At 37.8% G+C, this 61,098-nt stretch overlaps 4 protein-coding genes and 2 long non-coding RNA genes across 13 annotated transcripts; 4 read left to right on the plus strand and 2 right to left on the minus strand.

Moving 5' to 3' along the window:
- Positions 1-1,938: 1,938 nt before the first annotated feature.
- LOC141046205 (uncharacterized) lies at positions 1,939-4,405 on the plus strand. Of its 2 annotated transcripts, none has more exons than XR_016506269.1 (4): positions 1,939-2,218; positions 2,374-2,474; positions 2,745-3,055; positions 3,227-4,405. It is a non-coding gene; the product is annotated as an uncharacterized LOC141046205 (long non-coding RNA). The 2 variants fall into 2 exon arrangements; XR_012218966.2 differs by having other exon boundaries at positions 2,984-3,055.
- Positions 4,406-5,140: 735 nt separating this feature from the next.
- LOC112291706 (glutamate synthase 1 [NADH], chloroplastic) lies at positions 5,141-14,093 on the plus strand. The gene is made up of 11 exons (XM_024539520.3): positions 5,141-6,157; positions 6,409-6,528; positions 6,700-6,969; positions 7,098-7,405; positions 7,538-7,641; positions 7,761-7,940; positions 8,068-8,482; positions 8,617-10,264; positions 10,392-11,957; positions 12,118-13,431; positions 13,540-14,093. Exons 1-11 carry the CDS (start codon positions 5,705-5,707, stop codon positions 13,801-13,803), a joined length of 6,642 nt encoding a protein of 2,213 aa, XP_024395288.1. The 5' UTR covers positions 5,141-5,704; the 3' UTR covers positions 13,804-14,093.
- A 531-nt stretch (positions 14,094-14,624) lies between these two features.
- Positions 14,625-17,266, minus strand: LOC112291707 (protein PHLOEM PROTEIN 2-LIKE A10). The gene has a single exon (XM_024539521.3). It carries the CDS (start codon positions 16,569-16,571, stop codon positions 14,838-14,840), a length of 1,734 nt encoding a protein of 577 aa, XP_024395289.1. The 5' UTR covers positions 16,572-17,266; the 3' UTR covers positions 14,625-14,837.
- Positions 17,267-21,535: 4,269 nt separating this feature from the next.
- On the plus strand, positions 21,536-23,846 carry LOC149987814 (uncharacterized). 2 transcript variants are annotated; one of them, XR_016506271.1, is made up of 2 exons: positions 21,536-22,270; positions 22,633-23,846. It is a non-coding gene; the product is annotated as an uncharacterized LOC149987814 (long non-coding RNA). The 2 variants fall into 2 exon arrangements; XR_016506270.1 differs by lacking the exon at positions 21,536-22,270 and adding an exon at positions 22,277-22,432.
- A 295-nt stretch (positions 23,847-24,141) lies between these two features.
- Positions 24,142-30,918, plus strand: LOC112290944 (uncharacterized). 3 transcript variants are annotated; one of them, XM_024537807.3, is made up of 6 exons: positions 24,142-25,635; positions 26,114-26,629; positions 26,751-26,987; positions 27,191-27,402; positions 27,700-29,820; positions 29,962-30,918. In XM_024537807.3, exons 2-5 carry the CDS (start codon positions 26,228-26,230, stop codon positions 29,714-29,716), a joined length of 2,868 nt encoding a protein of 955 aa, XP_024393575.1. In that variant the 5' UTR covers positions 24,142-25,635; positions 26,114-26,227; the 3' UTR covers positions 29,717-29,820; positions 29,962-30,918. The 3 variants fall into 3 exon arrangements, with proteins under 3 accessions (XP_024393575.1, XP_090111831.1, XP_024393577.1); XM_090255705.1 differs by having other exon boundaries at positions 24,142-26,629; XM_024537809.3 differs by lacking the exon at positions 24,142-25,635 and having other exon boundaries at positions 26,491-26,629; positions 26,777-26,987; positions 29,962-30,916.
- A 1,116-nt stretch (positions 30,919-32,034) lies between these two features.
- On the minus strand, positions 32,035-39,047 carry LOC112291373 (uncharacterized). 4 transcript variants are annotated; one of them, XM_024538667.3, is made up of 7 exons: positions 38,686-39,047; positions 35,265-36,458; positions 34,544-35,037; positions 33,845-34,246; positions 33,385-33,593; positions 32,838-33,094; positions 32,035-32,687 (listed from the first exon to the last, which is right to left on the minus strand). In XM_024538667.3, exons 2-6 carry the CDS (start codon positions 35,813-35,815, stop codon positions 32,927-32,929), a joined length of 1,824 nt encoding a protein of 607 aa, XP_024394435.1. In that variant the 5' UTR covers positions 35,816-36,458; positions 38,686-39,047; the 3' UTR covers positions 32,035-32,687; positions 32,838-32,926. The 4 variants fall into 4 exon arrangements, with proteins under 4 accessions (XP_024394435.1, XP_024394434.1, XP_090111832.1 ...); XM_024538666.3 differs by having other exon boundaries at positions 33,385-33,626; positions 38,686-38,992; XM_090255706.1 differs by having other exon boundaries at positions 32,838-33,084; positions 38,686-38,959.
- Positions 39,048-61,098: the final 22,051 nt, after the last annotated feature.

The following is a 61,098-nucleotide window of genomic DNA, read 5'->3' on the forward strand; positions in this document are numbered from 1 at the left end:
ATAATATTTATTTATATTTATATTTTAAAAATTTATATATAATAAAAAATTAGATAGAAATAAAATCAAAATATCAAAATATTAGTTATATATTTAAAATTTTAAAATATTGTAAAATCAAAAAATCAAAATCAAAATTTTAGTTTTTACTAAGTATAAGAAATATTTATTTATTTATTGTTGCTAAATTTTTTATGACACCAATAGCATGGTACTTGATTATCCTATAACATTTGTCAATTTAAAGAATAAAACTATACCTCATATAGTCAATATACATTATTGATCAAATAAAACAACCATTTAACTATTTATATGCTAAAATTCGATATCTTCTTGAATGAAAATGTTAAATTTTCACTTAACCAATCTAACTACTATGATTTTTAAACTTTGAAATGTTCTTAGTACTTATATTACTAAAAAAAGACATTTAAATTATTTTTAAATGATAAATAAATAAATAAAACACTAACATAGCTTGTATAAATTTGGATCCTTCAGTGTCACTATTTGTATATTTGACCTGCGGAAATAGTAATTTTTAAAAGATAAAAAAAAGGTTGAAAAGATACAATCAAAAATTCCAAACTGTTTTTAAAGACTAAATTTATCATGTTTTGACAAGAAAAAGGAACATTTGTCAACTCACAAGGCATTCCAACCACTCAATTATGCTTATTTCACAATAAAAAAAGATCTTTTGTGTTAACAGCTTGATAAATCTTAAATTTGGTGGTAATAAAAATTAATGTTCAAAAACTGATTAGATGATATAAGTTTTATTTCATAGAATTTCATTTAGAAGAATCAATAAATATTACCAAATTTTAGTTGTAATATTTAAATAAAATAAAATAAGCACAAATTTGAAATAAGTAATATTTTACTATTTTAAGTAATAAATTCAATTAAAATCTCTTAAAGAAAACAATTGATGTCCTTTTTGAAGACATGTGAGTAGTTTGAGTTCATTTGTATAGAACATGATGGACAAATGGAATGCTTAGACCTTGCCCTAATCTAGTTCTAGGACATTCTTACAAATTACTAAATGATTGCATACAAAACCATGACAAAATATTTACAAAAACTTCATAAAATACTTAGATTTTGGCATCAAATTGTAAGGCAGCAATGCATTCAGTTGTGTGTGCATATATATATATATATATATACAGAGAGAGAGAGAGAGAGAGAGAGAGAGATACATACATACATACATACATACATACATACATACATAAATGAAGGTTGCATGAATAAGAAGATAGGGAGAAAAAGTTGTTTTACCTAATGGGGATTTCCTGTACTTTCCCATTTAATCAGTTACAGCAATCCATGACTTCAAAGTAAATACACATAAAAAATAAATAAATAAATGAATAAATAAAACCATAAACTAAAGTAAACTAAACAGGGGCTCATGTATTTGTTAGTTTTATGTGTGCAAACCAAACTGCAGCCAATGGAATGGTCACATGAATGCCATAAGAACTCTACCATTGACCTCTTTGAATTGTTAGTGGCTTCTCCTCACACATACTGCCACATCTGCAATTTGGAGCCCCTCACCATCTGCTAAGCTTCTCACCCAGTATAGATTCATCCAACTGCCCGAGCATGAATAAAGAAAAAAAATTGCATTCCAGACTTTGGGGTCTGGGGTGAGAAAAAGATAACCCAACTCCTACTGAATGCTTTATTTAAAATAAGAGGGTAGCGTGTGGGTAAGGGAGGGAGCAATTTTGGAACTTTGCTAGAATTGGCACACTCAAAAAAGGAATCTGAATCAAGTATGGGGCCCAATTACTTCAAGGGCCCTTGGATTAGGATCTAAATTCTGCCCAAAATCCTGTTCAAATGATTCCAGTGAGCTTGGGGCCTCAATGGACTCATGACTATAACCATTGTTTAATGGAATATTAAAACGAGACACATGCAGAGAGAGAGAGAGAGAGAATGTGTGGAGTGCCTCCAATGCTCTTCCATGAGGCTACATTGATCCTTTCACTGGGCCTTTTGGTTATAGGGGAATCACAACTAAGACCCTAGTGGTGTGAAAGGTCATGTGTCAGAAGGGGGTGGGGGGTGGGTTTTTAGGGTTCCAATGACTTGGGAAGCCATTCCTTCTCTCTTGTGTGAGGGCACACACCCCACTGATCCAGCAAGCTCTTGGTGGTAATCTGTCCTTTTGTGGAATATATTCCCATTTCAGGTTCCATCTTTTCTTCATATTCTGGGTCTCATAAACTATACAAGAATACTCCACATCATCATCATTGTTTGTTTGCTGCATGGCTCATTGATAACAAGAAAAATGCTTGTGATTTATTGAGTTTTATTTTAGAATATTTTTCTCACGTTTTGCAGTGTGGATTCTGACTCATGGAGGACATGGCTACTGCACAGTTTTTGGCCTGGAAATCCAGCCTCATGACTGTAATGACTCTGCACAATGGAGCCACAGATGGGTTTGAACCACCCCGTTTTTTTTTTTTTTTTTTTTTTTTTTTTTGTCACATGAAACAACAACTGCTTGGATGTATTCATGCTTGAAGACTTTTGGGGGCTTCTCTAGTTTAAACTATGGAGTGATAAAAATTTGTGGGTTTGTTTCCACCAATCTTAGTATAGAAAAAGAAGTTACTCTCTTTGTAAATGTCTTTGCACCATGCATTTACAGTTTATATTTATTTTTAAGATTGTCATGAAGAAGGCTTCAAAGGCTTGGGTACTTGCAGATACTCCTCATGTTTGGTTGGAAGCTAGTTTTGGTTGGGAGGGGCACTTGATTGGGATGCCACATTGGGTGCTGAACGATAAAATAATGGGGAAAACAAAAACTATTCAAAGTTTGAGTCATTGACACAGGCTTGTTATCAATTTGCTGTTCACGTAAAACATATGCATAATAACAATCATAGCAAAACCAGCCTTTTCATTAATAGAAAGAAAATAACATGAACTATTTTTTGTGCAGGGGGGGGGGTGAACAAGCTATATTCCTACCACGTGTATTTCCATCTTATTATGTTACAGTCTCTAAAAACTAGTATTTTCTTAACCATAAAAATTTTCTCCCACTTATATAATCAACACACAGTTTTTTGTTATTTTTTAATTCTTTCTTCTGTTGATTTTTGAGAACATTTTTGAAGTGCACACATTTTGAAGGGTGTGTTGAGAAGATTGCACAATCTAATCCCCAAAGCTGAAAACTCAGATGAGATCCAGAATGACCTGTAACTACCATGCGAAGATAAAGCTGCACCCACAAAAACTGCAAATTAGCAAGTTCATGGGGTGGCTGTACAAATCCTTGTTGTGAAATCTCACACCAAGTTCACCCCTTACTGTGCCAACAACAACAACAACAGAACAAAAACAAATAAATAAATAGATTGTATTAAATAACGTCAGAAAACCTCCAGAGGCAACCACAAAAGCGGCAAACAACCACAAGGAAGCTCTGACAGCTCTCGGTGGATGAGTTTGCCTAGTGGAAGGGGGCACAAAGCCTGAGATAGAAGGAGTGGGGATCCCTAGATGCTGCCACTGCTGCTTCGCTACTACCCACGACAAATTCCTGCTCTCTGGATCCTAGTTTTTCTTACTCTAGTAGCATTCCTTTGTACCAAAGCTATTTCATGGGTGATCATTACAGCATACCCTACGACACACAGCAACCCAATTAACTGAACCAGAAAAATAATACACAGAATCTTTGGGTGGAAAAACTTAAACACTAGACATTGGGTTCTGTGTTGTGTGTCTTTATTAGGGTAGTGCGAAGTGGAACGGAAGGTAATAGGGGATGTGAAAGATTCATCGGGCAACCCTATTTATTGGGGGAACACGAGTGAGTTTAGTTTAGTTTATTGACATTCCTCTGCCCGGATTTCGCCCGGTCCCTAATACGGGGGAGGATGGTCACCACGTAGGGAAAGAGTTTAGTTTAGTTTTTATTTTTTATTTTTAGTGAGGATTCATTTCGAGGAATTTAGGGTTTTGAGTACAGGAGCCTCCCTGTGAGGGCAAGTGTCCCCCCCCCCCACCCGCCTATTTGGCGCCGTTGGAGGTGGCGGGTCGAGGTGCTCACTTTCTCCAACGAGCTTAGACATCCCTTCATATATTCTGCAGGAGGCGGGGACCACCCCGCTAAATTTGGAGGTGGTGTCTGATATGGCAGGAAAAGAAACACCATCATTTGGGCTCCCTGCAGGCCTGCAGTTGGAGCTTAGAATGGGGGTTAGAGGAGGAGAAATAGTGGGGGCCACGGAGCTTTTGCTTTTTGTGTCCATTCTCTGGCCGTTTGCGCAAGAATGCTCACGTGTATCTGACAAGTGATTCCGAGAGGCTCATAATTCAAGCTCGCTCACCTTAACAATTTTTTGTCCCCGAATTCATCATTGTGCTCTGCTCTGCGAGCTCAAATGGCATTCGATTAGAGTGATTCCTTTTGGTTTCTGGGGAAACTCTAACAAACCAAACGACGTTCTCACCTGCGGTGTGGCATTTTACTGAAATCAAGTAAATGAGTAATGCTCGAGTGAGGTTATGATGGCGATTGCGCTGCTGCACCTCCTCGCTGCTTTTTTACATTTCTGTTTGAACATAGCGGAACAGATTCCAAAGGAACTAAGAAATAGCCAAGAGCTTCGTAATTATTCCTCGAAACCGAAGATCAACTCGTCTTTACAGGGGGCCAAGAAGCAGGAAGTTGCAAGAAGGGGTCCAGCTTGACGATCCGACCTTTTCTTATAAAATAAAAACTGTTATTCCTAGCTCCCCCTTCCAAGGAGCCCAATCGGAACTGGTCAGCACACGTCAGTGTTTAGGCCTATCAAATCCAATAGCACCCATATTATAATATATTTCTATAATTTTCTATATTTCGGCTGTGTGAGCAATTTCCCACTTCCTCGACGTCGTGACAATTCTCATTTCACGCTAATAGATTTAACCCGCAAGGGCCGTGTGGGTAGGCTAGGGGGAGGTGACGAAGCCATAGGGGATGCGATTAACCGCCACGGCTAGGCTTCTCCGAAGTTTTATCCAGAAGTGGGGGTGTAGATCCATGGAGCCTTCCAACTGATAAAACTTCCAGGGACCTGCAATAGCAAATGGGTGCGAGCGACAAGAAATTTCCGCACATCGAGCGGTGTCAATTTGCGACGGCTCTTGAGGACTCTGACAAGCCATCCCAAGCCCGGGCCGCTTGACGTTGTACCATTTGTGTGAGGCAACCAAGTTGGTGATGGCTTTATAAACTCATCGGCACCGCTTCCTTCCGAAGAAGTTTGCAGCCTGCCTCTGAGAGAGATCCTTCCCCAGCCATCTCTCCTCTCATCTTTTCCATCACTGCGGGCTGGCAGGGTCGATCTGACCAGCGGCTCCCTCTCTTTGCCTTTTGTGCATTCATCGTCCATACTTTCAGTACTCGTTTTAGTTGAAATACTCGCTTATTCCCACGCTGATTGATCATAGGTTAGGAGCAATTCGATCGTAAGAGGGCTTGCGCGCTTGACAACATCTCGTTGCAGCGGTGTTGAGTTTTGTGAGTTCATTGGTGGGTTAACTTGGGGCTGATAGTGGTGGTTGCGGGCTTTCGAGTGGGAAGCCACTCGAGGCGACTGCGCTCGTGTCTGACTTCTGATTAGATACAGATCTCTCGGGTGTGTGCACGTTGTGAAGTTTGCTAATGGAAGCTCTTCTCCGTGCACCCCTTACTCTACACTCTCAACCACAGGCAGCGGTGAATGTTCATGGTGGGAATAGTTCCAAGTCTCGCAAGTTACTAAAGCAAGGAAACTGCGCGCAGGCAGTTGCTCGGGACGTAGCTGGAACTGGATTGCAGACTGATTCGTCATTCGGAAGCCGGCAATTGCAAGCAGGATGCAGCTTTTCGGGTCTCAGGAAAACCGGGGGTCGGAGTTTGGCGGAGTCTTTTAAAAGTGACAAGTCAAGGTTAGTGAAGCGATTTTGGGGGCAGTCGTCGAGGCAGAGACACCAGAAGTTCCTGCAACTGTCTGTGAGGGCGGGATTATCTTCTGTTCCTGAATCAAACCTTGGATTGTATGATCCTTCTTTCGACAAGGATGGGTGCGGAGTTGGATTCATCGCTAAGCTCTCCCAGGAGTCGAGCCGTGACATCGTAAGTTCCTCCTTCCTCCTGTCCATTGCGATCATCCACTGTCACCTTTGGAAAAGATTCTGTTTAGCCTCTTGAATCATGTGATCGCACTACTTTGGAAGTCTTTGTTCAAGACTACAAGTTACACTCTCTCGCTTTTAAGGAGGCTGATCAGCACAATAGAAACCTCAGTTATGAAACTCACAGTTTATTCTGGTTTGCCTCCTTTCAGAGGATACTCTCCGAATCACTCTTACATTGCTTGATTTCAGGTTAAGGATGCACTGGAGATGCTTGAGCGTATGGCACATAGAGGAGCCTGCGGGTGTGAGGAGAACACGGGAGATGGCGCTGGAATCCTTGTCGGCATTCCCCACAGCTACTTCTCTCAGGTATCGTTTGGGCTATCGCGTACGCCATTGCCTTGCTTTGCAACGCTGCGGCCTCGTTTTTGCAGTGGGTACGATGCAATACATGTCGCGGTACCTTTCAGTGAGTCTGATGCATGTCGCAAGGTTGAACGTCTTTTTGTTGCGTTTTAAGGACTTTGTACGATTGGACAGGTTGTACCCGAAGAGATAGGATGCGAGTTGCCACCTCTAGGAGATTATGCAGTGGGTATGATGTTCTTGCCCACCTCAGAAATTCGTCGAGAGCACGCCAAGAAGGTCTTTACCGAGGTGGCTGAGGCCCTTGGCCACACGGTGTTGGGATGGCGCCGCGTACAGACCGACAACTCGGACTTGGGAAAATCTGCCATTCAGACTGAGCCTCTGATCGAGCAAGTGTTTCTCACTGCAAGCACACTCTCGAAAGTCGACTTTGAGACGCAGGTGCGTCCCTGTTTGTTTCGACCCGTTACCTTTGTACTTCAACTAGACCAATTGCAGAATTGACGAGTCAGTTTTTTCGGATCGATACCGAACTGAAGAACCCTTGGACGTACTGTGATTGGTGCCAGATGTACATCCTGAGGAAGACCTCAATGTTGGCAATCCGAGCTGTTCTCAATTTGAAGCGAGGTGCCGCCAAGGATTTCTACATTTGCTCTCTGTCATCCAAAACCGTTGTTTACAAGGGGCAGCTGAAGCCGAACCAGTTAACAAAATACTATTACGCCGACCTTGGTGACGAGAGATTTACCAGTTTCATGGCAATAGTGCACTCTCGATTCTCCACTAATACATTCCCTAGTTGGGACCGCGCACAGCCCATGCGCATGCTCGGCCACAATGGAGAAATCAACACGTTGCGAGGGAACGTCAACTGGTACGTCTCCGAATTCAGATCACAAACTTCACAATTCGGCTTGTTTTCAGGACATTGTCCGAAAAGGCGGTGCTTTGAATCGGGATGTGAGCAACAATGATGTTCTTACTTACTCTTGCCGTTGGTTGACAGGATGCACGCTCGCGAAGGTCTTTTCAAGTGTAAGAACTTAGGGCTCTCTCCGGAGGAACTGAAGAAATTGCTTCCAATTGTTGATGCTGGATCCTCCGACTCCGGTACGTGAAATCCTTTCGCCTGGCTCTGCACGCTACGTCTTTCACTCGCTCTCGAGTAGCCGGTTTCCGTGATTGTTATCTTCAATTCATGGTGTTAACCTGTCGGGCATGGCTTCTAGGTGTGTTCGATGGAGTCTTAGAGTTGTTGGTGCGAGCTGGGCGCTCTCTTCCTGAGGCTGTCATGATGATGATTCCCGAGGCATGGCAAAACGATCCTAACATGGACCCGGAACGCCGCGCGCTCTACGAATATTTCTCGTGCATTATCGAACCCTGGGATGGACCTGCCCTTGTGACATGTATGTACTCTTCGTTCTCTCTTCAATTCCCATACCATGCTTTGAAATTGGTTAATTCAATACGAGGATCTTATTTGGCGAATTCAGTTCAATTGGATTCATCTCACTAACTCTTTTCATCTTGCAGTCACGGACGGGAAGTATCTAGGCGCCACACTGGACCGAAATGGACTCCGTCCTGGACGATTCTACGTGACTCATGACGGCCGTGTCATTATGGCGAGTGAAGTAGGTGTTGTTGACGTAGAGCCTGAGAATGTTGCTCAGAAGGGGCGCCTTCACCCCGGGACGATGCTGCTCGTCGACTTTGAGAATCACAAAGTGGTCGATGGCGACGACCTCAAGAAGCAACAATCATCCCGGTACCCTTACGCCGAGTGGCTCGAGCGTCAGAAGTTTACTCTCGAGGATGTTGTGAACTCTGTGCCAGAAAAGCTACGAGCGCCTCCCGCAATTATTGGTGACAAGAACATGGCTAGCCTGAACTTCTCCGCAGATAACATGGGTGTTAAGGGGTTGCTTACGCCTCTCAAGGCATTCGGGTATGTCCTTTCAGCCAACATCCCTCGCCCTCAATAATGTTGCTACATAATTCAAAATGCATCCCTCTGTCGCGAGTTCTCTCATCATGACCAAATGATGTTTCGCTTACTGCTGTCTGTTTTGATGATCGCAGATACACTATGGAGAATTTGGAGATGCTTCTTCTCCCCATGGCTAAGGACGGTTCTGAGGCACTAGGGTCCATGGGAAATGACGCTCCATTGGCAATGATGTCCAACAGGCCCAAGCTCTTGTTCGAGTATTTCAAGCAGATGTTTGCACAGGTCACCAACCCGCCCATTGATCCAATTCGGGAGGCCGTCGTGACATCCACCCGGTGCATGGTTGGTCCTGAACACGATCTGACTGAGAAGGTTGAGGAGCAGTGCAATCGTCTCTCCTTGAGCGGCCCCCTCCTCACTGTGGAGGAAATGGAATCAGTGAAAAAGATGGAGTACCGCGGCTGGAAGACTATGGTTGTTGACATCACATTCGACAAATCTGAGGGACCTGCTGGACTCGAGAATGCTCTCACCCGCATCTGTGCTGAAGCTCGGAATGCTGTGGCCGAAGGGTACTCCATGTTGGTCCTGTCTGACAGAGCAACGTCGGCCCAAAGAGTGCCAGTGAGTTCTTTGTTGGCAACCGGAGCTGTACATCACCATTTGGTTCAGTCGATGGAGCGTACTCGTATCGGTCTTGTGGTCGAGTCGGCCGAACCTCGTGAGGTGCATCATTTCTGTACACTAGTTGGTTTTGGAGCCGACGCCATCTGCCCATACTTGGCGATTGAGACCATTTTCAGGGTTCAGGTTGATGGAAAGATCCCCATGAAGGTATCGAAGGATGACCTTGTGAAGAAATACTTCTACGCAAGTAACTCTGGAATGCTCAAAGTTTTGGCAAAGATGGGAATCTCTACATTGGCCTCATACAAGGGAGCACAGATCTTTGAAGCACTAGGACTTTCCTCCGAGGTTGTATCGAGATGCTTCAAGGGAACTCCAAGCCGCGTGGAGGGGGCAACATTTGAGATGTTGGCCAAGGACAGCCTCAGGTTACACGAAATGGCGTTCCCAGCGCGCGAGGCACCGGAAGGCAGTGCCGACGCCAACGCACTCCCAAACCCTGGTGATTACAGCTGGAGGAAGGGTGGTGAGGTTCATCTGAACGATCCCATGGCCATGGCCAAACTTCAAGAAGCTGCACGCACCAACAGTGTTGATGCCTACAAAGAATTTTCTAAGTTGACGCATGAGTTGAATAAGAAAATTAACGTGCGCGGTATGCTGAAATTCAAGGAGCAGCCGGAGTCTGCCAGAATTCCTCTGGAGGAAGTTGAACCTGCTGCAGAGATCGTGAAGCGGTTCTGCACAGGCGCCATGAGTTACGGCTCTATTTCTCTTGAAGCACATTCAACTCTCGCCATAGCCATGAACAAGCTTGGGGGCAAGTCCAACACAGGTGAGGGAGGAGAAAACCCTAAGCGACTTGAGCCACTTCAGGATGGTTCACAGAACCCTCAGCGGAGTGCTATCAAGCAGATAGCCAGTGGACGATTCGGTGTCACCAGTTACTACCTTACCAATGCTGATGAGCTGCAGATCAAGATGGCTCAGGGTGCTAAGCCAGGTGAGGGAGGAGAATTGCCAGGGCACAAAGTGATCGGTGACATCGCTATTACGCGTAATTCTACACCCGGTGTCGGTCTCATCAGTCCTCCACCACATCACGATATCTACTCTATAGAGGATCTGTCTCAGCTCATTCACGATCTCAAGGTAAGTCTGTGCTTGAATTTCAAAGTTATGGAGGAATGGAAGAATGTGTGTGTGTGAACGATTGCATTTGCAAGGTATGCAAGGTGTTGCTTCCGAAGGCACTGAGTTCCTACGATCATTGTTGCAGAACGCCAACCCTGATGCGAGGGTCAGTGTGAAGCTAGTGTCGGAAGCCGGAGTAGGAGTTGTTGCTAGTGGAGTGGTGAAGGGTCACGCGGACCATGTACTCATCTCTGGTCACGATGGAGGAACTGGTGCCAGTCGTTGGACTGGTATCAAGAATGCTGGTTTGCCTTGGGAGCTTGGTCTGGCTGAAACTCACCAGACCCTGGTAGCAAATGACCTTCGCGGTCGCACCATTCTCCAAACTGACGGGCAGTTGAAGACTGGACGTGACATCATGGTTGCTGCCTTGCTGGGAGCGGAGGAATTCGGATTTGCTACTGCTCCTCTGATTACCATGGGCTGCATTATGATGCGCAAGTGCCACAAGAACACTTGCCCGGTCGGCATTGCCACTCAAGACCCCGTCCTAAGGGCCAAGTTTGCTGGACAGCCAGAGCACGTAATCAACTACTTCTTCATGGTTGCAGAAGAGGCTAGGGAATACATGGCAAATTTGGGTATCCGCAAGATGGACGATCTTGTTGGACGCGCCGATCTTCTAGAGGTGGATGAGGAAGTCATAGCACAAAATGAGAAGCTCACTAACATTGATCTCTCCTTGTTGCTGCGCCCCGCAGCTGATATTAGACCAGGGGCTGCACAGAGATGTGTGATGAAGCAAGATCACGAGCTGGAGCTCGCGTTGGACCAGAAGCTGATCAATTTATCTCGTGCTGCGCTGGAGAGCAAGCTTCCGGTTTACATCGAGACCCCTGTCGTCAATGTGAACCGCGCAGTAGGCACAATGCTAAGCCACGAGGTCACCAAGCGTTACAAATTGGAAGGACTTCCCATTGATACCATTTACGTGAAGTTAAATGGGAGCGCTGGACAATCTCTAGGGGCTTTTATGTGCAAAGGTATCACCATGGAACTCGAAGGTGACAGCAATGACTACGTCGGGAAGGGACTATGTGGTGGAAAGATTATTGTGTATCCTCCAAGGTCCAGCACCTTCGATCCTAAAGAGAACATCCTCATTGGAAACGTAGCCCTATATGGAGCAACTAGTGGAGAGGCATACTTCAACGGTATGGCAGCAGAGAGATTTGCTGTGCGTAACTCAGGGGCGAAGGCTGTGGTGGAAGGAGTTGGAGATCACGGATGTGAGTACATGACTGGTGGAACCGTCGTGGTCCTTGGAAAGACTGGGAAGAACTTCGCCGCCGGAATGAGTGGCGGAGTTGCATATGTGCTTGATAAGGAAGGCACCTTCAAGTCGACATGCAACATGGGATTGGTCGATTTGGATCCCGTGGTAGAGAATGAGGATGTGATGACTCTTAAAGCTTTGATCCAGCAGCATCAGCGCCACACTAAGAGCCAGCTTGCGGGAGAAATTCTGGCCAACTTCGATGCTCTGCTTCCCAGCTTTATCAAGGTTTTCCCTCGAGACTACAAGCGTGTGTTGCAAGAAATCAAAGCGAAGGAGGCGGCAGAGCAACTGAAAGAAACTCCCGCAGTCACTGTAGAGGTTGTGACTACGGTAGCCAACGGCGCACCGAGTGGAAAGGCTTCAGTTACGGAGGTACGTCGACCTCATTGTGCTGGAAGACCTAGGAGAGTTAAGCACAAGTTAAACACGAAACGATTAGTTTTTTCTTGTTTGAAAACACTGAAGCAAAGTGAGAGATAAGTAAGATTGTAATGGACATCGTGGTGATCCCGCTACTGTACTGTGTTTGCAGGAGGCGGCTCCTTCCACAATCAGGCCTACTCAAGTGTTGAGCCCCGTCAAACACGGTGGATTCGTGAAGTACGAAAGAAAACCGTTGCCTTATCGACCTGCAGACGAGCGGATGAAGGATTGGGGAGAAGTGTTGGCCTCCGACAATCAAGACGGCCTCGTGAAGACGCAGGCAGCGAGATGCATGGACTGCGGTACTCCCTTTTGCAACCAGGACAAGACTGGATGTCCGTTGGGAAACAAAATCCCGGAGTGGAACGAGCTCGTGTACCAGAACCGGTGGAGAGAGGCCTTGGACAGGCTTCTGGAGACCAACAACTTCCCCGAGTTCACAGGTCGCGTCTGCCCTGCTCCTTGCGAGGGAGCTTGCGTTCTTGGCATCATAGAAAACCCTGTATCAATCAAGACCATGGAGTGCACGATCATTGATAAGGGCTTCGAGAATGGATGGATGGTTCCAAGACCACCCCTGAAGAGGACTGGAAAGAAGGTGGCCATCGTGGGCAGCGGTCCAGCAGGACTTGCAGCTGCTGACGAACTCAACAAGAAGGGTCACTCAGTGACAGTCTTTGAGCGGGCGGATAGGATCGGAGGTTTGATGATGTACGGTGTGCCGAACATGAAGACCGACAAGGTGCAGGTTGTTCAAAGAAGAGTAGATCTCATGGAAGCGGAGGGTGTTCAATTTGTGACAAATGCTCACGTTGGCGTCGATCCCGTCTACTCGGTCGAGAAGCTGCGGTCTGATTACGATGCTCTGTTGCTCACAACTGGGGCAACGAAGCCAAGGGATCTCCCTGTGGAAGGGCGCGATCTGGCAGGCGTCCACTTCGCTATGGAGTTCCTGCACAAGAATACCAAGAGTTTGTTGGACAGTAACTTAGAGGATGGGCAATACATCTCTGCCAAGGGAAAGAAAGTGGTTGTTATTGGAGGTGGTGACACTGGAACTGATTGTATTGGTACATCGGTGAGGCACGGTTGCACTAGGGTTGTCAATTTGGAGCTTCTTCCTCAACCACCACAGACTAGAGCCGCGAACAACCCGTGGCCTCAATGGCCTCGCGTCTTCAGGGTTGACTACGGGCACGAGGAGGCAGCCACCAAGTTTGGGAAAGACCCTCGCTCCTACGAAGTCCTGACCAAGAGATTCATCGGCAACGACAAGGGAGAAGTTACTGGAATGGAGACTGTTCGCGTGAAATGGGACAAGAGTGCCGATGGGAGGTTCCAAATGAGCGAGATTCCTGGATCGAACGAAATTATTGAAACGGACCTTGTTCTTCTGGCCATGGGTTTCTTGGGTCCCGAGCAAGTGAGTTCATAATTCTTTATCCTCTCCACACTCACTTTGATCATTGTCGAAGTCGACAAGGTTTTGTCATGAAGAGTTACTGACGTGCAGCTGTTCCTTTTTTTGCAGCTCATTTCGGAGAAGCTTGGACTCGAGACCGATGCCCGATCCAACTTCAAAGCAGATTACGGCAAGCACGCCACTAACTTGCAAGGTGTCTTCGCCGCTGGTGATTGCCGCCGAGGGCAATCCCTTGTAGTGTGGGCCATTGCCGAAGGTAGGGAAGCAGCTGTTCAAGTGGACAACTACCTTATGGTGGAGGAATCTTCTGAGGAGCAATTGCCTTCAGGGGAGGAAATTCGTGAATTCACTACCACTACAAGCGTACAATAGTTGTAGCCTAGGAAGGGAGCGAGACATAAAATATGTTGAACACAGTTTTTTGGAGGGCGAATCGCCCAGATAGCGGGTACAATGATACTTAGGTCGGTAGCTTCGGAGAGGCCGTAAACCAGTGTTAGTTTCCAACTGCATGGTAACCGATGGGCTCATTCGTGAGGACTAGTTACCAACAGGCTGGGTCACTGGTTGTGTACAATACATTGTTCTCAAATGAGACTATTATCCTTAATACAGAGGAGACGCTTCTGCCGTACAGACAGACTTTCCAGGTGTTTGTTAAATATGGTCTCGCGTATTCTATCTGCACATTGAATCCTGTGTTCATGTCGTGGAAGTAAGCAGTAACAAAGCTACGCTTCGTTAGTACTGTAGAACTACGGCAACTTGTAACACTGGTAACCCACGAAATACATGTTCCATTCAAACATATCACAGAAGATATGTCCGTGGTGAGCGAGTGTTGTTGTCCGTCTAACACACACAAGCTGAAAACTCTCTAGAAAGTTCAGCTTCCCTTTTACGATGCCAGAGGTACGCCAGTGAGAATATTACAATATGGTGCAAATGGTTCCCATCTTCTATATGGGTGAAGCAATTTCATGAACAATAGAAAACCTATCAAGATAGGTTCGTTTGGCAGCTATGATTGCGCACTTAAACCACAGACGACCTAAAATGCAGGAAAGAAGCCAACTCATTCCGTCAATATAATTTCTGTCAACTGAATCACGACATTGACACCGTTCAAACATTCAAGACTTCGACCATCAAACTTTTCAAGCTACAAAGTGAGTGTCACACTAGTACACTCATTCGATCAATATAATCCAAATATTTAATTTGAAGAATTTGGAGAAATTATCACAACAAGGGTAACCTACAAACCTATCAGCCTTGAAGTGTACCCAAGGTGGAAATGAACTATGACTCAATAGACTCACCGCATCTGAAATTTACAACTGAGTCAGGGCGGTAATCATTGAGTAATCAAAGGAATTATTGTACATCAAATAGTTGAACTGAACCTAAAATGGTTGAATCATTCTAACTCCACCCAAAACAGAATGCAGACAGACTGCATAGCACATCGTCATGAGTATCGTTGACTTGTCCATTGCTGCCTTGGTCGCGTCCCCAACAGCCTGCAGTTTCTCTCCAACTCCCGACCTTTTGGAAGTCTCGAAGTCCTGCTTCACGGCTTGAGCTTTACCCTTCCTACCAAAAGCCGCTGAAACTTTGCCCAGAGAAACATCAATCATTGACCTGACACCTGAGGCAGTCATAGTTCCAGCAATATCCAGGATCAATTTCCGATTGCTAGGAACAGCAATTACTTTGGAAATCTGATCAATATAGTTGATGGGCTTTGCTTCATTTTTCTCCGCAACGGTCTTTCCTTTCCATTTGACGGGAGATTGGCATGGAGATAAAGGCTCCTCTCCCATGTCGTAGAATACATCTACGTCGTCATTGTCATGAAACGTGTCATCAAAATCTGGGCAAAACACCGTTGACCTTCTCACTGCATTATACTTTGAGCTGCTAGGATCTGATTTAATAGCCTCATGACAGGAGTGCACAAAACTACTGGTCGAGACTTCGCAAACAGTAGTCAACAGATCAGTGATTGGACCTCGATGTTCCGGCTTCACTAATCCAGCTACAAGTTCATCAAAAGTGTTGATATCTTTCGTCCGATCCAGATATACCGATACAGCAGTTCCAACAAAATTTTGAATACATTCCGTCATAGCTGATCTGCCCTCGACACTGCTTGCAAATGCAACTAAACTCTTCACGAGTCCACCTCCACTTCCCGATTCGTCTTCTCGTGACAAAGCGTTAGAAGTATTGATGTATTCTATGACAGAGGCAACGAAACTACGAGAGGCAGAGGCCACCACTGCCGATGCAAAACCCTTTCCGGAATCAGAAAAGAGCTTATCAACCAGCCTGTCCACCAAATCTTCTTTGCCTTTCCGTTTCCCAGAAAGAATTCTTTCTCCGTTCCCGCTGACATCGGACCCAACACCTGATCCTTCTTGTAGAACTTCCTTCGTGCCTCTTACAATCGATGAACTGACCTGAGTTTTGGCATGGTTCAGAATGCTTCCAGCATTAGTCCAACCGTTGCCTTCCAATACTACATCGCAATTCTTCGAGAACTCCTTGGTGTTTTCATCTTCATCTGGTGATAGAGCTCTATCATCCAGAGAGGTAGAGGTAGGAGAAATACCCTCTTGCAAGACACGAATATCCTCGCCACTCCACTTAATCACGTTTTTCGTTTCCTCGGGATGCCCAGCTCCCCTTGGACTCAACGAGGTGCTCCGCAAAGGTTGTAGTTTCCGAGTCTGCTCCTCATGCTCAAGGCTCAAGGAAACAGACTTGCCACTGACAAATGTCGACAAAACTCCACGACTCACGGCGGCCGACAGCGCGGCGATGCCCTCTTGTGCCTCATGAGAGGACGCAAGTTTTAGAAGCTGCTTGATGGACTGTGGCACCTCGTCTTTGTCGGAGACGAGAAATCCATGAAGGTCACTCAATATGATAGCAAAAGAGATGCTCCCTTGAGAGAGGACCTCAAGAAGAGACGAGAAAGACTGGAAGAAAAGATATACGCGGAGTCGTTTCCGGAAATGGTAAACCCTGTAAGTCACATATCCGCCTGCTGCTAGGGCACCGCACGCAAGAAGGACATTCCTTCTGGAACGGGTAATCGAAAGCATCGTGCTCCTCACCAGCTCCTCCTCCATTATTACATATTACGTTCCCACGCACAACCAGAATGCACTATTTCCAACAACCGAAGCTTCTCTAGAACCAATGCTATTCACTTTCCCTTGTACGATCCACTAATGCCATCTCTAAGGCTCACCTATCCCGCACATACCCTGTTTACTCAAATCTCTCACCCTATCCTTTCTTGCGTCTGCTCCACACCACCACTCAGTAATCGAATCTCATTTCTAAACCCCGTAGTTCAAAAACCTTCATTCAATCCCACACGACGCTTCAAGCAACCTTCAATAACTCCTTGCTCTACACTCTAGAAAGGCGTCATACAATTCACATCAACCGATTGCTAAAAAAAAAGAAAAAAAATCTCTATTCCAAAACTCGCGTCAAAACATTACACATCTACAACCTCAGTGACTTGTACTCGAAACATATATCCTCAATGCCCTTATCCCAAACATCAATTCAACACACCCTCGAACCTCTACCACAGACTCAAATCGTATCATAAAGTGTTGTAATTATTCCCCTTTTTGTACAGAAAGAAAGAAAGATAAAAAAGACACGCGCTGAAGTAGAGACTAAGGAAAATGCTTACATAATCAACCATCGACACGCCAGCGAGAGCTCACTCCGCACACCATATCCATGATCGACCACTCCGGAGCTCATGCCGCCCAGTCACAAAAAGAGAGCCCTAGCGAATGAAGACGAAGATGAAGACTCGCTCTAGAGAGGTGGCATGCTTTTCAGACCCCCGGGCCTTAGGATGGATTCCTTCATTCGTTCTATTTCGGCATTCATCCTCCGCTGGGTTCCAGTGTGTGCAATCCGCAGTGACGAACGGCCGCATTGATTGAGACTGACAGACTGGATGACAAATTTTGGCGCGAATTGTACAGCTGGAGCTTTCGTCGTCCTATTCGGATGCCTGATCTGGCAGTTGAGTCTGAGCTGGCACGGGAATGACTGAACGAGACTTTCAGTCTCGTGTGAATGCGGATAAGTTTCGAGTCAGTCTCCCGGAGTTCTATGGGTGGTGACTTTTCACTCGAAAGTGTAAAATATTATCTGTTAGTTATAATTAATTAGTTGGTTAATTATAGTAATAAAAATAAAATATTTATTTCATAAAAATTAATAAAATTAATAATATCGGTTACACTCGATTGTTCACTTTTTATTTGGTACTCCATTACCAAACTTAAAAACATGATAATTATCAAAAACATATTAAAAATCAGATAATAAAAGAATACTTTAAACTTTTATTTTAATTAGATAAATTATATAATTATATAGTAATTTTTTAGGGTCTGTTGAAAATAATATTGTTTTGAAAATGTTTATTTACTATCATATTTACTTTTTGAAATGTATTTTTTTTCTTTTTAATATTAATTATAGGGCTTGTCAGGTTTCGGAATTATAATGTAAAATGAAGTAATTAAATAAAAATTATAACATTATTATTATTCTTATCATTATTTATCTTTAAACATGCTTTTATTGTTTGTACCAATCACAACTTCTCGTACAATGGTTTTCATGGTTTTTATGTGGTGTTAAAGAAATATGTTATTTTCATTTGCTTTTCAGTTTTACAAAATTTGAAAGTAAACATTGTTGTTTGTGTGCTGTACTTACAGATGGTTATAGCTGGGTACTATTAAACATTTCAAAGTTCTTATTTAAACAAGGTACTATGTGAATTTTGTTCTATGATATTGTTTTTACTATTTTCAAAAATCAAATCAAACATGTAGTTGAGTAACCAAAATGAAAACAAAAACAAAAACGAATAATAGAGCTAAAAATACCGTAACATTTGGATTGTTCAAAATTTGTCTCCATAAAACTAATCCATCCCTCATTTTGGCTTTTTATTGGTATTATAGCAATTGATCTTGGAGAAGATTATATAGACTTATAACATGTTCCAAAAATTTTAAAACTGTTTAAGAGAGGCTTTTAGATAACTACAGAATGTTGTCAAATAAACATAGAATACTATAGAAAGTTATGGGCTCAAAAAGATTTTGAAGGGTTTGAAGTTTAACACAAAATAGTATAATAGTTCAGAAGATATTGTAATAGTTTTCTAAAATTAGAAAGCGATTAAAGTTACTGGGAGGTGTAGTTTGATGATGTACACTTATATTTTGTGGCACTAATGTATCGGAACATTAAAATCAAATCTATTCTAAACTACATAATCTGGATTTTTTAATATTTCAACACTACCAATAATATTAAATATATCCATGAAAAACATAATAAAAAGAATGAAATAACACAAAACTTTGATAAAATGAATCAAGAAAAAATATTTACACAAATAAAATATAAGACAAATGGTAAATTAATTAATTAAAAAAATGAATTATTGATGCAATTTTTAATAAATTCTGTTTTTTTTTTTTTTTTTTTTTTTTTACAAGATTATTTTTTTTATGTTATTATTTAAAATTTTGACAAAATAAAAATTCTTATTAAAAATCTATTAGTGGTTTCAAAGAAAAATTTCAAAACAATATGCTTTTTAAACATCTAAAAATATAAGCATGTTGATTGTGTTAAAACTATACATGATTTTTTTTCTTAGCTTTGATTAATTCTAAGATAACATATAGATTTTAAAGCCACGATAGTATCTAATTTTTTAAAATTTTGATCTCCTATAAATTTAATTTATATATAAAATTTTATAATTCTTTTAAACTTCAATCAAAATATATTTTTAAATAAATAATAAAATGTATACAGTTTATGTTCAAAAATATATTAGAAATAAAAAAACATAATAAGATTCATTATTCAATATTTATTATTTATTATCCTTGACAATTGTCACACACAAAGAAGAGACTAAGAAATTTTTGATGTTTGAACAATTTGAAAATTTTAAATTTCTTGGATTTAATAGATTTATTTAATTTTTTTTTTTATGTAATAATCAAAACAGTGATATTTTTAAAAAATTGAAAAGAATATTTAGAAAAGAGTGCACGTAAATTATTTTTGTGTTGATAAAATTAAAAATTAAAAAACTTAAAAAAATATCAAGTTTTTTGATTTTGTGAATCTTAAAAAATTATTTGCAAAAGAGTCTATCTATCTGTCAATGTATCCATACATACATGTATAAATACAGGATACCATCTACCAGGTCTATTAAAATTGTAGGTAGAAAGGAGTGCAGTTCTATTGCTAATCATGTACTCACAAAGACATGTTGATGGGATTTTTGTGTTTGTGGCAACTCCACAATTCAAAGGAATATTTTTAGGGTTTCAAAAGCTCAAGTGATGTGTCATGAGCTTGCTAATATTTAATTGCGTCATTGCCAATTAATGACTACATTTGTTCACATTTTCACTATTAGCATTACATTTGCAACTTTTGGTATAAGTTTTTGATATTTCACTAATACATTCCTAAAGCTTGTGGAATGCAACCACAAGTGTGTTTGAATTGTTATAGAATCCCCATCTTCTTGTCTTCCATTCATCAACACCATTACATACAAAATTGTATCCAATTTGTCAAAATATATTAAGGGTCTTCATATTTAGGGGAGAAGGTGAGAACCCACAATTTTTAAATCCTTTGAACTCTAAAATTAAAAAGTTTCCCAATTCCAACTAATCAAAGGAATTAAAAGTTGTGGCCTCTCACCTCCTTAGTAGCTGCTTGACAATAGTGGGCATTAGAATGCAAAGATATCTTGGTGAAATTTGTTTAGAGAATGTTGAAATAGAGGAAAATAATGTCCATGTCACTATTTGTTTTAGTCAAATTACTGAATGAGTATGACATTTTCTAAAATGTTACATCTGTTGATGATGATAGAATTGCTATATGTCTAATCCCTTGTGTGTCGATCTTTTGTGGTATTAGATCCAACTTGAAGCATGATCAGATTCAAGTAGAGACATGGACATGAGATATGAAGAAGATTGAAAAGTTTATCACAATATATTATTGGCTATTATTGAAGTTATTTTATTTATAAAAAAACAATGATATGACATCAAAATGACACAATTAACATTAAACAAGAACAATAAAATAATATATATATATATATATATATATTACTTGTTTGTCATGTTTTGAGATTTAACTGTTCTTACTCTATTATACTAAGACATGGACTTTTATTTATTTTCAAAGACAAGGAATTCAAGAGAAAGTAATAAAAAAATAAGAAGAAACAAACGAACAAACAAACCAATTCTTAACTTTAGTCAATAGAACAATTGTAAAGGAATATGTTCAAGCTAAAACTTTTTCTTCCACAGAGACATGGAGTGTGAGTCATAATTTTCTACTAATTTTAGGTTGAAAATTTGAGAATCAAACAGAAAAAAGTGGTAAACTTAACTATTGTATAATAAGAAGCGTCTATTCAAACAACAATTTCACAACATATATTTTTTTCTCATAAAATATTGGCTTCTAAAAATCAACATAAAATTTTAAAAATATGTAGATATTTATAAAATATTCTAATAATTTCGAAAAAATTCTTGAAGTTGTAATTAGCTGTGTGTTTGTGACACTTAAACCAAATTATAATTCATTTTATAATCACACTTATAAATAATAAAATTCTAGGTATAATTTGAATGTCATTATTATGATTATTTATTTTTTTAAAAAAATTAAAATTTATTGTTTAAAAGCCTTATCTACATGCTATATCATATATATATATATATATATATATATATATACTAATTAATATTTAACATTTATATAACATATTAACTGAGTTTTTTTCTTTAAATATTATTTCTTAAACATAAAGAATTATATATATATGTAATTTTATTTTTTAAAAAAAGAGATTTTATAAGAGTATCAAAATTTAATTTTTTAAAGGATATATCTTTAGAAATTTTATTATATTTAAATTATAAATATATATTTTTAGTATAAGTTATAACATGCTATTATTTTTTTTATAGATGTGCATCAATAAAAAGGACCAAGAAATCTAGATAAAAATATTATTTAGAAATGTTGGACTGATTTATTTAACTTTTATATTTTAAATTTGATATTAATATATTTTAAAAATATATATTAATTTTTATGGAATTTTAGATTCTTCTCTTTTTAATTTTTAGAAAAGAAGTAGAAGACGTTTGTTCATTCAAATTGACAAACTTAAACTAAAGTAAAAAAGAGTACAAAACAAAATCTAGAGTATTAGTTGGCAACAAAAAAATATTAGATTGATTGAATAATTACTTAATTAGATTTGAATTGATTATAATTTTTAATGATTAATCCTGAATAATTTTTTTCAATGTAAAATTAATTAATTAAATAAATAAAATAGCATAAAAATTTAAAAAATATAGTCTATACTAAATTATAAAAAAGATTGGACTTTAATCAATTGATGATGAACTCTAAACTCATGTTGTAATTTTTGTTATAAATAGCGTGTGCTTTTATAGAAGCTATTCACTACATAAACATATGTATTTATGAAGCATGGAAGAAACGAAAAGAAATGATTTTATTAGTGCAACTAAATAGATATTTGATTGTAACATTATCTTTTTTAAAGACATAAAAAGATATTATAATTACATAGATTTACATAGAGAGAGATCTTAACATACCACAAAAAAAATCTTTCAAGAGTTAAAATTGAATAAAAAATAAAATAAAAACAAAACAAAATAATACCTGTATTATGGTTAGATTATTTAAACTACAATTGTTTAATCATTGATTATAGATTTAGCTTTTACTGTACAATCAAGAAAGTATTAATACTTGAAATTGTTAACACATTCAATTTTTTAGATGTTAAATGTACAAATATTTCTTTTTATTAAAAATCAACTTATTATATATGGTATTTATTCATGCACTGATAGAAATATTATTAACTAATTATTGCATCATCCAGAAGTACACCATTGTTTGCCAAAACTTGCTAATTGTAATTACTCTTTTTTATATCTTCAATACCACCAATAATTCATGCATAAGTGAAAATCACTATTCAAAAAGTCTCAACTTTGTTAAATTGTGTTTTTGATTTCTCAACAATAGTTTTTGGATGAGGAAGATCCAATTATTACATATACATGTCAACCTAATTCTACAAGTAAGTTATTGTGAAATAATACTTTACATTTTTCAATCCAACAAGCCCATAATTGTTAACATACAACCTTAAAACTTCTAGAAACAACTATCTTTTTGGCAATAAAAAAAAATATATATATATACATACATATATTAAAATATTACTTAACAAAAAAATTTATTGATTTATTTATTTATTATTGATGATATTAAGTGAAAACTCATCTCCCAGCAATATGTTTTACTTACAACTCATTGCAATTTAAGTTTCTGGTAATGTTGTTCTTTGTGTTTCTCCTTTTCAACTTTCCATACAACATCATATAAAGGTAGAATTAAAATTTCAAATGTAATATCCATACCCATGAGTATAACAAAAAAAAAAAAAAAAAAAAAAAAAAGTCTGTGCCTGTGAATTGATATACCTAAGCATTTGATTTCTGCCTTCTTACTAGAAAGTCCAAGATTCTTATGAAGCACATGAGCATTCTTTATTTCAATTAGTTACCAGAATTGAGTGAACATGAGATTAAGTCCAGCCACTCTAATTATACACCAGTATCCCATTTAATATTGAATGTCACATCCACATTAAATATGGTGTTTTTTGTGCATGTTGACGAAAGAAAAACAAGGCTGTGAAGTGTCAACAAGGTGCATGCCCCAGTGTAGGATTAGGGTTAGGGTTAGGGCTAGAATTCTAACCAAACAAAGTTGTGCCATCACATTCAATGAAACCATGTTTGTCAATGCAGTTGAATATGCATAAACTCAGCAGCATTGGATAAAAAGAAATGGAAGTTCCAACAGCAGTTGCTTGTTCTTTTTAAGTCCATTCCATGGAGCTTCTTCTTCTTTTCTATTTGTAGTGTTTTGTTTTTCAGAAGCCAAAAGGTGGGCAGTCAGAGATGTCACACTCCATTCTAGGGATCACACAAATGAGCTAAAAACAACATGCTGGGATCAAATAGTAGATAGACATCAACCTAATACCAGAACACTTTATTACGGACAAAAAAATAAACCATGTTTTTGCAAAGCTCACTGGTGAGTGTTAAGTACAAAGAAGGGAGGGAAGCACAAGAATCCAATGTTGGCTCTCCATGTATGCAACAATTTTTTTTTCTAAAATGAAATGAAATATTAAAGAATGTAATTAAAAAAAAAATAGACACTTTCATGGGTTTTGTTCCTCTGCATGAGATTGGCTTTTTCACAATTTGGATTTGTGGGGTACTGACAGAACAGTCTAACCTCCTTCTTTTAACTTTGGATTCATATCCGGACAAATTATAATGTAGAAAAAACATCCCAAGCCTATGCTCCTCTATTTTTTAGATGTTTTGTGCAGTTCACACATGACATTACCTAACAAGAGAAGAGAGACAATGTGATCTAGGGTTTGAATGAATTTAATTTGAAAAAAAAAAGTTTGATTGTCTACTTATAATGGAACATTCATTTTGAGTGATCATGTTAAAAATTAGAGAATATAAGAAAATGGGATTAAATTTCATGTTTATTATTACTGGGTATGTGTGTGTTTGGGGGAAGGGGAGAGGATGTGAAATAATATTTGCCAATTTACCACTTTGTTCAAAGTTATGGAAAATTCCACTCAACTGTTTGTTATGATATCTGTTTGTTTCATGATTTGACATGTCCATGTTTTTAGTTTTTTTTTCTCCCCATCTCATCTTGTAAAAAAATACCTCTAAAGAAGTTTTCAAAAAAGAAATATACTAATAATAATAACATGTTATTGACATAAGGCTACCAAGGTACAAAAGAACTGTAACATATATACACAAAGAACATGGTAACTGAACACAACATCTCATAAAACAATATTTGTCATCACAAACAAACAAACAAACAAACGAACAATCAATTGCACCCCCAAACAACACATCTTCAGCTCACATATCATGTCTTTTTCCCATGCAATAAAACTCTAATCACAATAATAAAAAGAAACATTTCACTAATGTCAACATTGTTCCAAAACTTGATTTGTGTCCTAAAAATAAACGAAAGTAGATGGACGAAGATGGACGAAACTCGGCGGATGGAAAATTCATAAATGAAGTGACGCCGAGCTCCGGAAGCGAAGGGGGGCGGCGTCGACGCGAGAGCGAGAGAGAGCGAGATTGAGAGCGAGCGATGGAGTCGGATTCGCTCTCCTCTCGTGCATGTGCGCACTCCTGAAATCGTGCTCGTCCCTGAAATCGTGCGCCGAGACATCTACCGGATGTGTAATCAGGACGGAAATGCCAGGTAACAAATCAACGTGCAAGTCGCAAGGGGACGCCGCGCTCACTACTCCCTCCCACTCCCGCCTCCGCTCGCAGGCTAGCTCCCCACCACCTCTCAAACTGCTCTCGCTGCTTTCCTAGTGTTGCCATTATCATTGGGATGAAGTGTGCACAGGAATGACGAGGAGGAGGAGGAGGATAAGGAGGATGAGGAGGTGGGTTTGTTTCTGGTGAGGTGAGAGTGTCGACTGAACGGGGGTGGAGGAATTTGACGTGATTCGGGGGTCCAGTCTCAAGGATAGTATCGAAATATATTGGTGCTGAGGGCAGGGAGTTGCGGGTTTTGGGGATTTCATATCTAAACGGCGTTGATAGCTGGAATTGGTCGTCCCTTGGTACAGGTCCGCAATGCTGGATGTTTGACGCAGTGGTGGAGTGCGGACTGAATTTCGCCTACTTTTGCATCTGGGCTGGATAGTTGGGGTGCGTTTCAGGCGGTGGATGCGTAGGGATCGCGATCTCTTTGGAATAGTTCTCTTGATAACCTACTCGTTTGTGGAGAAGCCCCTGGGTTTGGCCTCGCCCGACACATATGCATGAACTTCCTGGCACTCGATCTGCATTCCCGTAGACGTTGAAGGAGGTTTGAGACAAGGGAGAAAGCAGAGTTTGGGAGGCTTACGTACTTCATCTCACGCTTCTTGTGGAACAGGTCTTTTTCACTAGTGTCTCCCACTTCGTTCGTATTTAGATCGACATATTTGTTGCCCAAACTTCAGGCTAATTTTCATCAGCGCCAGTTGTCCAATCTCAGAGTCATGCGGCAATGCAGTTGTGCTTGTCAGTGGTTTCGAGGCAACATTTAAAGCTTTAACACAAATTCGGATTCTCTCAATGCTACCGCTCACCAAAAGGAGCCGGAAGAATAATACAGAAATGTAGGAGTCGTGGTTGTTTTGGAGAACTTAATCTGGGCCTCTACTTAATGCGTATCTGCACAAGCTTTACGTTTACAACTTTAGAGTGACAGGTTCTGGCGTTTTCTGTACTTGTCGATGGTTTGGGTTCACCTCATGACTTCGGTTCTTGGTGATTTTTTCTCTGTCACGCGAACAATTCTGAATGTAGCTGAAAGTGTCTCATTACCTTCAGCTTTCCTGAAAGAACAACGTGCTTTTGATTAAGAACAGCCAGTCGAATGGTCACGAGGATTGGAGCTGAGAATCGCTGTGATATAGAGCACATGATCCACACCAAGAGATTAGTGGGAGCTGTGGACCCCAACCGTAAGCAAAGGGTACACAATGCCGGCTCTGACGGCCTCGGGGAGCATTGAACGACTCGACATACTCAATTTCAAGTCGCACAAGTGTCACCAGATAATTGGCCCATTCAGTGATTTTGCAGCAATTGTGAGTGCCAATGGAGCAGGTAGAAGCCATCTGGTGGAGGCCATCAGTTTTGTTCTGGGAGTGCGGTCGTTTCAGCTGCGGGGAGTGGTGCAGAGGGCCGGCTTGGACGACAGGGAGTTCGGGGAATCGAGGGGGAAGATTGCATTTGTGAAGCTGGTTTACCGCACCGCAAGCGGCGAGGAAATAAAGTTTGGGAGAGCGATTACGGGCAGTGGCACGAGCGAATACCGCATCAACAACATACCCGTGACATGGGAAATCTACAACAACACGATGAAGGGCCTGGACATTCTTGTACAGACTAGCAAACCTCAACCTGTGTTGTCTTGCCGTAACAGAGTTCTATTGTGAGGAGGTCGTGCGTGCATCGTTGGAGCCCTAAAATTGTGAATTATCGTGTGTCGATCATTTACAGGGAGAAGTTGACTCGGATGGGTCCAGGGAATTTAAGGAGCCGGGTTCCGAGCCTCAGCCCGCGTCAGTTCCGGACGAGCTGAAGAAGATTCACGTGGAACTAGAGATAGAGAAGGCACGTTCGGAGGAGAAGATCCCCGCTCATCAGAAGAGAAAGATGTTCGCTGCAGAGAGGAAGCAGAAGAAGGAACAGAAAGAGTCGGAGGCGGAGAAGCAACTTAGACATCAGAAAGAGCTTGTAGGGCTGTCTTGACGAGGCATTGCATGATTGCACAGAGTGATTTGGGTTTTGTATTGATGAGTTTGTGCACTGTTGAGCTGGAGTAACGTTGGGGGTGGATGTGCGGAAATGTCATGATGTCGTCTTTGCACACCTGATGCTTGCGAGTGGTGGATGCGCATCACTGATCGCTGTTGAATTTTATTGTGAATTCCTTCCAGGATGAGAGAGCTGCTGAGGTGAGAATGGAGATGGAATGGTTAGCATCTGCGGGCAGTGAGAGAGCAAATTCCGACTTCGAGGCATTGGGTTTGGAGTACGAGAGTCTCCGCGAGCAAGGAAAGTGGATAGAAGAAGAGGCACTGAAAGTGAAAGCGGCTCGGAAGGCTGCAATTGAAGCTTCGGACTTGTGGAAGGCTTCGAATCGGCCGAGGTGAACCTGAACCCTACGTTGATGAGTGTGCAGGGTGGGATGCAATGGTCGCGAGTGTCAGCAATGTTCAATATGCAGGGGTTTAACAATGAGAGCTAGTCTTCTCACTCAATTTTACAGCGAGGGATGGTAGTAACCTTAAAATTCTAGCGGGAAATGAGATGACATGCCGTCGAAGCGAGAAGCTCAACGAGACATTGGATCCCGTAACTTGTTGCACATCATTTATCGTATCCCGTCTGTGAAGCGAAGCGTTCGAGGACCTGCACTGACATGTGAAGCGATGTTGTGTCGCAGCTCTCGGCCGGCATCTCCCATGCCCATGTCGAAAGAGGATGATGCCGCTTCGGACGCGTCCAGTGCGACCAAAGCTGCAGATTTCACTAGCTCCAAGTCTCGCCCAAATGACGTCAAGAATGCGAAGGGCAGGAACGAGATGATGGGTCTTCCAGTAGTCAGCATCTCTTCGAAAGGCACTTATAACGATCACAGGATCGAAGAGCTGAACAGGGAATACAGAGAACTTGTTGAATACCAGTCGCAGAACAGAGATGGAAATGGAGCAGAGGCGTCACTAGAATTGGAAAACAAGCACAATGAAAGTGGGTATTCAGGACTAGAGGCTGAGGAAAAAGTCGGCCATGGAAGGCCCGCGCATGCGGAAGGGTCTACATGGGCGGATGGTAGCGCTCGTGATGCGCAAGCTTCGCAACGACTGAAAGATTACGATGGTCAGATGTGGGGGTGTGAGGCAGAAGAGGATGAAATGGATCCGGACAAAGACAGCCTGAGCAAAGCGGAAATTCTGGCGGAGGAGTTGTATAGAGATGCTATGGAGCTGCACGACAGATTGGTCGCGGAAGCGGAGATAAACGCCGGTGTTGGCATTTGTGGGGTTGATGGGAAAGGTCACAGTTGGATCGCGGAGACGAAAGAGACATGTGGTGCCATAATGTATGCAAACAATCACGCTCAGAATGGGAGGTGTGGAACGATGGGCGAAGATAGTGGGTTGAATTCGGCGGGGAGCAGCGAATCGAGGTCCCTGTCTTTCTCGCAAACGTCACAAAGCAGTGACTTAGCGAAGGGTGAAAGCAGGAATGGTGGCGATCACGCGATGGCCTCTATGGTGGAGTTCAAGGGTGGAGAGAACGGAGGTAGTCCTAGGAGTGCCTTGGAGAAGGAGATGGCGAGGCTGAGGGGGAGCAACATGAGGAAGCAGCTGAAGATTGATTCGTTACAGAAGTGGAAGGCATATTACAAGTTGGAGTTGGAAGACAGGGAGCGGAAGTTGAGACAGATCGAGGAACGATACAGGCGGGAGCTGAAGAAAAGGGAGAAAGCCGTGCAGAAGGTGGTGAAGGCACACGCGAAGGACATCGCAGTGCGAGAATCCAAGCAGGAGGGGATGGAAGAGAAGCTGAGAGGGGAGATCAAGGAGCTGAACCGGGTGGTGGAGGAGCTGAGCGAACAGTTATACGAGATGGAGGAGCACCTGGCATCGCGGGGAATCCCCTACAAGCCTTCCGTGAACGAGAGCACAGGGCCGTCTTCCAAGACTCTTCTATCTGCGGTGATTGGCGTGAAGGAGGCTGCGCACACTTTCTCTCGGACGTTCATGTCGCACCTTAAGCAGCATTTGACGAAAGCTCGGGATCTGGACGAGCAGATCTGTTTGGAGTCGGAGGTGATCGTGGCGAGGCCGTCGGACTATAAGTTCTTGGTTCAGTCGTTCATCTTGCGGCGGATGTTCTTAGACTTCGACAGCGAATGCTTCAACATAGAGAGTTGCATGACCGAGATCTTCGACATCGAGGAGCACTCGAAGTCGTGCTTTCAGGAGTACTTGAAGTACAGGACGGTCTCCGAGACGGTAACACTGCTGACGGACAATCGGGCGCACAGCGGTTTCCTTCGCGAGTTCTGTTTCAAGAAGTTCTTGCACATAGTGAGCGAGTCGACGGAGGAGGCGTTCTTTGGAGACTTCAACCACAGCGACGAAATCTGTGCGGGTCGACACCCGTCGAGCCGGTTTTACGAGAGTTACTTGAAGCTGGCGGTGTCAGTGTGGCTGCTGCATAGATTGGCGTTCTCGTTTCAGCCACCAGCGAGGATGCTATCGGTGCGGAAGGGCTCGCAGTTCAACCCGACGTACATGGAGTCCGCGGTGCCTGGGATTTCAAATGGCGAGATTGTTGTGGAGGGGGAGGGAGGTGCACTTCCGTTCGAGGCACTGGTGGGGCTGATGGTTCATCCGGGTTTCCGATGCGGCAGCAGCATCATTCCAGCGCAAGTGTATTTGGTGACCACATGAATTAGTAGCGGGTCTGATGAAGTTGCCGTCGCGATTTTTGCAGAATGCGGGCTTGCTAAGCAAGTCCAGAACCACGAGCCTCCGAACCAATTATATGACAAAAGGTATGACCGCGCGTAGCTTCAAAAATGTTGAAATTATGCAACTGATGCTGGATTTGTGCGGTGATATTGTTTTCATTAATGCCCCGACGTAAAGAAGATCAATCACAGCCTGATCATTTCACTATTCCTGGACGTGTTCAGCTCACACATATCACGCCTTGCGCCGGTCAAGTCCACGAATCAGTGACGCAGCACGCATGCGCGGTAGGGGAGTAGGGTGGTGGCGCCTTGACTCCGTTCCACACATGACTGCAATGTCTAGAAATGAGCGCGTCATGGCCAAACTGGCAGTGGTTCTTCAATTTCTGAATAGCCTGTAGACTCCACCAACCTTGTGGCCGCAATGCGAGGTGCTGTATCGTATGCTTTACAGACAAGCGCTCAACATGCAATCGGGGATAGCTAGCTGCCTGTTAGACGAGCGAACCTGCGTTGTGGGGGCCAAGCATTTGGCTCTTGCTTTCCTATGGACAAAGCACGGCGTACCCAAGTGCTTTAGCGGATGCACGCGGTGGATGCGAAGCTCGCTTCATCGTTCTGATCTAGCGTATCGCTCTGTGATGAGACAAGTCGGTGACAGTCAAGTCGTTAGTTTTGGAGGCTTCCAAGGCGCCGCAATCTGCCACACTGCTCTCCGTTTTATAACTGCAAATCCTACTCGAAGTTAAGATTTGTTGTGGAGGTTTCGCCGAGATCCGGTGCTCAATAATTGGATGACAGTGGCAGTGGTTGCGAAGCGGATTCTGAGTTATGTCGGTGACAAGATCTGTCAACCTTTGTAAAAGACTGCCACCGACTTGTCTCATCACAGAATTTAGTCAAGAAGTAGATTTCTTATCCGGATGTACTCTATTATTTATATATTTTTTAAAAATTACTCACATTACTCACATTGTAGTTTCTCATAAGAGTTTAAATTTTGTAGAATCCAAGCATGGAAATGTTATTCTTTTGTGAGTTATTGTAATGTTGTAAATTTATAATAATAGGATTTTTCTTAAACAATGTCAACTTGCTTGCTGTGTGCATGTGTTTGAGCATTGTTGTTAATGGAATTCGCTGTGAACAAAACATTTAGAAATTGAAAACAAAATCAATTCTAATCATAATGTGCATGTTTAGAATGAAGTGCTAAATGATTAGCTTATGTTTTTATGGAACTTAAAGTTTTTTATATGTAGCAATTTCTTTTTGGTTGAAATCTATTCCAAAAAATTGGTACACTAAAACATAACATAACGTACAATTAAGGATAATAATACTAAATAGTATTATAAATTATTACAAAATTGTATTAAAGTTTCTAATTATTTTGTTTATGATGGGGAACTTATTTTGAAATGATTATATATTACAAAAACTTTACAAAGCACAAGTCAATGAAGTGAATTAAAACGACCCCTACAATGATTTTGATTATGTTATGACCAATTATATGTAAACACACATAATAGTACTGCACAAAATAGCCACAACAAAAGATACACAAAAAAATACGTTGCATTTTAATATAAATCAGAAAATTGTGTAAAACGAGTATAAATATAAAAATCGTGTAACTTCACCTTCCCTAGTGTTATTTGTTCACAGTATATTTATACAAACATCAACAGAGTACCAATTCACAAATTAATAACTGAATAGAAACCAAAAATTATAAAATTAAATTAAATTGTCTTTCATCACAATAAGACCGGCTACACTAAAATACATAAAGTATGGCAAGCTATTTGTTACAATTTATTATTAATAAGGTACTGTAATGGGTGTTGTATTAATAGTTTATTGCTGAATTTGTTAATAAAAAAATCTAAAACAACAATAAAAAATTTATGTTTTATAAAATTGAATGATGAACGTAAGCAAAGTGTTTGCAAAGTGGCTTTTCGAAATTGTTAAAATATTAATTTATAAAACAAGTAGTTATTTTTTAAAATAATATTTTGTAATATTTGTTTACGAGTGTTACTTTTTATTTGAAAACAAGTACAATATACTGAAAAAAAAAACCACGTAAAAGTGTAGCGTATAAACAGAAATGTTAGATTTAATGTTTATTCTGTCATTTTCACACTACCTTCACCACGATTTCAAAGCTACTTCTAATTAATTCCTTCAACCCATATTCGAAAACCTGTTAATATATTTGAAGTGAGGCCAATGTGGATATTATATCTTAAGATATTATACAAGTGCCAGGAAGTACTTCCAAAATACTACAAAACAAAATTTTTAGAATTGCATTTGGAATAGTCCAATGATTAAAATTTCACCACAAGATTCTGTGGATGGAAGTCTAAACTACTTCCAAACTTCTTGCCACTCTACTTACAACGGTAGACTACAAATCACCAATCCATCTCAAAAACATTATCAAGACTTGTTCAGATTAGCTCCTACACTATTGAAAGCCCTAAGAGCTTGCTAGTACTCAATGAATAAATTCACTCGAACTCCTTGCTATATAATCAACATTAAAATAAAGAAAAATTAATGAACTCCAAAATTCATTTCAGCATCCTACTTCTTACTACCCAAAAGAGGTTAAACTTTTTACTTACTGTGCGCAATTTTTGCTATTCAAGCCAGCTTAGTTGCAACACGTTGACAAATGAGGAGGTGCAACCCGCAAAGACTATGGTTATAACTTCGAGAGCTGGGAAGAGCACATTCTGAAGTTAAGACGAACAAGAACGTGGACAAGAATATAAGAGGACAACCTGCATATTCCACATTAATCCTCGAGGATATTTAGACATCATCCTACTGCTTGTCAAAAACTCAGTCCGTATAACGTGCTCAAGAACACTGCCAACCATGATAGTGCAGTGGCTTTGAATTTCAGCAAAGTTTGTCTTCACGATTGCCTGCATTAAACGAAGGTTTGCCAACGGTGAGGACATCACGTGACAGCAACCGAAAACACTGATGCATGAAAAATGCGATGGGAAGAACAAAAAGAAGACTATGAACTATGCCTAAGATTCTATAGAAGATGCCGAGGTATGAGAGAGTACCATGGCCATAATGATGAGTTGCCCAAGATTTCATCAAGGAAGCTAAAATTAGAATCATGACTGCTACTGTCTGCTGATGCTTCTTCAGATCAGCCAACTTGCTGACTGCTGGCAACTAAGTCCTCAACGTAATCAGATAAAACTTGGTCGTAAAGCTTTTCGAGTCTCTCCAGGGCCCGCTCCTTGTCACGCTCTGACGCAGTTTCTAGCTGGAAGTGAGCCCCGATGAAACGCTGAAAGCCACTCTCTGCACCAAACTAAGACGCCCCAATGATTTCAGGATGAGTTATGCATTATAAGGCCTATTACACCTCACGGCAATCACATCTAACGAGTTTCAAATATGTAATGGAGAAAGTTACAACTAGACCTTGCACAACTGAGAACTAAATCGTCCATGAAGCAAGTAACTAAGACCATAGTTTTAAAACCACACTAACTCGATCATTAAAATACACGAAATATTTCAAGATACAAATGCTTCTAATATGACTACAAAGTGTACTCATGGTTTTCACAAAAGAAAAATAAAAAGACAACAAGGTACCTGGGCTAGCCCTCCTGCTTCGAAAGAGGCTTTGGCCAAACCACTGATATCCACTTTGTGTCCCAGAACCTGCGGTTTTCCAGTTGGAACAGGCTTCCCTTTCGCTCGCAAATAATCAAACACTGCCTTCATAGTGAACCGTCGATCCTCCATCATCGTCGGCTTGAGGGGACATCGTTGGTCCTCGCCGCATTGCTGTGCTCCTGTCACTTCATGAGGACTACGCCACATTACTTGGAGCACTGCATATCTATTCTAAGTATTTTAGTAACAATCATCCACCACCAGAATACTCTTCCAGGGCGAGAGGAGAAAGCAATCCTCGCAGCCAAAAAAATTAAGTACATTTTTCAACATAATGATAATGGGCTCCTCGTCCTTAATCAAGCGTAATTCATTAGCAGACTGTCAAAGATACAGAAACTACCGGAATAACCCAAAAACAAGTTCAGAATCTTACAACTAAACATATGGCTATGTTGGGCTTGGCTGGCGTCCCGCATCGGAAGCTCTGCATCCTGAGCCGCTGTCCAGCCAGGTTCATAGGCTTCTAAAAAAGCCTGTTTTGCTTTGTTAGGCAGGTCGTGAGGATGAACAAATGGGACACCAGCAGGCCATCCCATCTGCGCTCGCAATGCTGCACAAGGACTGTTCATTGCGTTCAGGTGTTGCTCCTCGCACTCCTTCAAATTGCAGTATCGAATCTTCAAGCCTTTGCTGTCAGCAATTTCTTGAACTCGTTCCTTAAGCACACGTTGAGCTTCAAGCCGTAACCGCTTTGAAGGAGCGAGAGGTTTACCTCGAGATGCTTGCTTCTTCCGTTTCATCGCTGCCTTCGATTGAGCAGTAGCAGGAACGATAACTAAAAATAAGTTCAGTTAGATTCACGATATCAGTAATATGGAACTAAAACTTAGGCACTTTCCATCAGAAAATAGCGCAGCCTTGAACAATCCCAACCGAGACACAAAGATGATATTAATGATCTACTACCACTTAATACTTAGTGCTACTGACGCGGTTGTGTTGTTCTTGGTACCTAAGCGTCATACAGCACAGACAAACTTCGGTACAATCTATTCTTTGTGAGGATATCAGAACTTTCAGCAACTGAGAACCATAGTATTAGAGCCAAAAAGAAGACAACATAGAAAGCTACCTTCAAGTGGAGCTGCAAAAGAGAAAGCAGAAACACCGGATCGACTCGAAAGCTGGTCCACTGATCGCTGCATAAAATCTTGAACAGGTATTGGCTGCTGGAAATGGCCTCCTACATGATGACCTGCATTGGTCATTGCTGAACAATGTAGGATGGCAGATGAACTGGGCATTAGTTTGAAAGCCACAGTGCACCGGCCAAACGGCATGGACCCTTGTGCCTGACCAAGGTCAGCAATGTTGTCTGTTCGATGCTTAGATGGACCAAGGTAGCCTCCAGTAGCTTGATAGAGAGACATTCCAGTAAAGAGGACCATGTCTTGGGGATCCAAGTCTGCGTCCGCGACAAACCACCGACCTTGTACGTCACGTATTTGAAGACCTGGCTTGTCAGATTTGAGTAGGGTCAGCAGCCCTTTTTCTGCGTCTCCTTCGGAGTGTGGAGGTGCTGCTTGCACGGGATTCATCACGTTTGCTGAAAAATGAGCTCCAGGTCTGCATATGTCATTAGGAATTTAAGGTATTAGAGCATCTTCGTTCATTTTACAAATCAAAGTAACAGATCCAATTTCCTCAACAGCGAATATAACCATAGCAATTTTAATTCACAAGAATGAAAAATTACTTTACACTATATACTATGCTAACTCCTAAACCATGCCATTGAACTATTGAGACATTCATAGAGAACACCGCATGCATCATCGAACAAATCAGTATACCTATTATGGCAGCAACTTGATAGAACTGAAGTGGCCGTTTCTCCCTCCTTCAAAGGAACATTATCCAAGAGGTCTGTAAATGAAAAACTTTGGAGCTCGAGCGAGATAGAAATGGCATCCAAGATAATGCGAGCTGCCCTGCCTAACGAAGCAAAAAGCTCGGGCAAACCGGTAGGTGGCAGCTCAAGCACGGCAGCCCCTCCTACATTCATCCTCCCAGGTCGGAAATCAAAGATCTCTTTGGAATGTTGAGGTTCAGCGTAGTAACCAACAGTGTTATTCCAATTCTGTAGGTCTTCCACGTGTAGAGTATCTGCACCCACCACGGGCTTCGAATGGAAAAACATGCGGACCGAGTCCAGTACACATCGTAGCAGCACATTCTCAGACTCAGGAACTTGGATGATGGCCGCGTTAAAACTTCTAAGCGACTGGGCGAGATTTGCCACAGCGAGCTTATAATTCTCCGAAGGAAGCCCATCAAGGGCAATCAAGTCCGTCAGCTTGATACGGGCAGGGGATGTAATACCTGGTGCGGCCATAGCACCCATGCATACAAAAGCCTTCGAACCAACAGGGTATCCTACACTGACTCTAACAACAAATGTATAGGAGGCAATCTTCCGTACTCTTTATAGAAACTAAAATCCGAACTTCTAAACTATTTCAAAGCCAAATTGGTCCTGTTCTTGCTGTGAACCTTCCACTGTCCAGATGACTAATACTAGCAGGATGTAAAAGGAGATAACTATGTGGAATTCAAAGTTTACATGTCCCTTGAATCTTTTTTGAAACCATCTCTTCTTCAGATATAGAGGCAAAGCACTTCTTCCACACCCTTCCAAAAGAAACTCGTGTATTCGAAATAAGACGCTCACTAAGTAAACCAACAATTCTTCGCCTACTTATTTAATTGAAAACACAAGCTCGTTCCTTGATAAAGGGGCAACAGGGTGCAACTCAAATATTTGAGTACCGACACTTTTGTAACGATTTTAGAGAGAGATTGTTTATCAGTCACATTTGCTAAACGGATCCAGCCTTCTTCGAACGAAGTGCCTCTCAATCTCTAACCCATCCATTTTCATTAATGCCAAGGTTCTCACAGCAAGAGATGTCGACTTCAAGAACTACTGGGTACTAATTTCCAGCATTTTCTTTCTAAAACTATTTTGAAAGATTTCTGGCATACACCTGCAACCCATCAACATCAATCAAGTTCACTAGTTATTTTTTGCTAATTAGAAACAAATACCAGTGACAAGTGTTAAGCTCCTACCACTTGCAGACGAGCTCAATGCAACGAATGCTAAGACAGCCTGCTAGCACGACTGAAGATTCTGAATTGATCCAGAAAAAAGTGATGTCAATAAAACCGGCTACGTTGACAAAACGCTGGTAGTGGAAAATGTCCTCAACATAAATCAAAAGACGACATTTTCGGAGGAACTGAGAAAACCAAACAACAGCAACCAATATTCTGGATGATATTTCCAAAACTATAATAAGCAGCTCATGTTAACAAAAGACGAAATCTAAAACTGAATCCTCAGCTACATCATTCCACTAATCACGTACCAGTTATCTCTTTCTGATCCTTCAATCAGATCATATCAAAAAAAGTTCAATCAGATCAGAACCAGACACAAGGAAGGATCTCTCGCAATGATATTGGTTCTCCAACAGATTACTCTTTAACTTTTTGGTTGAGTAACTACTAGCGCTAACAGTAGATTAACCGTGCCGAAGATAAGCTTTAGAGATCTACATGTTACAACTGTAAATATCCTCATGATCAAACTTTGAGCATCAAAAAGCTAGTTAAATCTGAAAATACGTCGACTCATACATATGTACAAGATGCACACATCAACTGTTGTAATCAAGTACATCCCACCTTTGAGTGGGCTCTGCTCTAACCAATAAATTATATGCACCACCGTTGGAACAAGAACCACATGGACTATCAATCGAAGATGCCAAGACCCTAAGCTAAAACAGAAAAGGACACGAGTTGAGAGGGTCAAAAGTGGAGAATGTGTTTCAGAGAGCCACGTTAAAAATTCCACTTATAATTCCTAGAAGAAATTGATTGTCGTCCGCGGACGAGACGCTTTGCAACTAGCATCTCTAAAGCTTGAATCAAGAAGCTCAGCATTGAAGCGCAAAGGAAAAGTAAAGGCTTGGATGGGCTGCACTCTTGATCTTCAACAGATGGAGCATCCAGATGTGTGTTCGTAGAGCAGTATGAATAGACGTGTTTAACGGATTCTCAGATAAAACTAAGAGCATAGGAGAAAGGCCAGCAATGCCTCTGAAATCGCTTCCCAAACAATTATTTAAATAAAATACAATAGAGTGTAGAGTAATCCTAAGACCTCGGAACGAATCGAAACAATCTGCGTATGAATGGATCAACGGAATAGCACTTTCTGATGCAGCTTCAGTATCTACAAGTACCTGAGTAAATTTTATACACCTTTCTCAAATATCGAGTGACAAGGCTGTGCGAAGACAATTAATTTAGTTATAAACTGCAAACTTTTCCACTTTTCCTATGCGCGCTGGCACCACTCTTGCTTCGCAATAACGCAGTATGCTGGAAGGGTCCAGACAAAGATGTAGAGCTAATTCACAAGCCGACACAAAGAGCCAAAAAGAAACTCACAAAACTTCCAGGTCCGCAATACTTCCATAATCTATCACTATTGGACCAGTAAACATCAGAACATTAAACGAAAATACTCAAAAGTTTCTGTCACAGTGGGATGTGGAATAAGTGACACTGGTCGCCTCACTTGCTCGGTGCACAAAACCCAACTTTCCCACTTCTGTTACAACGCATTCGTAGACGCTAACAAACTCCGGCACATAATTCCAACAGCGGTACCAAACGACACATTGACGTCTCAAACCAAAAACTAAAAACATACAAAACGGGAAATATAAATAAAAAGCTTCTCCCAGCCTGGCCAAAATCGAATCGAAGTCCCTTCCAGAGAAATTTAGAAACACAAAATGATGAGACACCTTCAAAGCAAAAACTCGCATTCAATAAGTATTGTACAACGTCTCTTCGCACAATTTGAACGGTTGTGCGTAATGACAACACCCCTCTCAACAAGCACCTATCCATATCGAAACAACCTTCTTTAAGTAACTACTCTCACTACGAAGAATGGGACATTACCACCACAAAACAACGGCATTAACAACAAACAATTTAAAACCACCATCGCATAAACCTAAGCCCGAAACTTCAAAAGCAACTAAACGACCGCAAGGAAACCGCTGCTACTCTTACACATTCTCGCACTCTCTCAAACTCAACTAACTCGCTTATACATCGCCATCTACAAATGACACCGGAAAGAAAGCAATCAAGTAAGCTCAGTAACTAAAAGGAACGATCAAAACACACCTTCGCCAGCACCTTCACCGGTAACTTGCTCAAGCTCTCCCTTACCCTGACTCTCCAGCCGTGGGAGCCCCATCCATATCTATCTATCTATCAAGTGACCGAAGAGTGGCTTACAAAAGAGCTCCCTCGCTAAAAACCTTCTCCTCCACCAACTCCTCTTCCTTCCTCCCTTCCTTCCTTCCTATCTATCACTCGGTCGCACCATCATCCCTCTTTCTTATTCTTCACCACTCTTCTTACCCTTCCTCCCTCTCCCCTCCATTCCATTCCAAATCCCTTCTACATACCAAATTGTCCTTGCGCCATCACCTCAAACAAACAAACAAACAAACAAACACTCATCCGTCCAAAGCGGGGCACCACGGCAGAGTCCCAACGGAGACTTGGCCTCATCGGACGACTCCCCCTTTCACACGCGGACTGACTCCGTAGCCACCCCGTTCCTCCACCCCCTCCTTGGACGGATGGATGTATAAATGTGGATGACGTCTATCGATGAGGATAAGGGTTTCGTTCATCAGTTCGGCTTCCTGTTCTTCATGGCATGGGCCTGGGGTGGCACACACATTCTTGGCGGGAGCCAGCAGTCCTCCCGCCAAAAAGGATTCCCCTCCCGCCCTCCCTCTCTCCCTCCCTCCACAGATAACTGTGTCTCGGGACCACGTGGACGACGAGCTCGTCCGTTCTTCATCCAGATGTCTGTCATCCTGGTGGATAGATCATTAATATCATCCATGTTGGCTAGTTATTGTAAACATTTATATAAATATGAAATAACTATGAAATTCCATTTGAAAAAGTTTGAGTTTTACAAGCTATAGTAATAATATTAAAATAAAATAAAAAACTTCCTTCACATTGCTTCTATTTATCTATACTTTCTCATTTCGTAAATATAATAATAACTCATTCAACTGAAAATGCTCATTTTCGTTTCAAGAATGTTTTTTTAAGTTAGTGACTCTTTTTCTCATGTCTAGTCTTGTTTGAACACTTGAATTACCTTTTAACCAAACTTACTACAATTTGTTTGTAGAATGTGCATCTTTTTATCTTAATATTCTATTCAACGTCCTAGGAATCATACATGAAAATAAATTTCATTGCCTTCTCAAATACAATCATGTTGTATAATGTAGTGCTATGAAAAAACACACACTTTAACCAATCAATCAAACGGTACTATTACAAAACATTCATTAGAATGTAATCTTACTATTAGTGTGATAAATAATCACAAATAATGTATTTCAACATTTTTGTACATATATATATACATATATATATAATTTATGCTTCTGAATCAATAAAATTATGGGACTTTGTGTGCACGAAGTATAACATAAGATAATGCAAACAAAAAAGCCGTTGGCTGTTTACAAAATGAAATACATTAGTTATTGCTTCTATTTGAATATTAGTCTTGAATCAATGATAATTAATTGGATGGATCTCAAGTTTTTGTGGAAACATTAAACTGGGAAAACAACTCTTAGTGTGTTGAAAATATTTATTTTTGGTTTAACTGGTGTTAAGAATGCCTGGAGTGTTTAAACGTTGAGTTGATAAGTTTCCAAAAATATGATTCGAAAGGACCTGGTATACTTGGCCGTATCAATTTCATTTTTGTGTAGTCATTGAGTGTGTTGAAGCTTGGACTTGATTGCATACACTCCGAAATTAGTAAAACAAAACAAACTCAAATATAGGGATTCCGTTAGCTTAAAAATATGAAAACATTACATACATGTGTACTTAGCACCTACATACTAAGAGTACAAGTTGTGAATGCCTATTAAACAAGTACATTTAGGAATATTCACAATTTGATGTTTCATACAAGATATGAACTATGACTAGACTTTTTAATGTAAAGTATTACATATATATACCTATTTTTCCATCTATGACTTGATTAACTTTTAATACAGAATATACTTCTTTAATCCATAGTTGTGACTTTAAACTACTTGTAAGAAGATTCTTATACTTGTAAATGCCAATCAAATGATGAACAGTAACAAACTCTTGGTTCATGCTGGTGACCACTTATTTCAGAGTCTTTCAAATAATAAAAAATAAATAAATTACTAAAACAATGTAAAATAACATTCAATATGATATTAAATGCATGCGTGCCACATTGCTTGTCCCCTAGTGTGAAGGATGAATTCAAAACTATTCATCCATAATGTATGATGATCGATGCTGCTGTTGGAGACCAACGGATGAAATAGTATACATCCAAATGGATGGAAGACATGTCAGCTGAGGGATCTGAACCTCCAATACGAGTCCCTCCACTAGATTTGCAAATCTGCACCTTCTACGTGTGAGGCCCAGATCCTCCGCCATCCGCCTGTGGACGAGGACGTATGGATGAAATTGGATGAATGAAGCTAACTGAAGTAGCATTAACTCCTCCGTGCAACGTTCATTAAAGGGCTTTCGGTAGGAGCCCAAACCCTAAAAATCCCAGTATCTCAGAATTTCTAAGGATTTTTGAACATGATTAATTAAACAGGTTTGTGAACATGATAAATTAATTAGTTTTGTGAACATGATTAATTAAACAGGTTTGTGAACATGATAAATTAATTAGTTTTGTGAACATCATTAATTAAACAGGTTTGTGAACATGATAAATTAATTAGTTTTGTGAACATCATTAATTAAACAGGTTTGTGAACATGATAAATTAATTAGTTTTGTGAACATCATTAATTAAACAGGTTTGTGAACATGATAAATTAATTAGTTTTGTGAACATCATTAATTAAACAGGTTTGTGAACATGATAAATTAATTAGTTTTGTGAACATCATTAATTAAACAGGTTTGTGAACATGATAAATTAATTAGTTTTGTGAACATCATTAATTAAACAGGTTTGTGAACATGATAAATTAATTAGTTTTGTGAACATCATTAATTAAACAGGTTTGTGAACATGATAAATTAATTAGTTTTGTGAACATCATTAATTAAACAGGTTTGTGAACATGATAAATTAATTAGTTTTGTGAACATCATTAATTAAACAGGTTTGTGAACATGATAAATTAATTAGTTTTGTGAACATCATTAATTAAACAGGTTTGTGAACATGATAAATTAATTAGTTTTGTGAACATCATTAATTAAATAGGTTTGTGAACATGATAAATTAATTAGTTTTTGAAGAGTAGTGATGATGAATGAGGATTTTTAGTTCAATTTCAGGCACAATGTTATTCATTCTAAGTGTATGACTAAATGAAATCACTAGAAATTTTAGTTGATCTAATCTATATATTAAGATTGCTCAAGGAGACAAGTGGTGGCTCTCATTTAGTGCATGTATCCTTCTTGGTTTTCATCAAAAAACTTAACATTGTTTGGAGTTTACAAGCCCTTAACAAAACCATGGTTCTAGATCAACAATGTATTGCAAGTAGGAATCTACTTGTTGCTACGTGCGACATTCATTTCTTTTTTGTTCAAGAAGAGACTTACCAATTGAAGGTGAAGTTTGGTCCTCAATAGAAAAGAACTCAAAATTGCAATCTCCTCCCTAAGTAGAAGATGGAAGCTATGAAGGAGGCGTGGGGAAGAAGGGCAATGGAAGTTGGATTTTATGAGGTGCACTTCTAATCCCAATCTCTAACTATGAAGCATGGCGTAGTGCATAGGTTGGTGGTATGACAAAATAGATGCATAATTATTTTACTTCTCACTTTACACCTTGTATCTTTATAGTTGGATAATTGCAGAGACATAAGCATAGTTGTGGGAGGCAATACATGAGGAGATGACCTATTAAGGAGAATTGGATTTGCCTAGGAGTTTGAACATATCCTTTGCCAAAGGAATGAAAGCATTATTGCATAGTGTGTGTGTGAGACATTACCCTTTTTGTCATTGTTCATGAATGCATTCGAAAATGATGTGAAGAAAGCTTCAGAGTTGAGTTTTGACATCTTTTTCTAACTCATAGATGGAAAATACTTTTGAAAAAGTTAAAAAAACATGGCATAGTTTTTACTGAATTTTTTCACTCATAACCAACATTGGGACTATTTTTTTGAACTTGTTGTCATTCATCTTAAAATTTATCTAGGTCTGAAATAAAAACTATGTTTTAGTTACATGTTTATGAAACTTTCACATGTGAAGTGAGCTCAGCTTGTTGTGGATATTTATCCATCAATTTGACAAAAAATTGATAGATCAATCAAAGTTGAGGACGCTTTAGAGTAGGTCATATGCAAAATGTTGTGGTCCTTGAGTTCATAATGCACATCCATCTAAAAGGATATTATTGACATAATAGCATATGACCAGGATTCACTCCTAGACATATGCACAAATGGTACACTTTGGTCATTTCCTAGATCTCAACCTCATCAAGCATTTTGGAGGTGAGACATCTCCAATGTTATTATATTTTAGAAATACACATTTTGGAATGTATGTGGGTGTAGTAGATCACACTACAACTTTAAATGATATGATTTGTGATATAGCATTTTTGTTAGCATGAATCCTAAATTATATGTGTTAACAAATGGTGCCTTAATTCTATTTGATAGCAATCTAGATGTAAGAAACTTTATAAGTCTATTCGTAAAGAACATAAAAGAAATTGGAAATGTGATGTTGATAGAATAAAATAATGTTTAGAGAGAAGACATATTATTAGAAATTGGAAGTAGTAATGACGAGATTAATAGAAAGTGGAGAATGAGAGTGTGCACTTAGAAATCAAGGCATCTTGCATATGAACTCATTGATGGTAATGGCAATAGAAGATTAAAGAAGAGACCATGAAATTGTGGGTGATCAATTTGTGATGTTATTGCTAATGCCAAAAGAATCTATTTCTGGGCAAACGGACAACTTTGGTGTAGATTGTATACTTGAGATAATTGTTTTGTTTTTGTTTTCTTTCTAGGAGAAGAGAAGAGAGAAAGAGGTCGGAGTAGGCTACATTTTTTATGACTAAGTTCAAATATTAGTAACTTGTTAATATTTTTTAATTAGTCTTATATAATTTGAAAAGAACTAGGCCTATATCATCAACAATAAAGGACTATAATATAAATATGATTTCTATAAGTCATATTTAATATAAAAATAAGTATTTGTATTTTGTAATCTATAGTTAAGTTTTTATCACATATTTAGTGTATTTTCTTTCAATATAAATCCCAATTCCTTTCACCAGCTATATTGTGATGATAATTCTATTTTAAATTTATTATGCAATTGTTGATTGAATATGATAGGTGATTTGAATTTTTTCTTCAATAACTATAGTTTTTTTATTACTTAAATACCAAAAAGTGCAAAACACATGGAAAAACTAGCCTTTTGTATTAAAAACAATACAAAAACGTGGCCAACAACATGGGTTTAATAAAATTAATTATTTTTTTTTGCATATTATTAGTGACAATGATATGGATTTACCTATCCTAATTTGTAGTTGAAAGCTCTATTGTGATTTTATTTCTTTCTATTTCTATTGTATTATATATGTATTTGAAAAATACTCTTTGATTCACAAACTTATCTTTCAAAAATAGCTTCATTTGAGTCACACTTTTTGTGACAATAATATGGGTTCATCTAATATAATATTATTATTGTGAAATAATACAACCACTTCATTCTAATCCAAAATATTAATATTATTTAATCTATATCCAAATTATCAAAAACTAATACTTATGTGTTAAGAATTTGGGCAATATTTTTTTGCAATTAACTTTGTACATGTATATAAAGTTTATTTTTGGCATTCATTTATAAACATAATAGTTCTTAAATTTATATTTTTCATGTCCATAAAAACTTAATATTATTTTCACATTGTACTTTTGAACACCTGAATATTTTTACAAACAATTTTTTTAAAAAATCGTTATTACTTTATGAAGAATTAATGTAAATTTTAAATTTTAAGTTAAGATCTACATTAATCTCAACTAACTATCTTTAATTAATATGTTAAATGACTTAAAATATCACATGTATATATATTAAGAAAAAAAATATCATGCATATAATTCATAATTTTTTAATATAAGTTTTATAATACTATATTTAGATTCAGATTTATCTTATCTAAATATGTTTAAAATTATATTCACATATGTAAAGAGATATTAAAGAAATACTAGCATTGTGCTATATATAAAATTTTCTGTTAAAGATAAATTATGCAAATAAAAATGTAATGTCTTAAGGTACAGATAATCAATCCAACAAACATCAAAATACAATTCTGTCACTATTATTTGTTTAGGATTACCCAATCCAAAATTTTATATTAATTTTTTCAATAATTATTAAATTTTATTTGAATATTATTTTTATGAGCTTAAGAAAATTATAGCAAGTTAGTTAAAATCAATTTAGATTCCAATATAAAATCAATATGGATTTTAACTACCTTCCTTTAAAATTAATAAATGTATCCTTGACATCATTATCGACAAGCATTATTCGTTATAAAATTAGAAGAAAGAATACACTCTGTAAAAAAAAGATCAATAACATAATAATGTAAAAATCTTTTGATTTTAATTTATTTCAAATGATAATAGATTTCAAAAGAAAGTTGGTGATGAATCAATTTTTGTCATCCACCAATAACAATATTATAAAATTGAGATTGATGAGCAATTGAATCAATTAAGAAGAAGATGATCATGCTTATAATTTTAGGTATTTGTTTCAAAAAAAATTACCAACTATATGAATTTTGTTTTGTTTTGTTTTGTTTTTTTTTTTGTTTTTTTTGTTTTTCGTTTTGTTATTTTTTTTACCTTAACATTTTGAGAACCTCATTTCAAATGAGAACATTCAAACAGAAATGTTAGCTTGCTATCAAGTGACTGGCCCTAGCAACTGGTGCCGCTTAATCTCACTAATGAAGTCACTAATGATGTCACTAATTTGTTCATATTGAGTAATTAGCAACATAATGTGGGTTTGTGCTAGTTTTTTTTTTTTTTTTTTTTTTTTTTTCTTTTTCTTTTTCTTTTTCCATTGCCATTGTGGATTGTTTGCAACAAAATCAGCATTGCTACAAAGCTTTCGAAGCTATTTTTAACAGGGAACTAGTTTTAACTCATTCCAGGGAGGGAGAGTGAAACTCTGTGTGGTCCATGAATCCATGTAGAAACTGATCTGATGGTACCGCTCAACTCCACATCTGTAAATGCAGAGGTCTAGATCGAAGCAGAGATAGTGAATGGTGCAATCGAAGTTAGAAACATTAACACGCGTTCTAGTATCCTCCTTGAAGAGAGTCTTCAAAATCAAGGAAGACAGTGTTTTCGAAAGCTCTGTAGAGGTTGTAGTTTGTTGTTTGTTTGTTTGTTGTAAAGAAGTTCCTTCGTAGGTGCTGCATCACGTTCTTCATGTGATTCAGTCCCATGTTGAGGCACAACTCAACCACCGCTCTAATAAGACAACTAATCCGCATTGACTAGAACCGGCTCCCTGGTTGCTCACTACCGACACCCGATCGTGATCACGAAATCCATGGGGTCTGGTGGGACCGAAGCCAACAATAGCGACAACAGGTTCAACATTTCGAAAAGCAACGTCTCCAGCGTTTGTTTGTTAGCTCCGAGGCCGGAGGAAGACGTTTCTGAGCTTGAGCGTTTTTATTTATTTCTTTTATTTATTTATTTTTATTTTTTTCGTTTTTTTTCTACACCGATAGCAAGCTGAAAAAGCAGGATCACAGTGGCTTCCTTAGAGTCCTCAACGTGTAAGTTGACAGTTAAGCAGGCAATTAAAAGCCACAATTTTGATGGCAAAAATGTGCTTCAAACAAATGCTGGATGACGTTTACTTAATGCTTAAAAAAGGGTAGAAACATGATCCATCATGCAGGTTTGCTCACTGTTACTGTGGGTGACTGTGAACTGAGCAGTTGTTTCTATGACCTGTGCTCATTAATGATACATTATTTCATACTGATAGAGAACAGATGAACAACATCAACATCCTAGATTGTTGCGAGGGCACATCTCTAGGTTACAGGAATTTGAGCTGGATACATCCAGCTTTACAGTTGAACCATAATTGTAGAAAGTGTGCATTGTGCACAATTTTTCTACAGTTGGGTTTTATGTAGGATTGCCATGCAATGGTGTCTGAATCAGTCAGTACAACATATGATCAAGGTTTACTAGTTATATATATATATATATATATGTACAGAAATATGTTTATTAGTGGAAACCAGTGCAGTTGGCCATAAAAAAGATCAAATATTTGAAATATAAAATACAATTTCAGGTAATAGTTGTGAAAGGCAACAATGCTTTTCATAGCCTAGCTTCCGAGCTCCATGCCTAGGGATCTTACTATGCTACTCTTGACAATCTACTTCAACAATGTGCTAATTTTGATCTTTGATTGATCAATAGTTGAGTTGTTGCTTCATTTTTGCTTCACCTTTGATAAAAATAGTGAAATATGTAGCCAAATTAGAGTTGGTTTTTGTTTCTTCTAGTTTATCTTATTGGTTTATCTCTCATGAGTTGTTTTGTAATAGAATTGTACACACACACATATATATATATATACATATATATGTATATATATAACGTTACAAAGATTATTATTCATATGTTAGAATTTATCAAGTAAAGTTAGAGATTTTACATTTGAGGTTTGAATTGTCAATTTGATGTCATAGATATATGTATTTATTCCAATAACTACCTATATGATTAAGTAGAACTAGATAAAAGTAGATTAATTTCATAACATTTTTTAGAGAAACTTCCTAAAAGCTTCATAGATGCAATTTTGACTTTACACGTGTTTGTAGTTGATTGGTAGGTTAAAAACTTGGTCAACAAATTAACCACATATCACATGTATTGGTAGCTTGTAGAATAAGTTAATTATGTAGTATACATATAGAAAAATTGCCTTGCAAGTTAAGATATATGTCTTGCAAAGTCAACATATATTAAAGGACTTATAGAATATTACCACGTATCTCCTAGTTAGATAGTATATATGGAAGTAAGAGTGAAGCCTTTTTCACTCTTGCTAACGCCTTTCTAATCTTTAGTATTATTTGAAGACTTTCTTATCTTCTTGTCTTTAGTAATAGCCATTCTAATTCAATATATTACCATCTTTGAAAGATTTTCTAATCTTTTTGAATGATAGAAGAGTATATTGAGAATTTCTTTCTTTGAGATTCATGTCTTTGAAAATTTGACAAGAGTACTAATTTATTGTTCTTGTCTTATTTTAAAAGTAAGTAGATTATTCCATTTCTATTATAATAATTTAAAAGTTACAGATTATCTACTTTTAAATAAACAATTTAATTTTTTAATAGATTTTTTCTTTAAAAAAAGTGAATTATTCCTCTTTATAGAAATTTTTATTTGATATTAGAGATTATGGATTATTCTTTTCTAATTTAACTTTTTGAATTTGTTTAAATTGTCTATGGAAGTAAAGATTATGAATGCTACTTTCAACAAAAGTGAGAATAAATTTGCAACTATTACAAATATTCACGAGCTTATCAACATTCTAAGAGCACAATTCTCATATATTTTTAACATGAATTATAGAGGTACTATTCTTATACATATGAAAGATGTCTAGAGTCTATACCAAAAAATCATATAATTGAAGGAATTGAGTAGATCGGTCTCACAACCAAATTTAAGAAGTCTTGATTCTATAAGCACAAGAGAGGTAAGGATTAATATACCTAAGAAGTTTGATGGGACAAGATCAAAATTTTGAGGATTTTTGTAATAAGTTAAGCTCTATTTAAAGTTGTATCTTTTCTAATATCTTGATGGATTTATTCAAGTTAGATGCGTAGGCATACTTTAACCAAAAGATGTTTTTTTTTAATTTGTACTTTTGATGGAAAAAGATTCATAATTATTCTATAATTTTAATTTATTCTTGGAAGTATTTATGGCTACATTTGAAAAAAGTGATAAAAAAGAATAGCAAAGATCAAGCTCATATTGCTATGACAAGAATCTTATTCTACCACCACATATGTTACTGAAATCTAAAATCTTGCTTGCAATGTGGATTGAAAGGATGAAGTCTTTATTAATCAATTTTTATATGAGTTAAAAAGATTGGATTTCTTGTAACCTTAATTTTTTCCATAGTTAGTCCAAGTTTTTGCTAGGCAAGTAAAAATCTATAAGACCAATACATCTAAACTATTATTACTAGGTATAAGAATTTTCATGCATGTCACAAAAAAAAAATCAACTTTTGCTATATAAGCCACACCTATTATTGATAGAAAAAAGATTTCAAGTGGTATTTCAAGCCAATACAAAGATTATCAAGATATTTTTAAAAAAGAAAATACAAATATTTTTCTAAAACATCAATTTTATGATTCTTTAATTGATTTGTAAGAAAGAACTCAACCACCATTTAGACCAATCTACACCTTATTGCAAAATGAGTTAGCTACATTAAAAGAATACATTGATGAGAACTTGGCTAAAAACTTCATATGCTATTTAAAATCTTTAACAAAAGTTCTTATCTTATTTGTGAAAAAAATGAGGGATCTTTGCAGATGTGTATAGACTATAAAGGACTTAACAAGATTACCATTAAGAATAGGTATTCTCTACCTCTGATTTCAAGATTTTTTGACCAATTCAATCAAGAAAAGATCTATATAAAAATAGATTTATGAAGGGTATACAACCTAGTCTGCATCAAAAAAAGAGATGAATAAAAGATTATTTTCAAAGCTAGGTGTGAATATTTTGAATATAATATCAGGCCTTTTGGACTTAAGAATGTACTAGTTGCTTTTTAACATTTAATAAATAATACCTTTTGTTTGTTTCTTGATGATTTTGTCATTTATTATTTAGATAGCATTTTAATCTACTCAAAGAATATAAAAGAATATGAAATTCATGTTTGTTATATATTAAAAAAACTAAGAGATGCAAGATTATACACCAAGATAGAAAAGTGTGTATTTTACATTACTCAAGTTGACTTCTTAGGATATATCATTTTAAATGATGGTCTTATAATAGATCCTAGAAAAGTCCAAACTATTATGGATTGAAAGATCCCAAAAATAATTAGAAATGTATAATTTTTTTTTAAAAATTTGTCAATTATTTCAAAATCTTTATCAAGATTTTTTTTAAAATTATAACTCTTCTTACACGTTTGACATGTAAAGACAAACTTAATTGAAGCAATGAAGGTAAAACTGTCACGGACACAGAATACAGACTTGATATCTACCAAGAAGTTCAAGAAGAACTGACAAGAACTAGATTAATCAGATGAATACAAGAACAACACCAGAGAGGTGAGCTAGAGCTCCAAGAGATATGTTGTCGAGACTGAAGAACTCTTCAGCCTTGATTCTAATATATACTCCTATTTAGGAAGCTTTTCAAGCAACTTCTACCAACTAGGAAGCTTCTAGAAGGTTCCTGAGACTTGCTTCTAGAAGGTTCTAGAAACTTATCTCTAGAAGGTTCTAAGGACTATGTCCCTAACATCTTTTACCAACTAAGAAGCTTCTAGAAGGTTTCAGAGACTTGTTTCTAGAAGATTCTAGAAGCTTGTCTCTAAAAGGTTCTAGAAACTTGTCTCTAGAAGGTTCTAAGGACTATATCCCTAACATTACCCCCTCCTTTAGCTTCGAGGTCTCTGAGAAGCAATGTTGTTGTCAATCAGTACCAACGTAAGAAAATGAAGATCTGTCGCATAACGTCTGCTATGAATTCCAACTGTTGTTCATAAGGTAAGTGGTTCATCGATCCTTGAAGCCAACGGTAGTGGCCCACTCCTTCAACTTCTGACCAAGCATGAACTTCCGTGTCTTCATTGTCAAATTATCGTGCAAATATGCCTTCTGGTTGACCATCATAAGCAGGCTCGAACTCAAATACAATCACCAGTGATCAGTTACTTGGTATCCTCCGTCGTCGTCGTGGTGCAGGTGGTTCTTCATCTCGGGGTTGCCTTCGTGAACTAGTTGGTTGAAATAACCTGACTGGCATAGTATCTATCTCTTGGCTATCCATATTAGAAGACCAAACTATGGCTACTGAAAAAATTCTAATTTATCTTGGAAAAAATAACTACATCAACTACGAATTTTGGTGGTGCTCTCTCCCTTTCTTATATTTTTGAGTGAGCAAGCTTCAGAAAGAAGCTATTGTCGAACCGACTTAGGTTTATGAGGATGTTGTTGATGAAACTCCTGTATCTTTTGCGGCGCATTGGTGAGATTTTCAGCTGGCTCCCATGTTCGCTCATTAATGTCGTAGCCGCACCAATGAACAAGATACTCCAACTTGCCCCACCTTTGCCAAGAATCCAGCATCTTTTCAACCTCGTATTCCTCGTAGTTCTCGATCTCAATACTAGGTGGCGGACATTGCACTCTTCCAGGAAAAGATGACTCGCAATAAGGCTCCAACAAAGAAACATGAAAGACTGGATGTACCTTCATAGAAGCCGGTAATTCCAGATGGTACGCCATTGGATTGATTTGCTTTTGGATTATAAATGGTCCCAATCTTTGATAGTCCAACTTATCACATGGTCGCTTGGTCTTGATATTCCGTCGAAGAAGCCATGTTTTATCTCCAATTTTGAAAGTAGGTGCTTGATTCCGAAATCTATCTGCAGACGCCTTGTAGGATTCTTGAGCGGATTGTAATTGAAGCTTCAACGTATTTTGAAGCTCTGATAGTTGTTTCGTAAATCCTTCAGCTGCTGGATTGTTATTTGTTGATGGACTCAATAAATCAAGCTTTGGATGATATCCATAGTTAGAAAAGAATGGTGTGTATTGAGTCGACGCATGGAGGGTGTTGTTATATGCAAACTCGGCTAGCGGCAGATATGTGATCCAATCGTCTTGCTGATAGTTGATGCTGCATCATAAGTATTGTTCCAAAACTTGCTTCACCCATTCTGTTTGACCGTCAGTTTGAAGATGAAAAGCTGAAGAAAGCTTGATATCCACCTTCAGTATTTCAAAGAGAGATCTCTAAAACTTTGATACGAATTGGGTTCCTCGATCTGATACGATATCATCTGGTAGTCCATGATATCGATACACATTATCGAGAAAGAGCCTTGCTGTGACTTCACTGGATGATGACTTTTTGCAAGGGACAAAGTATGCCATTTTTGTAAGCCGATCTACCACGACAAAGATGCTGTCAAATGAGTTCGATGATGGCAAGTCCGTGATGAAGTCCATGGAAATTGAAGACCATGATCGATGTGGAATTGGCAATGGCTGTAGGAGTCCATAAGGGCGATGCCGAGGATTCTTGGAACTTGAACAGATGTCGCAGGAGAGGACAAAATCTTTCACATCCTTCCACATTTGGGGCCACCAAAAATCTCGAGAAATAAGCTCCAAGGTCTTGTTGAATCCAAAATGTCCCGGAGCTAGAAAATCGTGGCGAGATTGAAGAACTCGGAGTCGTGCTGGTCCCTTTGGGATATATAACTGCTCTTCAAAATATAAAAGATCTCCCTCCACTTTGAACTTGTCATCATTGGCACGCTGCTTAATATCAATGGCTACTGAATCTTCAATGGTTACGGCATGTACCTGATTCAAGAAGTCAGCATCAATTGGCATAATAGTAGCGAAAAGCTGAAATTGCTCTGGCTTCAACAATGTCGTACATTGTTGATCAAACGCTACTTCTCCAACCTTTGGTACAAGATACGTTCTCCTCGATAAGGCATCACATAGTCCTTACTGCTTTTCAGGTCGATAAGTTATAATAAAATCGAACCTAGATAGTAACATACTCCATCGAGCTTGACGTCGATTTAGAACTCGAGCTGACATGAAATACTCCAAATTCTTGTGATCTGTGTATACGGTCACTGGATGTGCAGCTCCTTCAAGAAAGTGACGCCATTCTTGGAAAGAATCCACTATAGCAAGAAGTTCCTTGTCGTGGATCTGATAATTGATTTCTGCAGCAGATAACTTTCGAGAATGGAATGCAACCGGATGGAGCTTTTTGTCTTCTCCCATTTGTGAAAGTACAGCTCCCAAAGAAAAATCCGAAGCATCAGTATCTAAATAAAAGGCCTTTGTAAAGTCTGGATGTACCAAGATTGGAGTCGTTGTAAATGCGGTCTTCAGGTTTTGAAACGCCTTCTCTGCTAGAGGTCCCCATTCCAGCTTATTCTTGCATGTCAACCGAGTGAAAGGAGCAGCAACTTGAGAATAATTCTTGATAAAGATATGATAGAAGTTGACAAAACCAAGAAAGCATTGCACGTCTCTAACCGTCTTCGGAACCTCCCAGGACACGATTGCTTCCACCTTCTTGGAGTCCATCTTCAAGCCTTCCGTAGTCCCAACGAACCCCATAAACTTCATCTCTATTTTGTGAAATAAACACTTCTTCAACTTGGCATATAGTCCTCGCTCACGTAGTTTCTCCAATACCAAACGAACGTGTTTTTCATGCTTTCCTCATTTTTGGAGAATATCAAAATATCATCCAAATAGATGACAACAAAATTGTCAAGGTACTCTCAAAAAATGTCATTCATCATATGTTGAAAGACTGCTGGAGCATTGGTAAGACCAAAAGGCATGACATTATATTCAAAATAGCCATACCTTGTACGGAACGCTGTCTTCTATTCATCTCCTTCCTTGATTCGTACGAGGTTGTAAGCTCCCCTTAGATCAATTTTTGTAAAGATCCTTGCACGTCCAAGTTGTTCTAAGAGACCAGAAATCAAGGGTAATGGGTAACGATTCTTCTTTGTTACCTTGTTGAGGCCTCGATAGTCCACGCACATCCGCAACGAGCCATCTTTCTTCTTCACAAATAAGATGGGTGCTCTAGGTGACGATTTTGAATGACGGATGAAGTTCTTGGCTAGATTCTCGTCAATGTACTTCTGCAACTCCGCCAACTCCATCTGCGATAGATTGTAGATTGGGCCAAAAGGTGGTTGTGTTCCTTCCTGCAAGTCTATGGCACAATCATATGGTCTGTGTTCCGGTAGGATGTCGGCATTTTCCTTTTGAAATACGTCTTTAAAATCCTTATATTGCTCCGATATACTTGTTGTCGAGATCTTTTCCCCGGTAGTTGGAGCCGCATAAATGACAAACGGTGTGTCTCCCTTAGAAAATCTTATAAACGCTCTTGCTTCAATAAATAAGGATTTCTCTATTCGGGGTTTTCTACTAGGCTTGCTCTTGGGTGGTTTTGTGAGAAAGGTCATCTTCCGCAACTTCCAATCTATGGAGGGGTTATGCTTTTTCTAACCATGAAAGACCAAGAATAACAGGATTTGATGGGATTCTAATAATATTGAAAATAATATGACTACTATGGTCCTTAAACGTCACTTCTATAGGTTCTGATTCATGGATGACACTACCAGACAATAAAGGTCGTCCATCTATGACCTCAACGTGAACAAGTTGGGATTTTTGTACTAAAGGGATCTTATGACGCTTTGCAAATTCTTTGTCTAAGAAACAAGCAGATGCTCCTGAATCTAATAATGCTAAGATTCTCAGTTTTTGAGGGCCAATAAGCAAAAGGATTGTAAAACAAAGGGCAGGTTGAGCGGAAAGAAAGGAACCTGGTTGTTGTTGCGATATTTCACTATCCAGCCGCACGATTCCTATTGTGGCTGGGCATCGTCATTTTCCTGAATAAATGCGCCCTTAGTCTTGATAATACGTCGATTTTGCTTCTTGGGGTAGTTTCCAACTTTGTGGCCTTCTTCACCACAATACAAGCATAGACCTTCCTCCATACACCGCTTTTTTTCCTCAAAATAAGAGATTTGACACGTACCGCATCAATTTGCATGTCTTCTACCTCTGAATGTGAATTCACGCTGCTTGCCGACATAGTTGGAGTGTGGCGAATCGTATGTTGTCTTGAACGTTGGTCTTGGCGACGTTGGAATAGGCGGTTATCGTATTTCACAGCTTGGCTAATAGCTTCGTTGAGCATTTGCGGATCAGGAAGAGTTAACAGCAAATCCTTCACATCATCCCTTAAACCCCAATAGAATTGACTCATCAACGCTTCTTCGTCCCAATTGATGTCGCATGCTAATTGCCTGAAGTTCGATGCATAGACTGATGTAGAACGCATCCCTTGTCGTAGTGACCGGATCTTTATTGTAGCCCATCGAACCTTGTTGTGTTCACAAAATGCTTTCGCAAATGCCTCCAAAAAGGTTTCAAAGTTATTTAGTATGGACGATCGTTTCTCAAACAAAGGAGCAAACCATGATAGAGCTTGTCCTGTAAATAAGGTTCCAACAAGCCCAACACGTGACTCCTCCGTTGGATAGCGTTCGAGCTGTAAAGCTGTTATTAACCTGATTTGGTTGACGAATCCTTGAAACTTGGAACGCGTACCATTTAACTTGTCCGGAAGGCTAACTCGGGGTTCCTTATGTTGTAGAACCAGCGGTGCTTGTCGAACCTCAGGTAAAGTTGCTTCTCCAAGTGTAGAAGTTTGAGGCTGGTGCAACCTAGATTGTGCCATCTCAGATGCTCCATCATTATGAAGCCTTGCCACGACTCCTTCAATCTCTGCAGTTCTTTGCGATAACGTAGCGAGGGCATTCATGATAGCATCTAACTTGGACTCTGAACTTTCTGTCATACTAATGTCTTGGCCCCCGACCATTCTAAGAGAAGGACAAAAATGACTCTACAAGAAGACAATATTGGTTTAGAGGAGGGTACTCCGCAACCTCTAAAATGCCTTAAGAGCTTCAAGAAAAGGAGTAATCCACTCTTTCCAAGAAGAATAAGACTCCAATATTATAACAAAAGAAGTATCAGTTTAGAGGAAGGTAATCCGCAACCTCTAAAGTGCTAGTATACTTCCAAGCAGAGGGATAATCCACACTCTAACAAAGAAGAAACTAGCTCTGATATCTGAGGTGAGTGAAGTCTCGACAAACTGTCACGGACACAGAATACAGACTTGATATCTACTAAGAAGTTCAAGAAGAACTGACAAGAACTAGATTTATCAGATGAATACAAGAACAACACCAGAGAGGTGAACTAGAGCTCCAAGAGATGTATTGTCGAGATTAAAGAACTCTTCAGCCTCGATTCCAATATATACTCCTATTTAGGAAGCTTCTCAAGCAACTTCTACCAACTAAGAAGCTTCTAGAAGGTTCCAGAGACTTGCTTCTAGAAGGTTCTAGAAACTTATCTCTAGAAGGTTCTAAGGACTATGTCCCTAACATCTTTTACCAATTAAGAAGCTTCTAGAAGGTTCCAGAGACTTGCTTCTAGAAGATTCTAGAAGCTTGTCTCTAGAAGGTTCTAGAAACTTGTCTCTAGAAGGTTCTAAGGACTATGTCCCTAACAGAAGCATCTTTTAAAGCTTTCAAGATAATATTTATTTTTATACTAATTTTGTATCTTATTGATTTTTTTAAGGTACTGTTTATGGAAATAGATGCATCATACTTTATCATGAATGTCGTTTTATCACAAATGGCAATAGATAATAAACTCCATCCAATAGCTTTTTATTCTAAGAAAATTTCAATAACCAAGATTAATTATGAAATTTACAATAAAGAATTTCTTATAATTATGGATTCATTTTAAGAATAGCATCATTATTTAGAAGGTGCCTTCAAACAAGTCACTATATATATAGATGACAAGAACCTTAAGTATTTCATGTTGGCACATGTTTTGAATCGTCACCAAATTTATTGGAGTATGTCGTCTTAAAGATTTGATTTTAATATTATTTATGAATTTAAAAAACAACAAAATTTATCTAATGTCCTTTCTAAACATTTTTATCATGCTTCAAAAGAAAGAAATGCATCTTTTGATCAAGAATGAATAAATTTCTTAAAGTCAATGTATTTTTTATTTTTAAGCAATAAAATCAATATTAACTGTTGATTCAATCTTTTTTAAGTAAGTTCAATTAAATATGTCTTTTGATCTTCTTATTCATGATATTAAAAATAATTCTTTTGAATCTTATGATTCTTCTAAATTCAAATTTAAGAATAATTTATTCTATTTCTAAGAAAAATTATACATTCCAAAAGGCAAATGACAATTACATATTCTTCAAGCTTATCATGACTTTCTAATATCCAAATATTTTTGATACAATAAGACTTTGGAGCTAATATCTTGAGATTTTTGATGGTTTCAAATGTGGAAGGCAATCAAAGACTTTGTACAATCATGTGATATTTTTTTAAGATTCAAAACTCTTTGTTATTGACTTTATAGACTTTTTTAACCATTACATGTTTCAAAATAATCATGGTCTTTTGTTTTTATGGATTTTATGACAAATCTTTCAATTATAGATTTGTATGATTCTACTATTACAACTTGATATTTTTGACTTTTTTAAAAGTCAAAAATCTTGAGGCAAAAGTTTTAGTAAATTATTTCTTTAAACTATATATAATAATGAAGGTGTAATTAAAGAAAACTCAAGAATAACAAAAGATCGATGCGGATGCTTATTGCAAATAATAACCATAATTCACCATAAGTAATAAGATATGGTTTTTTTGTCATGACATCAAGACTACTTGTCCTTGTGATAAGTTGGACTATCGTAGACTTCGACCATTTCCTATTTGTGAATAAGTCAATCTTATTGCTTATCAATTACATCTACTAGAGTCTATGAAGATTCATCATGTATTTTATGTATCTCTTCTTGACCCATACAAGACAATAAATGTTTTGGAAAGAAGATAAATACCACCTCCTCCTATAAAAGTAGATAATAATCAAAAGTTTGAAGTAGAAGAAGTTTTAGATTCAAGGCAATGCTAAAATAGATTGAAATATCTTGCTCATTGGTGCAGATATGATATTAGTGAATACACATGGAAACTAGCAAAAGATCTTGTAAATACAGCAAAGAAGATTGAGGCTTTTCATTGACAACATCCATCAAAACTAAGATAAAAAAAAACAAGATCTATAAAAGTTGATGATTGCTTCTTGTAGACCTTGTTCCTAAAAAGGAGGATAATATCATAGAAATATATATTTATTCCAATTACTACCTATATGATTAGGTTGAATTAGATAAAAATAGATTAATTTCATTACATCTTCTAGAATAACTTCATAGATATGGTTTTGACTTTATACATGTTTGTAGTTGATTAATAGGTTAGAAACTTGGTCAACAAATTAACCATGTGTCACATGTGTTAATAGCTTGTGAAACAAATTAATTATGTGGTGCACATATAAAAAACTTAACTTGCAAGTTAAAATATATGTCTTGCAAAGTCAACATGTATTAAGAAGTTTTATAGAACATCACCACATAACTCCTAATTAGATAGTATTTACGAAGGGAAGACAAAAGCCTTCTTTATTCTTATTAATACCTTTCTAATCTTTAATCTTGTTTCAAGACTTTCTAGTCTTCTTATCTTTAGCAATACCTATTTTAATTCAATATATTACCATCTTTGAGAGATTTTTTAATCTTTTCAAGTGATACAAGAGTATATTGAAGATTTCTTTTCTCAAGAATCATAGCCTTGACATTTGATAATATCAAGCTTCTATTGTTTGGTAGTTTAAAGTCTTTGCAAACCAATTAATGAAATATTTTTGTAGTATATATTTGTAATTAATAAGAGTTTTACTCATTAAAATTATTTTAAATATGATTTTTTAAAAATATAATATATATTTTAAGAATCCTACAAGATCATAGATATAGGTAATACATTGTCTTTTTAACTTATTTCTAATTTTATAAATATTAGTAGTTGTGATAGCTAAATATGAATATATTTTTATTTTTTTTAAATTATTATATTTTAAATATTATGATATAATTATTAGTTATTTCATTAATAATTAGATAATTATAAATAATTATATTATTCTTTAAAATATATAAATACCATTATATTTATAGGGTGTTGCTATAGTCATTATAACTTATCATGTACAACATGTTATCACAGTTTTTACTAATGCCACTAGAAGCTGCATTAAACTTGCATAGCATATCACAATGTACTTTATAAAATATTTCTAATGCATACTACAATGAAAAAAGTGCATATGCTTTATTAGTGTATAATTTTGTATTGCATAAAGTATATAATAGTGTGCAATGCAAGTTTAAGGCAACTTCTAGTGACATTAGCAAAAATTGTAATGATGTATAGTGGATGGCAAGTTGTGGTCGTAGTAGCAAAAATTGTGGTGGTATTAGTAACATTCTATTTTTATATGTAAATTTGTTTTTGATAAAGCAAATACTTTAATATCTATAATTTTTTTGAAGACATATATATATTTTTTAATCAATTGATATACAATGTTAAAATTATTTTTGTAATTCTATTTTTGATTTATTTTTAAAAATATCAAAACTTTGTTTTATATGTCTGTCTATATTGAAAAAATGAGTTTATATTCTGCATCTATATAAAGAGTTTATATTCTACATCAGTAGTATGTTTTGTATAATGAATATTAAATTTAAATTTTGATTCAAATTTTAAACTTATTGATCATACATATAGTACTGTTATTCACTTAGTTTTTGTTTCTATCTTTGAATAAAATATAATACCAAATAGCAATGAACTTAAATGTATAATCATTTCATATAATCATTACATATACACATAAATTTGACTATATTTTGGAAAAAAATCATGAAACAATTTTTATACTTTCTCTTGTCAACCTATATTTATCCTTGTGCTACTTCTTCTTTAGAAGAGTACTAAAAGTTTTATTGACATTTTGCCTAATATTTTTGTAAAAACACTTTTAAAATCGCATGCACGTATAGATATGCAAAAAATTGATTCGTTTGAGAGAGAAACATATTGAGAAGATACACCCTTTTTTAACTCTTAGAATTAATCCAACAAAAATATAATTTTTTTAGTGAGTTCCTCATGAACTGGTTTTAAAATAGATGTGATTTGAAAAAAATCATAATCAAATTTAATGAATTCATAGAAAGATTCAATAAATTCTTTGAATGTTTTATGTTTTTCTTACAATTAAGAACTGTTACATATTTTATTACTAGTACCTCAAACTATGTGTTTCTGAACAGGGTAGATTATACATATATATATATATATATATATACACATTTACTATCCACTTTACCAAAAATTTACTAATTATATTGCTAAAGAGTTTTCCCAGTTTGAACAATCTTATTGGCTGAATATGTTTTAATGCCAAAAAATTCATTTTGGTAGTAGAATAAGAAGTAGCTCAACCATCAAGCAGTGATATATATATATATTATACTTTAAGGTGTTGATTTTTTTATTAAATATTTAAAATAATATAAAACCATTTAGAACTTAATTCTAATAATGAAAAATACAAACTGAAAATAGATTGATTGTAATTGGTCTCAAAATTTATTATATTAAACTTTCAAAAACATTTAATAATAATAAAAAAAAAAGATTGACTGCTACCTGGATTTTTGTGGATTATGGATTTTCTTGTCTTGACTTTTACAATGAGGGGATTGTAAAATTAAATTTCGTAATGATAAATTCAAGAATAAAGTAAATAAAATAAATAAATATCTTAATTAATAAATTAAAGTCTTAAATTATTCAACATCATTGCTAAGTTGAAAATAGTTAGACCAAGGCATGACAAGATTATTTTGAATAAAAATTAAAAAAGAGAAAAGAGAAGTAAAAATAAAAATATACATTTCAATTCTTAAATTCTTGTATTTAACATCCTTGGTAGATTACAATCCAATGATATATACTGTAAGGATTTCAAATACTAAAGGATGGCAAGTTGGATCTAATAGTTCTAAGAGTGTTGTAATGAGGTTGGCCAGTTTAAATCCCAATTGTAAAATTCCAACCATGCCTGTTGAAAACTTGCTGAAAGTTCTTCACCTCTACACTGTTAAGAAAAACAAAAACAAAGAGAAAAAATAGAAAAAAACAGAAAAGCTAATGGGACCGTAAGTTCCTTTGCAAAAGATAGTGTGATAATTAACCAACAATGCTTTTGTTTTTTTATGTTTTTTTTTTGTTTTTCTTCTTTAATACAAAATATGATATACCCAATGTTTTGATTAATTGAGATAATTATATATATATATATATAGAGAGAGAGAGAGAGAGAGAGAGAGAGAGATTTTTTTTTAACATGTTTTCCTAAAGCAAATGTACAAGCAACAAGAACTTATTTAAGACTCTAATATAAGCTATACATCTAAGTTATTATAGATTATTAGACTACATTGAAAATTTTACAAATTCTACTTAAATATAAAATGGGATTTTGGGTCAATTGTGTTTTTTTTCCATCTACTTTTTGTTCCATTTTCTAAAGAA

This window comes from Physcomitrium patens, chromosome 14 (assembly GCF_059467195.1).
Source record: "Physcomitrium patens ecotype Gransden chromosome 14, ASM5946719v1, whole genome shotgun sequence".
Taxonomy (NCBI): Eukaryota; Viridiplantae; Streptophyta; class Bryopsida; order Funariales; family Funariaceae; genus Physcomitrium; species Physcomitrium patens.

What these genes read in the sequence shown, in the direction of transcription:
- LOC112291373 (XM_024538666.3), bottom strand. Translation starts at nt 35,815, where the DNA reads ATGGGTGCTATGGCCGCACCAGGTATTACATCCCCTGCCCGTATCAAG. An exon ending in TTTTGCAGCTCCACTTGAAG is followed by an intron (nt 34,247 to 34,543) that starts GTAGCTTTCTAT and finishes ACTTATTTTTAG; the next exon opens with TTATCGTTCCTGCTACTGCT. An exon ending in ACATAGCCATATGTTTAGTT is followed by an intron (nt 33,627 to 33,844) that starts GTAAGATTCTGA and finishes ATAGATATGCAG; the next exon opens with TGCTCCAAGTAATGTGGCGT.
- LOC112291707 (XM_024539521.3), bottom strand. Translation starts at nt 16,571, where the DNA reads ATGGAGGAGGAGCTGGTGAGGAGCACGATGCTTTCGATTACCCGTTCC.
- LOC112291706 (XM_024539520.3), top strand. Translation starts at nt 5,705, where the DNA reads ATGGAAGCTCTTCTCCGTGCACCCCTTACTCTACACTCTCAACCACAG. An exon ending in AAGTCGACTTTGAGACGCAG is followed by an intron (nt 6,970 to 7,097) that starts GTGCGTCCCTGT and finishes GATTGGTGCCAG; the next exon opens with ATGTACATCCTGAGGAAGAC. An exon ending in GAAAGGCTTCAGTTACGGAG is followed by an intron (nt 11,958 to 12,117) that starts GTACGTCGACCT and finishes CTGTGTTTGCAG; the next exon opens with GAGGCGGCTCCTTCCACAAT.
- LOC112290944 (XM_090255705.1), top strand. Translation starts at nt 26,228, where the DNA reads ATGCCGGCTCTGACGGCCTCGGGGAGCATTGAACGACTCGACATACTC. An exon ending in TTAGACATCAGAAAGAGCTT is followed by an intron (nt 26,988 to 27,190) that starts GTAGGGCTGTCT and finishes AATTCCTTCCAG; the next exon opens with GATGAGAGAGCTGCTGAGGT. An exon ending in AAGGCTTCGAATCGGCCGAG is followed by an intron (nt 27,403 to 27,699) that starts GTGAACCTGAAC and finishes GTTGTGTCGCAG; the next exon opens with CTCTCGGCCGGCATCTCCCA.